General features: G+C 41.9%; 1 protein-coding gene across 1 annotated transcript; it reads right to left on the reverse strand.

Moving 5' to 3' along the window:
* Window positions 1-1487: 1487 nt before the first annotated feature.
* RRAGD (Ras related GTP binding D) lies at window positions 1488-32540 on the reverse strand. Its single transcript, XM_056566108.1, has 7 exons — window positions 32271-32540; window positions 17114-17409; window positions 15207-15406; window positions 12470-12584; window positions 11135-11277; window positions 5174-5316; window positions 1488-2278 (listed from the first exon to the last, which is right to left on the reverse strand). The coding sequence occupies exons 1-7, from the start codon at window positions 32410-32412 to the stop codon at window positions 2127-2129; spliced, it is 1191 nt and encodes a 396-aa protein (XP_056422083.1). The 5' UTR covers window positions 32413-32540; the 3' UTR covers window positions 1488-2126.
* Between the last annotated feature and the right edge of the window lie 39549 nt (window positions 32541-72089).

Here is a 72089-nt window from a genome sequence, read left to right on the forward strand (position 1 = left end):
AAATCTATCAATTGTCCACAACTGGGGGAGCTAGCACCTCTTGGATGCCTCTGACTCGTGGAATTATAATGGTTTCTGTGGTACCTTTATTTGTTTATAGAATAAAAAATTATTATTTCAATATTCGATCTATACATTTTCCCATTGATCTCTCTTGTGTGTCATGTAGTCCCCTTGCTTACTAAATGCAAGGAGCTATATGACTAATGCCATATTTTAGTCCTATTCTGTGTAATGGATTGATCCATGGGCTATACTGCACTACACTGATATAACAAAGTTATGTGAGAAGAATTTTAAATACATGTTTTAGAATAATATGTTAGTGAAATTTATGATTTCCTATTCTGTTGACAAAGAAAATTAAAAAATGAACACCCCTTTAAAGAGCAACTGTGATCAATATAAAGTTTTTTTTATATACAGATATATATATATATATATATATATATATATATAATTTTATAGCCTCGGGTATCTTGATTTCAACAATGGTTTTATTTTTCATGCCATGCATTAGGACACCTATGGCTACAAAATGATATAAAAACTCGAACAAAAACATATTTTTTTCCTCTTCAAATGGCCACTGAAAATAAAGCTGAACATTTGTAAAAGGGGGTTTCCAGCCAGATAGTAATTTTAAAATTTGGGCTTAGGCAGGCTCATTTTCAGCCTTCCTTGAGCAGAAATATTCTACCTGGCTGGAAAACCCCTTTAATTATATTTAAATATATATGTAGTATATTTCATCAGGTTCTCTGAACTATTTTTATTAAACTAAAAATCAGTTGTCCCATTAAAGAACACTACATTAAGGCCAGGCTTCCACACAGGTTTTTTTCTCATGTTTTTTTTCAACTGCAGTTTTTGAGCCAAAACCAAAATGAATGGGAAATATGAAGGAAGGACTAATACCTGTGTGGAAACCTGGCCTTACTCTACTACTTTTCCTGATGCTGCACAGCAGATATATACAAAGTAGACAATAGGTTAATGCATTACTATAATATCACAAAAGTTCCCTATTGTTTTCAGAATAATTTACATATGTAATTTACAATCTGTCATTTTAATAAATTGTATAAAAAGTGCACTGTACTTTTGTGCAAAAATACCTTTAACATTTTTATTATAAAAAATCAGAAAACCTAAAAAAATATTTATCATACTATCATATTGTTTTGTGCAAGTGTTTATCAGTATGTTTCAACAAAGAAACAAATTATATTGGATCAGACCAGTTAAATCAATGACAGACATTATGACAGACTGCATGCATTATGAATAATAGGTTGTGTTTAGGTGATCTTAAAGGGGTTGTCCATAGAATATGTTCTTTTTAACCTGCTTAGGGATGGGTTAAGTAAAATAAAGAATCATCTTTTACTTTCCTCTTTCCCACACAACCACCAATATAACAGAGCTTTGTTGCTCTTCAGTGTGTCTACGTTTAGGGATGTGATGTCACATACCCACTTAGCCAATCAGTGGCAGAGGCGGGACACCACTGTGGCCGCTGATTGGATGAGTGAGTGTGTGACGTCACGTCACCAAGCCCAGACACACTGGACAGCAGGAAACAAAGCTCTGTTATTCTTGCGGTGCCATTGGTGTGAGGAAGGTAATAGATGGTTCTTTTTTTACTTAACTCCTCCATGACCAGATTTTAAATTTTTTTTTTACCCAGACAACCCCTTTAAGGCTACTTTTATCCACCTGACATAAGACCTCAATGTTGCGCTACATTGCAACTAATTTGGTGACACTGCAGCCCACAAATTACCGCAAGTTACAGAACTGTCGGCAGAGATCCAAACCCGCTGGATTTCTGTGTGACCACAATTACTATCATTAGATGAATTATCATTAGATGAAATATCATTAGATGAAATCTTTCTCTTATTCTATATGATAGCATAGTGTAATCTCCCAGGTAAATATATTATTAACACTAGACTTTTGTTTGATGTTTTCATCATAGGACAGATGACCATGATTGTCTATAAGGTAAAGTTTCTTATAATCACTCTTGAGGAATAGAATTATGTTCAGGCACGCACAATATGAAGAAGAAGAAAAGCTGAATCCCAACAGTACTAGCTCTTCTTTCAAATGATTCATCGTTACATCGGAACTCTTGGCCGGCCATTGGAGGCGGCTCTTCTGCTTTTTCGTATTTGACTAAGTTGTTTGCGAGATCTGAGCACTTTCACCCTTACCTCAAACACTTCTTGAATTGCCTTACGAAAGCAATGGAAATTGTAATCTATTAAACCTGTGAACAAAATGAAAGGAAAAAGAATTTCCTAAAGTAATAATAAATTATTGGGTTAAACACACTTTGAAACAGTAGACACTGTGTCTCATTTACTTCACTAAAACTTTTTGGAGACTTATAGTATTAAACTCTTTGGTGAGCTGCTTTAGCTGTGTTTATTCTTTTTATAAAACTGTAACGCCTTGCTTTGAGCACAAAAACTGAAAGGGCATCCTAACACCTTCGAAGGGTGGTCTTGAGGCCTTAGCAGTTTTACACATGTCCATATAAATATATTAGCTATCATGGAGATTATGGGTAAACAGATGAGATCAAAGTTTTCTGTAATCTCAGCTATTGTTGAAGGAGGGAAGCTGCCAATGACAGAGGCCAATACTAGGTGATGTGCCCACGAAATATAGGTACTGTATAAGGAAAAGCAGTTTGTATTAACAAACTTACTTTCTTGAACATCTTTGTCTGGTGCAGGACTGTAAGGAGTTAATATACTGTGTTTGCTTTTTATTTTATTTTTCAATGTAAGGTAAAAATGCCAATATGAGTTGGGATCCTTTGTCACAGCATTGTAATATTAAAGAGAATGCTGATACATTATGCAGTGGAGTATTATTATAGAAGAAAGGGGTAAAACATCTTTTTGTATTGTAGGAATTAGATAAAACCTAGAACTAAAGTGTTGTTTTCCCTCAGAGCCTTTTACAGCTCACATAATGCTTTGATCTGGATTAGCTCACACATTGTGCTGACATAAAACAGATTATGTATGTGCTCAAATGGACTTTTTTTTTGCTTTTTAACAAATTGACATTATAATACAATAAAAAATATACAATTATTATAATAATACACTAACACAGTAATTAAACGTAAGGTTCTGAATGGAAGAGAACTTAAATATATAGCTCATGTTTGCCTATGGGTTTTATCTCATAGGTAGTGCTGCCATTGCCCAACAACTGTGTCTAACAGGCCCCGCTGACCTCAGCGGGATCCATCGGCTTCTGTAGTACCAGTATTGTGAATAAAGCCTTAGTTGAGATAGGAATAGCGAGTTTAAGGTCTCCTAACCTGTGTATTTTAGTAAATAAGTTCCTTATGAAATAATGATTCTGTATCATCTTTCATTTTGACTCTAGATTGTGTCATTTCTCTTTGTCACTGGAAATCTAACTATGCATTGGGAGTTTCCATTCTCTTGTGAATAGGGTGGGTCCCTACCCAATATGATATGGTCAGCACTAATTGGATAGGATCAGAGTATATAAGGCCTTGCTTCACTAAAACAATTCATTCACACTTTTCATTTTTGCACTTTTTCTTTTTTTTCTTACTACACTTTGAAGAAATTATCTGGCAACTGTCAAAATGATAAAATAAATATAATACATTCTAATATATTAAATCACAAAATGTTTAATTACAATTACTATACTAACTATTACTATAATTATAATTACTATAATTACATTTCATATACATTTAAAAAAAAAAAAAAACATTATCAAGCATACAGCAAGCATAGGTAAGCCAGCTCACCGCAGGTATCCCATCCACCGCACGGCAGGTGTATGGCAGCACAATAGTCCAGAGAATAGAAGAAAAGCCAGCGATGGATAAATGCAAAGAAAGTCCTATTTATTGAAGTATAAATCCAGAGACACAAAGTGAACAAGGTAACACGTTTCAGGCGATGCCGCCATGACTAAGGGAGGCAATGCCTGAAATGCGTTACCTTGTTCACTTTGTGTCTCTGGATTTTTACTTCAATAAATGGGACTTTCCTTGCATTTATCTATAGCTGGCTTTTCTTCTATTATCAAGCATAAAAACATTATTTCTGATGCCACAAGTGCTTTACCAGGTGGAGAAATAGTTTGTTATAGATAAATCTTCCCTCTCTTGTCCAAATGACCTGAGAGCCTATGCGAAGAGAGTGCTCTGCAAGAATAGCAGAACGCTCAAGTGGGCATAAGCTATACGTCTTTAGGACTTAAGATTTAAGAGGTGGGAGCAGACGCCTGCACTCTGCTACAATATCTCACATAAGTGAGTCCACCCCTCACATTTTTGAAAATAGTTAATTATATTTTTTACTGTGACAACACTGAAGAAATTACGCTCTGCTACAATGTAAAGTAGTGAGTGCACAGCCTATACAAAGGTGTTTAATGTCGTGTCCTCTTAAAATAACGCAACTCACAGCCAATATTATCTAAACCATGGCTACAAATGTGAGTACATCCCTAATTGGAAATGTCCAAATTGTGGAAAATTAGCCATTTTCCCTTCACAATGTCATGTGACTCGATAGTGCTCCAAAGTCTCAGATATAAATGGGAAGCAGAGTTTGTAACTTTAGTGTTATTGCTTTCACTCTCTCTAATACCGGACATTGGAATTTCAACATGGCACCTCATCGCAAAGAACTCACTGGAAAAAAAGAATTGTTGCTCTACATGAAAAAATTCTAGACCATATTAGCTTACTAGCAACATGAACTATAACTCCTCAACCGGACCACCGGTTTATGTAAGTGATAAATCGTTTTACTCAGGTTCCCCCACACTATAGTGTATTGAGTGCGGTGAACCAGCTGTCATTTTTCTTCAAGGCCTCATGCACATTGCTGTGTTTGAGACCCATGTCACCGGGATGCCAAATGCAGCAAATATATAATTCTATAAGTCTGTATTGTACCTATTTCACTGCTCGACATTTTTTTACTGGAGTATTCTCTAATTCTGATTATTACAGAAAAATACAGTGCCCCACAAAAGTGCCACATTGTATTACAATTATTAAGGAGTATACAGTAGGCCAGTAGTGTTGTCCATGCATTTCTGTATGGCACTGTGAACATGAGTTAACTGTCTTGTTCAGAAAATCATTTACCTTTTCTTTCAAAACTCTCCTCTCTCACAAAACATACAAGAGCTAGGAATTTTGTCACTTCCTTTAAATACAAAATGGTGGTATTATTTAATTTTATAATTGCCAGCGATTCTTTATCATAAGGTGTGCCCGCTCCTTTCAACCTGATAAGAGAAAAAGAAATTGAGGAAGCAAGTAAACATAAAAACATATATGCAATGAAAGCAATAATAAATTATATATCTACTGGCTAACACAGTAAGGGTACGTTCCCACACGGCGTATTTGCTGCGTATTTGCTGCTGCAAATTTTATTTTCCCTGTTGAAGTCAATGGGTAGGAAAATACGCAGCACCAAATACGCAGCAAATACGCAGCAAAATACGTCGTGTGGGAACGTACCCTAAAAATATATTTTTCCTTTTGCAATACAAGTAGCAACAGATGTACCATATGCTCTAGAAAAATCGATTATTTTCAGGACTGATATAAGGAGTCAGTCATACATGTTTAGTAACAAAAGCTCTTAGCTGAAGCATGAGTTGGGCCTCCTCATCATGGTAACATACTTTTAGAAGGGTATTCAACCTTTTTTTTTTTTTTTAGAATGTATTTTTTTACAATGTTAAAGAGCATAGACTTTTCTAATATGCATAGCATAGAGTTTTCTAACATGTATTTAAAAGTCTGCTGACGTACCAGTTGATACCAAGATGAGTAGGAGTTGGGACCATACAATAAATGGGGTTGGTCTGGGTGAATAAGGATTAAGAGAGAAGAAGCAGTAGCATTTCTTGACTAGTTCTTGACAGACTTAAAGGGGTACTCCCACCCTAGACATCTTATCCCCTATCCAAAGGATAGGGGATAAGATGTCTGACCGTGGGACCCCCGCCGCAATGTTGCATGTGGCACCCACCTGTTTCTTGTCCGGAAGCGCTGGAGGGTCTTGGTCGCGAACACGGGAACGGAAGTCCATGACGTCAGGACTCCGCCCACGTGTGACGTCACACTCCGTCCCCGCCCCGTTCCCGCCCCGTCCCCTCAATGGGGATAAGATGTCTAGGGTGGGAGTAGCCCTTTAAAGAGATTTAAAAAAAACTATGGACCCAATAAACATACTACACAAAATCATCTGTGCAGATGCAGGGCTGCTCCGTGAGATGGTGGTGGGGTGGCCATCCATCCTGCATGGTCTTCATTTACCACCTTCCACCAAAAACCCCATTCACTTGGCAAAATGGGAGATTTGTTGCAGGTTTAGGTACAAAATGTGCAACAAAATCCATATCAATTTTTTTTTTATATGGGAACATGCCCTTTACGGCACAATCCTCAACAATACTAATCACCTGTTTGATACCTAGATTAAATGTTAGTAATCACATGATATGTGAAGTCTTCATGACTGATGCCATGTTGGTCCTATTCAGTTATCCTATGAATGTATTAAACTGGTCTAATCCGGGTCATGTCATTTTTTTTTTTACACCAGGTTACAAAATTGATCCTGCAAGAAAACAAGTCATTTTAGAACCTAAGGAGGAAAACCAAACATAAAATATGGAAATGATCCGGTCTTGAAAGGGTTAATGTAAAAAATGACAACTAGTAACCTAAGGTTGACAAGTGCCCATCAGTTCCTGGACATTTTCTTTACTATCTGTAAAAGAACATTTTATGGTTAGAGGAACTTGTGCAAATAACTGCAATTGTAATGATGAATATTTCACCGTTCACAATGAATCCAGTTAATGGTCCATATTTATCAGTCTGTCGGGGAATAAACTGTCTGGATTTGTCCACAGCAACCAATAACAGCGCAGCCGTCATTTTAACAGTCGTCCAAAATATGAAAGATGATCTGTGATTGGTTGTTATGGGAAATCAAACACATTTTTATCCTGGACAGATTGATAAATCTGTGCCAATGTGTGTGTATTAATATTCTGAGGCATATATGATTTATAAACGCTGTGATCCCTTATGGTTTTCCATTGTGTCTGTAGAAATGTTAGTTGTATGTGATGTATGGATTTTATGTCCAAAATAGTTTTCCTATAAGAAATCTACTTACTCGTCACATTCCTTCTTTATAGCCGTTAAAGGGGTACTCCGGCCCTGAGACATCTTATCCCCTATCCAAAGGATAGGGGATAAGATGTCTCACCGTGGGGGTCCCACCTGTTTGAGCTACAGGCAGCAGTGCCAGCTCACAAACAGCCCGGTGGCGACCACGAGGCCGTAGTATCGTGACATCACGACTCCGCCCCGTGTGACGTCACCCCTGCCCCCACTATGCAAGTCTATAGGAGGGGGCGTGACAAGATTGCGGGGTCCCCAGCGGTGGGACCCCCGCAGTGAGACATCTTATCCCCTATCCTTTGGATAGGGGATAAGATGTCTCAGGGCCGGAGTACCCCTTTAAACGCTTTAAGACATGGGAAACTTCCAGTTTTGTTTGTGGTTAGAAAATATTGTGAACTGTTGCTGTAATGAATTCCTACCACTAGAGGGCTTAGTCCAACAATAATTGGAAAAGGAAACAAGAGCTTGCAAGAGCAACCAACATTAAAGGGACATGCATTTTTTTTTCATCATATTACAAATGGTTTAAAGGAGTACTCCGGTGGAAAACTTTATTTTTTTTAAATCAACTGGTGCCAGAAAGTTAAACAAATTTGTAAATTACTTCTATTTAAAAAAAGTTAATCCTTCCAGTACTTATCAGCCTCTGTATACCACAGACAAAGTTCTTTTCTTTTTGAACTTCCTTTCTGTCTGACCACAAGTGCTCTTTGCTGACACCTCTGTCCATTTTAGGAACTGTCCAGAGTAGGAGCAAACCTATCCTGTTCTGGACAGTTCCTGACATGGACAGAGGTGTCAGCAGAGAGCACTTGTGGTCAGACAGAAAGGAAGTTAAAAAAGAAAATAACTTCCTCTGTAGTATACAGTAGCTGATAAGTACTATAAGGATTATGATTTTTAAATAGAAGTAATTTACAAATCTGTTTAACTTTCTGGCACCAGTTGATATAAAAAAAATGTTTTCCAGCAGAGTACCCCTTTATAGGGACATGCATTTTTATTTAATCATATTACAAATGGTTTAAACAGTATTCCATTGACATCAATGTGTAAACTATGTCAACCACAACCAGGCCAGGCTTTTACTGGTATTAACCCCCTCCTGATTGTCCTCTATGCTGTATATATGACATGTTACCTCAGTTTTTACCAACCAGGGTGCCTCCAGCTGTGGCCAAACTACAAGTCCCAGCATGCCCGGACAGCCTTTGGCTGTCCGGGCATGCTGGGAGTTGTAGTTTGGCCACAGCTGGAGGCACCCTGGTTGGGAAATACCATGTTACCTTTTTTCTGTGGATCAGTACGATTACAATGATTCCACATTTACAGTTTTACTGTAAGTTATGTTTTACTACTTACTAAAAAATAATTAACTTTGCATCCCCATGAAATTCTGGCATTAGATTGTTAGTGTTTTTTTTCTTTTTTCTTTTTTTTTAGTGTCATGCAGATAATTTTAATGTTTTTTATTTTGACAGCTGTGGCAATACCACTAATGTTTCTTTTTTTTATTTTTATTTTATAATATAATTATAGTATAGATTAGAGCTTATATATGATTCAGTCTTTTTATTCTTGTAGTGGATAGGGGACTCGAACAAGCAATATTTCGTATAAAACACTGCAATCTTTCTGTATTCTGTCTAACTGCCTAAATGTCATGGTTGCTATTGAATGCAGCATCTACAAGTAAAGAAGAAGTAGGCAAAGAAACTCTGGTGATATATGGGATCACGCTCCCATATGTTTGGGATTTATACAAAAGGAACAGATATAATATGGCAATTTCCGTCCCAATTACTAGAAGACCAGGAGTTCCAAAATCTTCTGAGGGGTTAGCAAGTAGAATTAGACTTGCACTTGAAGTTAGTTGTGAAAACACAAAACTGCATCCAGTTTCTGTACAATGAGACCCTTCTGCCAAAGTCAAACACCTAGCTGTTTCTGCTGTGGAAATTGATTTTAACCCCTTAAGGACGAAGCCCATTTTCACCTTAAGGACCAGGCCAATTTTTTTAGAGCATTTTCGTTTTTTCCTCCTCGCCTTCTAAAATCCATAACTCTTTTATATTTCCATCTACAGACCCATATAGGGGCTTGTTTTTTGCATAACCAATTGTACTTTGTAATGAAACCTCTGATTCTACCATAAAATGTACAGCGAACCCCTCAAAAAAATTTTAGGGAGGAAATTTTTATGAAAACCAAAAGTTTGCACATTTTGGAGGGTTTCGTTTTCACACTGTACAATTTACGGTAAAAATGACATGTGTTCTTTATTCTGTGGGTAAATACAATTAAAATGATACCCATAGCTAGATACTTTTACATTTTTGTACCGCTTAAAAAAAAATCTAACATTTTTTGTACAAAATCAGTAATCTAAAATCACCCTATTTTGACCACCTAAATTTTTTCATTTTTCCGCATATAGGGCGGTATTAGGGCTCATTTTTTGTGCCGTCATTTGTAATTTTTAGCGATACCACATTTGCATATATAAAACTTTTAGATAATTTTTAATGCATTTTTTTAAATAAAATGTGACAAAAAAGCAGCATTTTTGGACTTTTTTTTATTTTTTACGTTTACGCCATTCACTGTACGAGATCATTAACATTATATTTTGATAGTTTGGACATTTACGCATGCGGCGATACCAAATATGTTTATTTAAAAAAATTAAATTTTTGGGGCTAAAATGGCAAAACGGACAATTAAAATTTTTTTTGGGGGAGGGGATTTTTCACTTTTTTTTTACTCTATATTTTTACAGTTTTAAACTTTTTTTTTTTTACACTTTTTATGTCCCCATAGGGGACTATCTATATCAATCATTTGATTGCTAATACTGTTCAGTGCTATGCATAGGACATAGCACCGATCAGTATTATCGGTGATCTTCTGCTCTGGTCTGCTCGATCTCAGACCAGAGCAGAAGACCCCGGGAGACGGCCGGAGCCAGGTGAGGGGACCTCCGGCCGCCATGCTGGACGATCGGATCGCTGCGACAGCGCTGCGGGCGATCCGATCATCCATTTAAAGTAACTCACTGCCGCAGATGCCGTGATCTGTATTGATCACGGCATCTGAGGGGTTAATGGCGGACATCCGCGCAATCGCGGATGTCGGCCGATACGGGCTGGTCCCTGGCTGCTGCTAGCAGCCGGAACCTGCCGTGTATGACGCGAGCATCGGAACGGTCATACACAGGACGTAAATGTACGTCCTGGTGCACAAAGTACCGCCAAACCACGTACATTTATGTCTGTGGTCGTTAAGGGGTTAAAGGTGTTATCCAGGATTGGAAAAAAATATTTTCTTCCAAAACAGTGCCGTACCTGTCCTCAGGTTGTGTGTGGTATTACAACTCTGCTCCATGCACTTCAATGGAACTGAGCTGCAATTCCACACACAACAAGAGTCCTGGAATAAAGCAGCTATGTTTTTCTAATCCTGGACCGTTGTCAAATTTACCTTTGCATTTAGTATTTTTATGATCTTTCCACAGGTCACATTTTTTAGCTGACAGATAATCTGTAAAATAAAACTTGTTATAAAAGTGCCCCATTGTCTCCCTTATTTGGCACACACTTTGGCACACAAAACTGGATACTTACAAAAAAAAATAAAAAATGTGCACAGTTGGATCTATGATCTATGCAAAAATATGTACAGATCTTTAGCCAGCCAGGAAGCGGAGCTCAATGACAACCACTTCCCTTGTTAATAACTCAGTGGTGAGAACCGGTGCGATCAGCAACTTTTGGCATGTCTGATCGATATGTCAAGTTTTTTTTTTTTTTAAGACAGTAATGGTTTAATAAAGCAAAACATTTTACAGATTAAAGAAATGTGATTGGGAAAAAAATCCAAACAGTAAAGACATACCCATAAATACAAGAGATATCAATGACTACATCAATCATGTCACAGCACAATTCATAGGTCTGCATATCCACAGGGGTACTGTCTGTTGCGATGTAGATTTTGCTAACTACATCAAACAGGAATGCTTTCTCAATCCCAGAATTCTGTAACAAAGAAATACAAGTAGGAGTAATACAAAGAATTATAGCCATCTCATACAGTACAGCTATTGTATGTAAGTACATCCTGCAGTCTACTTGCTAACCACAAGAGGGGGTTATATGGTACAGCTGTGGAGTTGGAAAGGCTACTAAAAATGTGTTTTTCTCCTTGTTGAGAGTCATCAATAGGCTTCCTACAAATGTTCTTCACTTTTAATGGAATATTTCAGCACCTAAAAATGTATTCCTTATTTACAGGATAAGGAATAAATGCCTGATCATAAATGCCTCACCTTTGGGACCCCAGAATCTCAAGAACGGGGATCCGACTTTACCTGTTAAATGGAGCGGTGGGTCTGCACAACCTCCACTCCACTCCTGAGATACACAAGCGCTGGTCTCAGAGGTCAGACATAACCCGACCCTACCCCGATTAGACACTACTCTCCTACCCTATGGATAGGGGATACGTTTTAAACAGCTGGAACACCCCTTTAAATATAACTTAGCATTCAAGCAACTTTCTTTTACAAAGGCAAACTTTTTGCAAAACTCCAGCCATGAGCATACTTAGAAGCTTACATATCTGTAAACCATTTAAGCAATCACTGTACACATTAGTGTACACGTTCATCTTCATAAGGCATTGCGGATTATAAGCTTACTGGGGGAGTTACATGCTGCCCTTAGAAGTCTGTGGGGAGGTGTTGTGAGGAAGGAGGAGGTGCAGTGAAAGAGATAGAGGCACAAAGATTCTGTAGAAGGCTATAGTAAAGTGCTATACTGCCCATCCCAGTGATATATGTATCCTCTGAAGCAGCAGGACACTACATACAGCAGCACTGAACAATGTAATGGTAAAACAGTAAAACACTTTATTAGAGCCTGCAGTGTCTTTCTCTCTCTCTCTCCTCCCTCTCTTTGTTCTTCCCTTTCTTTGCATAGACTTCTATAGGCAACATTTAAATTTATCCCCCAGTCAGCGGCTAATTAACTTTAGCAGTAAATTGAGAATGAATAGTAATAGTAATGCTATAGTAATATAACCGGGATATTAACAACTCTCAACCTCGGTTTCAATGAACATCAGTCAACAGTCGTAATCATCTAACCTAAAAAAAACTAAATATAACCGCAATATAGTATATTATTTTAGGGCTATATATGCTACAGTACGTATTTTACGGTTACTTACGGATATAAATATGTTCAGCAAGTTTTCCAATGTTGGAAGTTGTGGAATTAGTTTTTGTACAACTTTGCTGAAAGCCTCAAAGATCGAATGATCATATATACTAGTAAGATAAAAGCTGGAAAAAAGGATAAAACCAGGTAATAAATACATTTAGAAATTTCTTCTACAGATAATTAGTTTAGTTATTTACTTCTATTCACTATGAACGGATACTTCAAACTATTTAACTATAGAATGTTTCACTTTCAATAGCTACTTAAATGGGCACTGTCAGATCCAAAAACTTTTTATATGTTGTTACTGATAAAAATTAAAGACTTTTTTTAATATGCATGTTTAAAACCATACCTACTAAGACACTAACCAGTCCTGCAGCAGCATCTGCTTGTCCATGAGTCATGGATAAGAGATGACTCATGGACAAGGCTGCATGAGCAGACACACCAATCACCTCCCACCACCACAAGGAGGGACACGCCCCTTTCCCCTGAGAGTATTTCTAACACTGTGAGCTAATAAAAAGAGGTATTCTTATAAATATAGGTGATAGAGGCATACAAATTAGATGTACATGGTCAGGATTAGGTACAAAGTAACATATAAATTTTTTTTTGTGGGATCTGACAGGTACCTTAGCCTCCTTTCATACCATCTACAGTATGTTTTATGATATTCACAGACTACACATACATACATTCATACATGCACAACAGCATATTGCCTGCTGATAGCTTGTAAGGATATTTATGGTGATTTTGAATTTCCTGCCTGACCTGCATGTTGAAGGCATGTTTGTAAAACAAAAGACTGGTGTGTCCAAACCCCATGATCAGGGATTGCTCGGGAAAACTGCTACAGGGAAAATGTACAATGACCTTCCTCTTATTAAAGGAATGTCCATTAGGCATATGGTTTGGAATGGAAGCATATGGTTTGAAAGGTGTTTTTAACCCTTTAACAACCATGGATGTAAATGTACGTCCTGGTTTGGCGGGACTTCCCGCACCAGGACGTACATTTACGTCCTGTGTATGACCGCGAGCATCGGAAGGGTGCATGCGTCATACATGGCAGGTTCCGGCTGCTAGCAGCAGCCGGGGATCCACTGGTTATGGCCGACATCCGCGATCACACGGATGTCCGCCATTAACCCCTCAGATGCCGTGATCAATACAGATCACGGCATCTGCGGCATTGCGGTACTTTTATTGGATGATCGGATCGCCCGCAGCGCTGCCGCGGCAATCTTCCAGCATGGCGGCCGGAGGTCCCCTCACCTGGCTCCTGCCGTCTCCCGGGGTTTTCTGCTCTGGTCTGAGATCGAGCAGACCAGAGCAGAAGATCACCGATAATACTGAGCAGTGCTGTGTCCTACTGATTGCTATAGATAGTCCCCTATGGGGACATAAAAAGTGTAAAAAAAAAAAAAAAGTTGAAAAATGTAAAAATAAAAAGTAAAAAAAAAGTGAAAAATCCCCTCCCCCAATAAAATTTTGGTTTTCATTTAAATTTCCTCCCTAAAATTTTTTTTGGGGGGGGGTTCGCCGTACATTTTATGGTAAAATGAGAGGTTTCATTACAAAGTACAATTGGTCACACAAAAAACAAGCCCTTATATGGGTCTGTAGATGGAAATATAAAAGAGTTATGGATTTTAGAAGGGGAGGAGGAAAAAACAAAAACACAAAAATTTAATTGGCCTGGTCCTTAAGGTGAAAATGGCCTTGGTCATTAAGGGGTTAAAGAGCAGCCTGCTAAGGTTGGGCTGAGAGAGACCAGACGCCTAATAGAGCATGTTAACATAGACAGTCATACTGAGACAATCCGTTAATATCAGAATTCTCCTGCAGTTAAAAATTACAGAATTGGTAATATTGCGTATATTTTATATTTATATATATATATATATATATATATATATATATATATATATATATATATATATTCTGAACGGTATGCAGAGTGAACTTGCATTATAAAGTGTGATAATAATATAGCCCAATATAAGTGTATTGGTTTTGAGCATAAGTAGGTTGGCTTTTAATATAATACAAACACTTGACTGTGTATGCATTACACTCATGCCTGCTGCAAATCCTTAACAGATTTTGGATCTGATTATCCGAACTAACAGCATCAAAGTTCCATAAGATTCTGTTACTTCTGGTGATCAGACCAACACTAAAGCCAGTGTTCTGCAAGTTCTTTGGACCTTCTCAGAATTCTGGAGCTGCAAGCAGACATGCCCTTCCCTGTGTTTGCCAAACATGATGTAACTTACAGGCCGAAGCAAGCCATGGCTTCTGCTGAATGTACTGCTCTGCTCATCTTATCTGCAATTGGGAGGGAATGTATAGACATAGGGTTATGGGATGACTGTCCACTACCCTGGACCCATAACCTTCAGTGCCTAACCTTAGCCATCATACAAACACCTAACCTTAAGGTCTCACCCCCTAACCCTAAAGTGTAACCTTAAACTGCCGTCGCTAATTGCGATAAGCACTGGCAGAGCAGTACATTCTGCAGCAATATGATAAGAAGAATGACTATGCCATCACTTGCCTTTGCTAGACATCATGTTTGGCAAATAGCGAAGATAGACATGCGTGCCCGTACCTGCGCAGTGCCAGGACTAGCTGAGCTTGCATCCCCGGAAGTGAAGTAGGTCTAGCATTCTAAAAGTGCAGAAATGCACCCTAATTACACGGGGAAATAACTGGCATGAATAACTCACCTGAGGTGTATTTTCTCTAGTCCAGCATCAGTGAGATCATCATTTGCCCTCTGATGTATATCTCTTTGAGTTTCTATTTTGTGATCATCTGACAGACCATCTACTTTGTGAATAAAAACCTCAAAGTTAATGTCAGGATTGACTTTGTATGCGCTGGTCACAGTAAGATGCAATCTAGCAAGAGCTTCCATATAATCATCCTGGAAAAAAATAAGACATAGGATTAGAAATATAGTGATCTTATTACAAGATGTCAGGTGGAGACAGTTTTTCTTTATGACCCCTGCTGTAAAAGGAGTCTATGACCAGAGTACCTATGTAAATTATGAAATATTGTTATCATATGTGATGGCAACTTGTGACCAAACAAACTGGTTGCAGTGTACATTATTCCGTTCCAGAAGAAATAGCATCTTGTTTCACAGCATATGATAAAATGAAAGGCTACTTTATTATCACTATGAGGGAGAGAATTAAAGAGGTTATCAGAGACTTTAAAATCGATTGCCTGTCTTTTCGATATGACCCCATTGCAAATGCAACAAGTAGGAATCAAATAAAACTTTATCTGTGTGTACTTAATGTGTGTACTTAATGTAAGTGATTACAGAATTAGGATAAAAGGATAGGTTTATTGGGGAAACTGTACACTTAAAATAAGGCTCTAGTTGGGCTACCTCTGGCCTGGAAAGCGGATAAAATTCTGTCAGGCATGGAGGCATGCATGTTTTTAATGGCATCTTGTGGCATAGCTTCCCACAGATGGTGGAGCTAGGCTTGTAGATCCTGAATACTCATAGGATGCTAAAGCTGGCATTAAAGCTAGTCTCATAAATTCAATTGTCAATAAATCTGGCGACTAAGCAAACCAAGGAAGTTTTGCAGTTTGAAACCCTTGCTATATATGGGCAAGCATTATAATGCCAGTTTGAAGCCCTGCAATGAGCGAAAACACATGGCCACATAATGTCCTGCACATATTGCAGAGCTCTTGGTGTCTCTTGTAACACTACTGTCTTATATACAACGACTCCTCAGATTATCACACCAGCAGTTTGATCAGTGTGTTGCCCCCAAGCAAAAGCAGGATTGAAGCAGTGACCGCAAGGCCTCCATACTCAAATACAACTATGGGATTCCGAACAGAACCTGGATTAGTTGCTAAAGACAATGGGGGAGATTTATCAAAACCTGTCCAGAGGAAAAGTTGCCCAGTTGCCCATAGCAACCAATCAGCTTGCTTCTTTCATTTTTAACAAGGCCTCTGCAAAATGAAAGAAGCGATCTGATTGGTTGCTATGGGCAACTGGGCAACTTTTCCTCTACACAGGTTTTGATAAATCTCCCTCAATATGTTTCCAGAATGTAGGAGTCCAGGCTTCTCATTCACAACACCAATGTCAATGAAAGTTGAAAGTGGATGACATGGAATAGGTGTTGTGACCCCCAATTTCCTTCTGTTAAGCACCTGGAAGTGGCCCTGACGCAGATCAGACTAGGTGTTTGCACCCCACTGATCACCTATCAGTGGCCTTTCTTAAAGATAGGTCATCAATGGGTAAATCCCTTTCAAGTTTTAATCTACCAATTTTCGAGCTGTGTTCAGAAAACAAATCATAAATTACTAATACAGTTTACATGTGCAGGAAAATGTTATATACAGTATAATGGTATGTGAAAATAACAAGAATACTGTACTGCTGATAACAACATGGCGGTGACAACCTATTTTGTTATGAAAAAGGAGTGGTGAGAGAGCATGGTAACAAAATGTAAAACTACTGCACAGAAAAACTATATAGGATGCTGTATGTAAGCTCTAAGATGATGTATCAGTCATATGCATAAATGTCTACTGTTTGTGTTTACCACACATCTTACTAACAGACAAAAAAAAAAATTGTCACCTGTGAGTCGATGACAAAGATCAGTGCCCCTGTTCCTCTAAATATCATTTCATAGTCAAATGTTGGATCAAAGAAGTCAATCTGGCCTGGAAAATCCCAAATTTGAAAGTTTACGAAGGAGCTGTTGGAGACATCTTCCCGACAAATTTTGTTGGTACTTTCCAGAAAAAGAGTTTCATTTGGGGACATCTTATGAAACACTACTTTCTGTATAGAGGATTTCCCACTTCTTCGTAATCCCATTAAAAGGATTCTTGGCTTCACTTCGGTGCTGAAGGGATCAGTGAAATCTAAAACTGAAATAAAAAAATAAATACTAAGGCTCTGTATAATGAATACATGAGATTTTGAGGAGTTTCTGGAAAAAAAACACTATTTTTCCATCTCTAGGCCCATATGAGGGCTTATTGTTTGCATGACCAATTGTACTTCTTAACAACGCCCTTTATTTTACCATTAAACATACTGTGAAACAGAAAAAAAATGATTGTGAAATTGGAAAAACAAAAAGCAATTTAGCAAATTTGGGACGGTTTTGTTTTTACACCACGTTATCTGTATTCATCAGATTGGTACAATTATAACAATACCCAATATGTATATTTTATACTTTAAAAAAAATGTAAACTTGCAAAAAATATTTATGACCCTCATAAATGTTTTACTTTTCTGTCTATTGAGCTTTATGGTGGCTCATAATCTGAAGCATTTGTTGGTACCGTTGTGGCATACGGTATATCAGACTTTTTGATCACTTTCCATTGTTTAGTAGGATATGATGTGACCCGAAATAAAGCAATTCTGGCCTTTGGTATTTTGTGTGCCATCATGCCATTTGAATAACATTATATTTTTTTTTAATAGTTCGGAAAATTCTACACATGGCAATACCAAATATTGTTTTATTCTTTTGTTTTTTTAATGGGAAAAGGGAGTTAGAGGGTTAGGCTGGGTTCACACTAAGTTTGTAGTGTACGGGAACCAGATAGGGCTGGGGGGAACAAAAACCGGGCGTTCCCATATCCCAGCCGGATCCAGCCCGAACCCCATTCATTTCAATGAGCCGACCAGAGTCAAACGCTGACTCCGGTCAGCTCATTTTTGCCCCGTTTACAGTTTTCTGACCGGACCCAAAACCATGGTATACCACGATTTTAGGTCCGGTTAGAGAACCATATACGGGACAAAAAGGAGCCGACCGGAGACAGCGTTTGACTCTGGTCGGCTCATTGAAATACATTACATACGGGCCGGGTCCGGCTGGGTGTACGGGAGCGGACGGTTTTCGCTCCCCCCAGCCGTATCCAGTTCCCATATTGCCAAATGGTAGTGTGAACTGGCCCTTAGAATTTTCATTATGGGGGATATTTTTTTAATAATATTTTTTTCTTAACACTTTTTAAGTCTCCCTAGAGACTTACTACTGCAATGCATTAAATTGATTTAATACTTATGGCAGGTTATTGGAGCAGATCTTCACAACAGCCATGGTGGCGATCAGAAGGTCAAGAGGAGCCAATCTGACCCCATAAAAACCAGTCCTGAGCCCTCTCCATAACCCTTAAATGGGTTATCTAGTATTTTACTAAATATAATATGCTACTGAGGGGAGACCCTTACTTACCTAGCCATTCTCCGCTGCTGGTTCCTTACAATCCCTGTTCAGCTCTATTCAGTCCTCCAGTCTTCTTCCTGCTTCCAAGACAAGTGGCTTGCTGCAGGACTTGCCTGCTCAGCCAACCACTGGCCAAGATTGGACACTGCTGTGTCATTTTGTCTCATTTCTCATTTCTCCCGCCATGAAGTCGTGGAAACCTGTTCCTTGTGTAAACACTAGTTTTCTTACTATGTACTAAGTGTTACCTCTTAAATATCCTCTCTTCCATCTTCCTTTAGTTTTTTTCATAGACTAGGGCTGCTTTTGTCATGCAACCCCTTCCTTGCTGTAATCTATCATTTCTGTCATTTCTGCTCACATAGCATCTAGTAAAAATTATGCTTCACTAACCCCTTCTCCACCCTAATGTAATTTATAGTTAATCTGCCTTTAGTTTTTTCAGTCCAGGGCACTTTCTCCAAAAATTTCATTTAATAGCAGAGAAGAATAAGTGCTGTCAAATACAAGCTTCTCCTCCCATCCCATGATACTGTATGCATTGCTACTAGCTTACTGATCACTAACAAAGGTGAGTGGTGATGCACACTATAATATATGCAGGGCTAGTTGTGAGTGGCAGTGGACTCACTTTACATGAGGATTGTACTATGACTATTGTGGCTGTGTTGTTATTTCACTTCTGACAATATATGCTGGTAGATATCACTGAGTATTATCCCTGTACTGTGACATCTAATAAATCCCTATGCTGTAATTTCACTTTGTGTATTATCCCCGTATTGTGACATTATCATGTGCATTATCCACACAGGATGGCATATTTGTATGAATTATTCCTTTGAAGTGACATTAACATATGCATTTGTATTGCATAAGTACATGAGATGCAAATGTTGCAACTGAATTGGCTCATTAAAGGGGTACTCCGGTGGAAAACTTTTTTTTTAATCAACTGGTGCCAGAAAGTTTAACAGATTTGTAAATTACTTCTTTTAAAAAATCTTAACCTTCCAGTACTTATTGGCTGCTGAATACTACAGAAGAAATTATTTTCTTTTTGGAACACAGAGCTCTCTGCTGACATCACGAGCACTGTGCTCTCTGCTGACATCTCTGTCCATTTTAAAAACTGTCCAGAGTAGGAGAAAATCCTCATAGCAAATATATGCTGCTCTGGACAGTTCCTAAAATGGACAGAGATGTCAGCAGAGAGCACTGTGCTCGTGATGTCAGCAGAGAGTGTTGTGTTCCAAAAAGAAAAGAATTTCCTCTGTAGTATTCAGTAGCTAATAAGTACGGTACTTTAAGGATTAAGATTTTTTAATAGAATTAATTTACAAATCTGTTTAACTTTCTGGCACTAGTTGATTAAAAAAAAAAAAAGTTTTCCACCGGAGTACCCCTTTAAGTTACTTGGTAGCAGTAGATAAAGCTCATCCACTGCCACTACATTTAAAATACAGTGTATTCCAATACGAGATACCAGAAGGCTGCTCCTAAGAGGTGATGACAACCTGTTCTGATTTCTGTGTTGTCATGGAGACCTTGTGTGAATCTTTTTTTTTGCATGTATTATGTAAATAACATACAAGATATTAAAGTTAGAGTTACCAAGATAAATATGTGCGGAGGAACAAAACGTCTTACAATTGTTATCCAGTATGTTATTTTAAGTGCTGCCAAGCACCTATGGATGGTTTAGCAACACCCTACTGTTTCATACCCAGTGTTTTGGTACACAGGGGTGTGTACACAAAAAAAGGTGCAAATCTTTTAATTATGTTTTTTGTGTCACTTCCATACCTGGTTTGGGTATAAGTAGTTTCAAATACTAACCACACTACTGTTTGTAAATCCAGCCTATAAATTGATTTATCCAGGAGCACCTTGTCTAATTTCCAGTCTTAGCCTATTAAAAAACTATTTAATCCCTTAGGGACTCAACCTATTTTCAACTTAAAGGGGTACTCCGCCCCTAGACATCTTATCCCCTATCCAAAGGATAGGGGATAAGATGTCAGATCGCTGGAGTCCCGCTGCTGGGGATCCTGGGCATCTCGGCTGCGGCACCCTGCTATCATTACTGTACAGAGTAGACTCGTTCCGTGCGTAATGACAGGCAATACAGGGGCCGGAGCATCGTTAAGTCACGCCCCCCCCTCAATACAAGTCTATGGGAGGGGGTGTGGTGGCCATCACGCCCCCCCCCCCCCCATAGACTTGCATTAACGGGGTGGGCTGTGACATCACGAGGGGCGGAGTCGTGACGTTACAATGCTCCGGCCCCTGTATCGCTGGTCATTACACACGGAGCGAGTCTGCTCTTGTGCTCTGTGCAGTAATGATAGCGGGGTGCCGCAGCTGAGATGCCCGGGGTCCCCAGCAGCCGTGATCTGAAGTTTTTATCGGTACAATTTTTGTATTGATCAGACTTGATCGCTTTTTATTAATTTTATAAAAAGTGATCAAAAATATGCTATTGGACAATTTTTTTGCGTGGTCGCCATTGACCATGCAGTTTAATTAACAATATATTTTTTTAGTTCAGACATTTACGTATGTGGCAATACCACATATGTTTATTCTTATTTGCCCAGTTTTTTTTTTAATGGGAAATGGGGGGTGATTCTAACTTTTAGTAGGGGAGGGGTTAAATGATCTTTATTTACTTTTTTTTTGCAATGTTATAGTCCCCATAGGGGACTATAACATGCATTACATTGATCTCTCATACTGGTCAATGCTATGCCATAACAGTGTTTCTGAACCTTGACTGCTCCTGCCTGGATCTCAGGCACGGAGCAGTCATTCGGTGATCGGACAGAAGGGAGGCAGGTAGGGATCCTCCTTGCATCCTGCATGCCGTTCGGGAGCCGCGATTTCACAGCGGCGGTCCTGAAAAGCACCACTGAGCTAACCGGCAATGTTTACTTTTGTTTTAAACGAGGCGATCAAGTTTGATCACCACGTCTAAAGGGTTAATGCAGGACATCAGCCCAATCGGCGATGTCCGGCATTAGCTGTGGGTCCTGGTTGCTTATAGCAACCGGGACCCACCGGGTATGATGCGCGCTCACCTGCTGAGCGCACGTCATACCACGGGAGCCACAGATGGAAGTTAATAAACGTCCATTTGCAGCAAAGGGTTAATACTATATTCATTTGAAAATCAAATATTCAACCCTCCAGTTTACTTTAACATTTTCTTCTTCATCTAGGTTTTAATATATTCTGGTTTAACAAATCCAAAGTATTGAATTATTACCTGAGATAAAACATTATTGAGGGAAAACACATTAGGAAAAGAAAGGGAGGGGAAATACCATATTGGAAATACTGCTCATATACATTGCAACAATATTTATACATTACTAGGGGAATTCATTAATACTTTTTTAACTCCCTGCGCCAAATTCATGAAAAGTTGGACGCCCCTTGATGAATTTTGGCGTTCAGGATCATTACTAAAAAATTACTTCATAGTTCTCCTACATTTCTCACCTGTTCAGGCACGGTGAGTAATTCGGTAATCATCTGTCCCTATCTGGGGATTGAACCCAGAACCTTATGGGATCAGCTGGTCAAAAAACAGCTCCCCTACCCTCTTCACCACTGCTTCATATTTTATACTTCACTTTCAAATTATCCTTAAAGTTCAACAATGTGACAATTTCTTAAATTTGTAATGTGGGCTTTCATGTTGAACTTTAAGGATAAGTTCTGAAACAACTCTGTTAAATGTAGAAACAGTGGTGCAGAGTGTAGGTGAGTGTTGTCTTTTGAGGAGCTGATCCCATAAGATTTTGGGTTCATATCCCATAAGGTTCTTGGCCTTCAGTCCGAGTCCCCGGCTGGTATGAAGCGCTAATAAAATACTTTTTACACATAGCGCAGCGGCGGTCATATATATGGCCACCACTGCGCTATGTGTGAAAAGTTTTGTATTAGCGCATCAGGCCAGCAGGGGTCCCCAGCGCAGCGCCGCCGGCTTCCCCGGCCAGCCTGATGCGCTAATACACATAGCGCAGCGGGGACATATACAGTGATCCCTTGACCTACGATGGCCCCAACATACGATCATTTCAACATACAATGGCCTCTCAGAGGCCATCGCATGTTGAAGGCAGCATCAACATACGATGCATTTATATGTCGGGGCCATCGCATAAACGGCTATCCGGCAGCGCAGACTGCTTCAGCTGCCGCCGGATAGCCGTTTAATGTGCTCCGTGTGCTCCAGTGAGTGTCACTCACCTGTCCCCGACATTCCGGACTGTCCTCTTCATGCTCCGCTGCATGGTCGTCGCTCTCCTTCGTCGTCATCACGTCGCTGTGCACGCCGTCCCGTCATCCAATAAGAGACACCGCTCTTATTGGATGACGGGACAGCGACATGATGACGGCGATGGAGAGTGAAGATCCAGGGCAGCGGTGACGGTCCGGAGCGGCGGGGACACGTGATTATAACTTTCTATATTATTATTGCACGGATCCCTCAACATACGATGGATTCAAGTAACGATGGTTAATTTGGAACCAATTACCATCGTATGTTGAGGGATCACTGTGTATAGATAATATATATATATATATATATATATATATATATATATATATATATGCGCTGCGGGGGCATAACATTACAGAGAAGTGCTGCAGGGGGGATAAAAATATATAAAAGCGCTGCAGGGGCATATCTATATATAAGCGCTGTGGGAGCCATATATACAGTGGGGCAAAAAAGTATTTAGTCAGCCACCAATTGTGCAAGTTTTCCCACTTAAAAAGATGAGAGAGGCCTGTAATGTTCATCATAGGTATACCTCAACTATGAGAGACAGAATGAGAAAAAAAAATCCATAAAATCACATTGTCTGATTTTTAAAGAATTTATTTGCAAATTATGGTGGAAAATAAGTATTTGGTCACCAACAAACAAGCAAGATTTCTGGCTCTCACAGACCTGTAACAACTTCTTAAACCCCTTAAGGACCCGGGGTTTTTCCGTTTTTGCATTTTCGTTTTTTCCTCCTTACCTTTAAAAACTCTTTCAATTTTGCACCTAAAAATCCATATGATGGCTTATTTTTTGCACCACCAATTCTACTTTGTAATGACGTCAGTCATTTTACCCAAAAATGTATGGCGAAACGGAAAAAAATCATTGTGAGACAAAATTGAACAAAAAAAAAACAGATTTTGTAACTTTTGGGGGCTTCCGTTTCTACACTGTACATTTTTAGGTAAAAATGATACCTTTTATTTATTCCGTAGGTCCATACAATTAAAATGGTACCCTACTTATATAGGTTTGATTTTGTCGTACTTCTGGAAAAAATCATAACTACATGCAGGAAAATTTATACGTTTAAAATTGTCATCTTCTGACTCCTATAACATTTTTTTTTTCCGCGTATGGAGCGGTATGAGGGCTCATTTTTTGCACCGTGATCAGAATTTTTTTGCAGTACTATTTTTGTATTGATCGGACTTTTTTATCGCTTTTTATTCATTTTTTCATGATATAAAAAGTGACCAAAAATACACTATTTTGTAATTTGGAATTTTTTTTGCGCGTACGCCATTGACCAACGCGGTTTAATTAATGATATATTTTTATGATTTGGACATTTCCGCACGTGGTGATACCACATATGTTTATTTTTATTTAGACTGGTTTTTTTTTTTTATGGGAAAAGGGGGGTGATTCAAACTTTTATTAGCAAAGGGGTTAAATGATCTTTATTCACTTTTTTTTCACTTTTTTTTTTTTTTGCAGTGTTATAGCTTCCATAGGGGGCTATAACACTGCACACACAGATCTTTTACATTGTTCAATGGTTTCTCATAGGAAACCATTGATCGATGATTCTGTCGCTTGACTGCTCATGCCTGGATCTCAGGCTCTGAGCAGTCATTTGGTGATCGGACAGCAAGGAGGCAGGTAGGGACCCTCTGGCTGTCCTGTAAGCTGTTCGGGATGCCGCGATTTCGCTGCGACGATCCCGAACAGCTCCCTGAGCTAACGGCAACGTTTTAGTTTCACTTTAGATGCGGCGATCAACTTTGAATGCCACGTCTAAAGGGCTAATAGCGCGGCACCATGATCAGTGCCACGCGCTATTAGCCACGGGTCCCGGCCATTGTTGGAGGCCACGCCGTGGCCCCGCATTATAGAACGGGAGCGGACTCATGACGTACATCTACGTCATGGGTCCTGTAAGGGTTAAGAGTCTCCTCTGTCCTCCACTCGTTACCTGTTTTAATTGCACCTGTTTGAACTTGTTATCAGTATAAAAGACACCTGTCCACAACCTCAAACAGTCACACTCCAAACTCCACTATGGCCAAGACCAAAGAGCTGTCGAAGGACACCAGAAACAAAATTGTAGACCTGCACCAGGCTGGGAAGACTGAATCTGCAATAGGCAAGCAGCTGTGGGAGCAATTATTGGAAAATGGAAGACATACAAGACCACTGATAATCTACCTACATCTGGGGCTCCACACAAGATCTCACGCCGTGGTGTCAAAATGATGAGCAAAAATCCCAGAACCACACAGAGGGGACCTAATGAATGACCTGCAGAGAGCTGGGACCAAAGTAACAAATGCTACTATCAATAACACACTACGCCACTAGGGACTCAAATCATGCAGTGCCAGACCTGTCCCCCTGCTTAAGCCAGTACATGTCTGGGCCCTTCTGAAGTTTGCTAGAGAGCATTTGAATGATCCAGAAGAGGATTGGGACAATGTCATATGGTCAGATGAAACCAAAGTAGAACTTTTTGGTAAAAACTCAACTCGTTGTGTTTGGAGGAGAAAGAATGCTGAGTTGCATCCAAAGAACACCATACCTACTGTGAAGCACAGGGGTGGAAACATCATGCTTTGGAGCTGTTTTTATGCTAAGGGACCAGGGCGACTGATCTGTGTAAAGGAAAGAAGGAATCGGGCCATGTATCATGAGATTTTGAGTGAAAACCTCCTTCCATCAGCAAGGGCATTGAAGATGAAACGTGGCTGGGTCTTTCAGAATGACAATGATCCCAAACACACTGCCCGATCAATGAAGAAGTGGCTTCGTAAGAAGCATTTCAAGGTCCTGGAGGGGCCTAGCTAGTCTCCAGATCTCAACCCCATAGAAAACCTTAAAAGGAAGATGAAAGTCCGTGTTGCCCAGCGACAGCCCCAAAACATCACTGCTCTAGAGGAGATCTGCATGGAGGAATAGGCCAAAATATCAGCAACAGTGTGTGAAAACCTTGTGAAGACTTACAGAAAACGTTCGACCTCTGTCATTGCCAACAAAGGGTGTAGAACAAAGTATTGAGATGAACTTTTGTTATTGACCAAATACTTATTTTCTATCATAATTTTCAAATAAATTCTTAAAAAATCAGACAATGTGATTTTATGGATTTTTTTTCTCATTATGTCTCTCATAGTTGATGAAAACTACAGGCCTCTCATCTTTTTAAGTGGGAGAACTTGTACAATTGGTGGCTGACAAAATAATTTTTTGCCCCACTGTATACAGGGATGGGGGGGGGGGCTGGTACACGTGTGTGTTTGTGTGTGGGGGTAGTGCTTAGGGTACTTTTCAGGGCAGAAGTAAATTGGTGTTGGTTAGTGTGTAAAGGATGGGAGCTGCGGCTTTTGTGTGACTTTCAGAGAAAAGTCGCACATCATGAATCAATCACCACTGCATAAAACTAGCCTAAAGCACTGCACGTGGTAGTTCACTTTCAGATATGATCTATAGCAAAAGTCGCACAAGAGTCGCAGGAGAAGTGACAGACTTTTAATGCGACTTTTTTAGATAGAAAAAAATGGTCTAAAAAGCTTGATGAATTCACCTCTATACACCTAAACAATTAAAACAATTATCTAAAAATCTAAACTTTTAGAGGGAATAAACCTGTCAACAACCAGTCCTGAAATAGGATGGATTATCTAAACACAATCCAGACAGACCACTCCAAAAAATACGTGACCCCACTCCCCCCCCCCCCCCCCCCACACACACACACACACACACACACACACACATACAAGCCCTGCTTGTCCTGCCCACACTTCCTGTATTTTGTCTCCACACAGAGACACACAGGCAATAGCTGCAGGGTCAGCATTTTTTCACCCAAAAATATGCAATTTTTTTTAACCAATGTATATTACAAATATACATATAATGGTATTACCTACATTATATAAAAAGTTTTGCAAACAACAGGTAGACTTTAAATCCCATTCTCGATCACAGAACTGGATAAGCATAAGCTATCCCTTTCTGCCACCAGAATTATCCTATTGATCACATTTTGAATTACAATTTGGTATAAACTGTTAAAATGAATGTAATACTTGTGGGTTATATTTGACCCGTAAACGTTTTGGATTCACTTTTTGCTATATTTTCTTCTTGATGAGCTTTGCTAGACTTAAACTTGAACATTAAACTATATTTTATGGACTGTTAGCTCTAGTAAAACATATGAGATTTAGGTTTCACACAATCTGATAATTGTGTACAACAACATTGTGCATGGTTTCTTAATAGTTATAATATACATAATTAAAGCACAATACAAACCACTATAAACATTTGCTGACATTTATCAAAACCTGTATAGAGGAAAAGTGGTGCACCCATTGCAACCAATCAGATCGCTTCTTTATAAAAAAAAAGAAAAGGGGGGCCTCTGAAAAATAAAAGAAGCAATCTGATTGGTTGCTATGGGCAACTGCACTATTCTTCCTCTACACAGGTTTTGATAAATCGCCCCCATTATGCATAATGAAAACATGGCTTCCATACACTATTGCTTCGTATTCAGGTCTCTCCTGGATGTAAAGGAAGAGGAAATCTGGACTGACCTTCTGCCCTTGTTAAACTAATCTCTTCAGCAAACACCTGCTGCAGCTCTTCACCGGGCCAAATAAGGAGCATGAGCCAAGGAGTAAGAAAACAGCCAGACATGAACAGGGAAAGCTAAACACAGGCGAGCACTCAAGTTATTTCACTTTTTTGTATTAATTACAACATGACTGCAGTTTACCAGAATATACTGTGATAAAAACTACAAGTAAACTAGTATGTAAACATACACATCTATTATAGCAAGCTATGAAAAGAAAAACTATTAGGAACAATGAATGCATCCGTAATACAAAAAAGAAATTCAATATAATAAAATAGTAAAGGGCGTATGAAAAAGCTTTTCTATATGATCGTTTGTAACAATTGTTTCATTTATTATCATATTGTGCAACTTTTTACATGGTAATATACTGTCCAAGGGTGAATTCACACATACAGTAACCTGCCCATATTTGACGCATTATATTCAGTCATTTAGTTTACCATGAACTCTGCAGCCTCAAATCCTGTGTGTGAATAGACCCTTAATATGTAATTTATAGGGAAACAGAATCCATCGGTAAAAGAAATAGATAGGAAAATAAAGAATCGAGAAGGCAGTAATAACAATATCCTTTCATTATAGATTATTATAGTATTATGGCAATCACCTATAGTAAAAGACTGGAAAAATTGTGTTGGTTGAGCTTTAAAAAAAAAAAAAAAAAAAAAAAAGTGCTCTTAACAATATGTTTAAATACAATGCTCAAAAAAATAAAGTGACCACCAAGATAACACATCCTAGATCTGAATGAATGAACTAATCGTATGAAATACTTTCGTCTTTATATAATTGAATTTGCTGACAACAAACTCACGCAAAAATTATCAATGGAAATTAAATTTATCAACCCATGGAGGGTATGGAGTCACACTCAAAATCAAAGTGAATAACCACACTACAGGCTGATCCAACTTTGATGTAATGTCCTTAAAACAATTCAAAATGAGGCTCAGTAGTGTGTGTGGCCTCCACGTGCCCGTATGACCCCTCTACAATGCCTGGGCATGCTCCTGATGAGGTGGTCTCCTGGGGGATGTCCTCCCAGACCTGGACTAAAGCATCTGGATTGACGGATGGAGTGAGACATGATGTCCCAGATGCGCTCAATCGGATTCAGGTCTGGGGAATGGGCGGGCCAGTCCATAGCATCAATGCCTTCCTCTTGCTGGAACTGCTGACACACTCCAGCCACATGAGGTCTAGCATTGCCTTGCATTAGGAGGAACCGAGGGCCAACCACACCAGCATATGGTCTCACAAGGGGTCTGAGGATCTCATCTCGGTACCTAATGGCAGTCAGGCTACCTCTGGCAAGCATATTGAGGGCTGTGCGGCCCCCCAAAGAAATGCCACCCCACATCATTACTGACCCATTGCAAACCGGTAATGCTGGAGGATGTTGCAGGCAGCAGAACATTCTCCACAGTGTCTCCAGACTCTGTCACGTCTGTCACATGTGCTCAGTGTGAACCTGCTTTCATCTGTGAAGAGCACAGGGCAACAGTGGTGAATTTGCCAATCTTGGTGTTCTCTGGCAAATGCCAAACATCCTGTATGGTGTTGGGCTGTAAACTCAACCCCCCCCCCCCCCCCCACCTGTGGACGTCAGACCCTCATACCACCCTCATGGAGTCTGTTTCTGACCGTTTGAGTGGACACAAATGGAGGTCATTTTGCAGGGCTCTGGCAGTGCTCCTCCTGCTCCTCCGTGCACAAGGGCGGAGGTAGCGGTCCTTCTGCTGGGTTGTTCCCCTCCTACGGCCTCCTCCACATCTCCTGATGTACTGGCCTGTCTCCTGGTAGCGCCTCTGTACTCTGGACACTACGCTGACAGACACAGCAAATCTTCTTGCCACAGCTCGCATTGATGTGCCATCCTGGATGAGCTGCACTACCTGAGCCACTTGTGTGGGTTGTAGACTCCATCTCATGCTACCACTAGATTGAAGGCTCCTACCATCCTATTTTTTTTTCTGCTAGCCCGTTACCCCCCCCCCCCCCCGCTACGGCACTAGCCCGTTCCCTCCTCCGCCCCTCCCCCCCCCTCCCCACATACCCTGTTTCCTCATTACACTTGCAGTTACTGCAGAGTCCAGCAGCAGGCGTGCAGGGACAGCGGCAGCAACGAGGCGGCGGCGATGTGCGGGAGGATTGGCCTCCCAGCCAGTGGCAGGGGAGCCAATGCGCTCGCTCCCGTCTCTCTGATTGACAGGCAGGGAGCGAGTGCAGCCTAACTGAAAAAGGACTGATTGCCACTCCAAAATCAGTCCATTTTCAGTGGCCAGTTTTTAAATGTAAATTAAACCTTTTTAATGAAAAAAAAATAATAAAAGTATATTAGAGATATGTTGTAGTACACAAGTACTACAAAATATCAAAAAATAAAGTTGGTGGCAGTGCCCATTTAAGTGTTCCCTTAATTTTTTTGAGGGCCTTCATGTTTTCACCCTCCCTTACCAATCAGAGAGGTCATGTTCTCTGTGATTTGATGGGTGTCTTTTATTTCTATTTAATGGATAAGAAGAAGAAGAGCAGTTGGTTATCCATTCATCCCCTTTTGCCTAATCAGGTCATTTATCGATTCTGGTATATTTTCTGGAATCTGGTTTACCAAGATTTTTGCTGCTAGTTTTGATGATAGTAAATATATCCACGCTGGTATGAGCAGAGGCAGAATGAATGATATCTTTACATCTTAAACCTTTTTTAGGTGTTGAATCTCTTTGGGCCAAACATTAAGGCACATGCACAGTTTACAAAACATGATTTATAAACCTGTCTGAGACAAAAATGTGTCTGATTTTTGTCTCAGACAGATATCAACCAATCACAGTTCATTCTGAGAAGAGAAAGTTGAGCTATGATTGGTTGCTATCTGACTGAGACAAAAATCAGACACAGATTGATAAATATAGGCCATTGTGTGTATTTTGTCAACACAGCAAGTGTCAATGTTTAGAATGTATTTAGGAATGGTATTATACTACAATTTACATTTTATATTTGTATGTCAAAAGTGTATAAATTGTCCTGAAATCAATGGCAGAGAAAAGATTAATGGCAATCCACAAAAGAGTTCTATGACTTCCCACACCTGAATTGAGATAAACTTGGGTTGTGATTTTATAGTGCTGTTTATTTCCAAAAATCTTCTAATGTACAAAAAGACTCAGACGACTGGTACTATGTTTGCCTTAAAGGGAAAAGTTTGTTACTTTAAAGAGTAGCTCCCACCATCTTAAAAAAAAAATTATTTCCCTACCTATTGCTAATCCACCCCTAACCCCCTCCCTGCCTTTAAAAAAAAAGTTTTCTGTTTTGGAATTGTCTTTTCTTCTGCTGCCGACTGTAGCTCTGCCGGAAGCCGACTTCCCCAGCAGGCGTGACGTCACTGACGCCTGCTGGGCGCCGCCCTCACCTCATCTATGCTGCGCTCCTGTCAGGAGCGCGCATAGATGAGTGGCCAATAGCACGGCAGGCTGCTCTGGGGTCTCCTCCTCCCTGTTTAGCAGATCATGTGCTACCCAGGGAGGAGGAGTACAGGAGCATTGCCGTCCTGCTGTGGAAGATATCACTGCTGGGGGTCGGGCTACGCGCGAGGCCAGTGAGCCTATGTGCACAGCCCCGGCGTTCACAGCGCTCGCTCCCGCCTGTCTGACTGACAGGCAGGGAGCGAGTGCAGGCTGACTGAATTAGGACCAATTGCCGGGCTGGCATCGGTCCTAATTCAGTCGTGACGTCACGTCAGGCTGCAGCCGTCCACTAGGAGGGGGACCCCTAGTGGACGGTTTTCAAATGTAAAATAAAATATTTTAAACAAAAAATAAATAATTTATATATATTAGAGATATGTTGTAGTACATAATTACTACAACATATCAAAACAAAAGGTTAGTGACAGTGCCCATTTAAAGATATAAATATTCAGTGTATACAAGTGCTGTCAAGACAACTGCTTACATTAAATGAAGACACCAACTTTAAACCCTAGCTCTGCTTACCTCTAGCAATGCAAGTATGTCAGCTATTCATACATCAAAATGCTTACAATAAGGAAACTTTAGCCAGTAGCCATACTACACCACACAATAACCAACAGTGTGGGATTGAGAATAGCAGCTGTTCTTGACAGCTCCACACCCAGCTCCATTCTACAGGACAAGACTTTACACAGTTAAAGGGTCCCCCAATTGAGGCCGAATTGCCGGCACTGAAAGGCACTGCCTGGCAAACATCAGCCAAGTGAGGTGTTCAATAACTTAGACCAAATATTATATCAGGTATATGTCCCTTACATGTAAAATATCTACAAAAAAAGGTTTATGTTGCTTATGACAACACATCCTGTGATACTGTTGTATGTACATTCCGAGCATCCGTTACACATACAATACAGGGAGTAGAGAGCCATATAAACACAATTGTCACTTGTCTTCTTGGTGATTATTTCTATACATTCATGTTATCATTTTGATTGGTCATGTACTATATATATATATATATATATATATATATATATATATATATATATATATTCAACCTGCATATACTAATACAGAGCATCCATCTCATATTCTTGATAAAACCAAATACTATTAACTAATCATACCCTCTTCTTCTTCGCTGCCAAAGTCTCCTTCCATGAAAGGGTGTCCATCCTCATAATCTGATGCTCCTGCTATGCCATCCTCCTCGTCGTCTTCCTCTTCCTCTTGTTGCTGCTGGCTTTTTATGTACAGACCCTGGCTCATTTTCTCGGGCCTTCCTTTGTTTTCCTATGAAAAGTTGTCCCAGCTGAGCTGTTTCTTGTTGGTATCACTGTGCAGCTCAGCTGTTCTCCCCCTACACAGTCCTCTGAATGCAGAGAGGCTGCGTGACCCAGTCACCTGACACCCAGCACACAGATACAGTGCACTTCTGCAGCTCTATACACAAGGCACGCTCAGTACAACAAAGCAGCACTCCCCTCGTATTAAACTAACAACTTCATGGACCATGTCATTATGCATCTCTATGTTATTATTGGTGCTTGACATAATGTTTTTCAGCAATGAATTATCATGAATCTGCACTAATAATATTCTTAAAGGTGTTTAAAGGGGTACTCCGGCCCTGAGACATCTTACCCCCGCAATCTTGTATTCGCCACCCACCTGCGGTGCCAGCTCACAAACACACGGAGTATCGTGACGTCAAACCCCCCCCCCCCCCCCGCTATGCAAGTCTATGGGAGGGGGCGTATCCCCTTTGGATAGGGGATAAGATGTCTCAGGGCCGGAGTACCCCTTTAACCATAAGTTTTCTGTCACACATGGCAGGTTAAAGCAGAGATACAGCAGGAAGCAGATGTATAGGTCATTCCTGTACATTTCCCATTCCTTTTGACTCCACTTCTGGCTTTGCCTCAAATATTGCAGTGGCAGTTTCCCCAAATGACAGCCCTATGTGATAGCAGCCTAGGGGATAGGTCCGGCCGCTGGGACCTGTGTTCGTGATGTCAGGCCATGCCTCCTCCATTCATGTCTATGGGAGGGGGCATGACAGCTTGTACATAGCCATCACGCCTCCTCCCATAGACATGAATGGAGTGGGCGTGCCGGCTGTGGTCGCCCATCATCGCTGCAACGGACGACTAGGGTGCCACGCCGGAGATCAGACATCTTATCCCCTACTATAACATAGTAAAGACACATTAAAGATTATATAAAAATATAACTCTTTGGGATAAATTTATGTACTGTGTTATACCTTTTATAGGGCCTGATAAGACATGACACATGGATTCAATGAAGTGCAAAAAGAGACTCACTGGGGTAGATTAACAATTGGAACTGTGCCAGAATTCTGGTGTAATGTGAGTAAAAAAAAACTGGCTAACATGCCATGCACCACATTTATAATTATTTTCTTGTTCGGCAAGGGGGCATTACAATGAGACAATATGTACCATAATTATGGTGGAAATTTCTGGTGCAAATTAGAACAAAAGTTATACAAAAGGATTTCAAGATGTGCCAACATTTCGTAAAGCTGCCCACTTTGTCATGCAAAACTCTGGGTACTGAACTAAGTATAACACAATGTAAAAATAAAGTGTGCAGTGTTTTTATTTTTATTGTCTGTTTTACAAATACAAACATACTGAAAAATACAGTAAAAAGAAGTGAACAGTCACAACAAGGAGGAAAGGGGACAAAAAAGGGATCATGACTGTGGATTGATTTGTAAATTATGCATAATGACATTAAGCATAGCATTATACAGTGAATGCAATTGGGATGGGCTATGGGAACGCGATATTGCGTTGGGATATGAAGACGATATATGAGGTGGAGATAGTAGGACGGGGTAGGAGGAAGGGATGTGAGGATAGGATATGAGGTCGAGATAGGAGGACGGGATAGGAGGACGGGATATGAGGTCGAGATATGAGAACTGGATAGGAGGTCGGGATAGGAAGTTGGGATAGGAGGACGGGATATGAGGATGGGATATGAGGTCGGATAAGAGGACGGGATATGAGGTTGAGATATGAGGACGGGATATTGGGTTTGGATATGACAATATATGTGAATGAGATATGAGGTCAAAAGCTTCCTCCTTTGTTGATTTTCCTCCCCAACAAGGATTAGGAAAGAAAAACCGGGCAAAGCCGGGTACTCAGCTAGTTACATATAAAAGTGTACAAAAAAAAATGTAAAATCTTTTAAAAATTATATAAAAGCCCCTGCTCTAATAACAAATACATTCACTTATTTTCCCATTTTAGAAAAATGGTCAGTGATATTGGCGAACTAATTGTATAGTCTGCTTCTGTAGGCAGACTATATAAAAAGATCCCCAGAGTGGCACGGAGCAGGTAAGGGGAGCTCCAGCCCCCATTTTCACATTTCAGACCACAGCGATCACAATGCGGGTGGTCCAATGAGTGTATCCAAGTATTGCACCAACTTTAGATTGATTGCATCATCTAAAAGATGAATGGCAGGCATCAGCATAATCGTTGATGTCAGCCATTACTGGCGAGGTGGTAGAAGCCGGGAACTGCCGTCTATGAAGTGATCGCAGCTCCTGCGCTCGCTTCAAAGTCAGAATGCCCTTTAGGATGTAAATGTACGTCCTAGTGCGTTAAGTACCGGGGCACCAGGATGTACATTTACATCCATTGCCATTAAGGAGTTAAACAATAGCAATATGCTGTTCATTGCCAGATATTTGACTTCCTAACCTATTGTTTTGGATATAAAGTGATTAAGGGTATTGTACACAGCGTATGTATCTTATACAGAGCTTTATTGTGCATTGTTTTTTAATTTCATAATAATGTGCAAATGTATAGCAATGCTAATATTTCAGTATTATTAATGATGATCTAATCCCATTACCATGGAAACTATCTTTGAAAAATTAACCCAATGCTTTATAATAATAACCACATTGTAGCAACTGAAAATCATACAGTTCCATTGTGCAAGATGTTTAAAGAAGAAATAAAACAAAAAAACTTTTCTTATTTTATAAGGTGCTCTTTTAAAGTATAAGTACCAATATACATTATGTATTACCTAGAGTAAATAGAAAGAAAAAAAAAACGCTTAATGATTTCTTAATGATTTTCGCTGTAATATTTTATTTAGGTAGAAAAACCACCATTAATTATTTCTTCATAGTTAACCCTTCCATTTATCCCACTCTATCCAGGTTTTCTTGCTACATTATGTTCTGTTTAGGAGTGAGCCAGGTCAAGCACCTGTTTTATCTCACTCCTTGCTGTATATCATATGTGTTTCAAGGAGAACAATCCAGGAACCACAGCATGTCCTTGTTCATTTGCACTCATAGTTTGGCTTACAGCATACTTACAAGTAGTTAAATATCTGGCCTTCTACTGGAATTGTCCAGTTTGCCCCAACAACTCCAATAGTTAATTAATATCAAACATCCAGTTAAGAAATGTCTTAAGTACGGTATCTTGGAAACTAAAACATGCCCCAGGACTCAGGATAGCAATAATGGAGCCAATACTCAAAAAGAACTGTAAAAGTGATCCTGGAAACTATAGACCTGTTAGTTTACCTCAACTAAGTGTAAATTCTTTCAGGGTTTTCTAAGAGATGCTATTTTTGAGTATCTCAATAAAAATAAATGTATGACTTCATATCAGCATGGGTTTTTGAGGAATCAATCCTGTCAAACTAACCTGATCAACTTTTTATGAAGAGGTGAGCGCCAGACTAGACCAGGGGGAATTAATATATCTTCAGTTTATCAAAACATTTGATACTGTGCCAAATAAAAGTTGTTACTGGTGTTGGGAACTATTGCACAATAAATTATAATTTTTTGGGACGATACTAAAATGTAACACCAACAAAAGAAACTAATAGTGCACACACACCAAAATTTAATTATACAAATGATCAATCTTTATTGAAACATACAATATGCATAAAAACATGAAATAGACTGAATAGAATTTAAAAAGGCACCAGCATACAAACATACAGGTAGCTTAAAGGACTGGACAAACTATTAAGGAATAGGACAAATGGACTAAATCAAAGAAATGTTATCATAATAAGTTAAATGTAGAGACAATGGATAATACAGGGTGCCAGATCTTACCTACATAGCCCTGGGGGAGAACTGTTTTTAAGGCACCGTTAAAGGGTACAGTCCATAACACATTTCTTTGTGAAGAAACATGACAGGCACATTTATGGTGGTACCTGATGGGCTGTTTTTTGTATTTTTTGCACCTTCTAGGCACATCAGAAACCTTTCTGTAGGGACACTGGTCTTTTATGAGATACCACAGTCGGTTGCCATATTAAAGGGGTACTCTGGGGAACTAAACCCAAAGCCCATCCTTTCCCTCTCACCAACCTATTTATTTGTCTAAATATCATTCATTAGCTATACAGAGCAGTTTCCCCTCTTTCAGCTGTCATACCTGCAAGACAAACACCACATGATTTCTGACTTTACATGCACCCCTCCCCTTCCCCTCCTCTTCCTGTGTGAGGACTTTGCGGCAGAGAAGTCCAGTGAAGATTCTCAGTCACAACTTTGCACATAGCCTGCTCTTTTCCTGCTGTAGATCTAATCACTGACTGCTGCCATTCAGAGCATAGCATGATTTCCTGCTGGGGGGAAGGATAGTTTGAAAGAAAATGCATGTAACAGTGTGTGAGGCTGACTGTTTACAACAGCACAGCATGCACACTGATAGTGAAAGTAATTGGCTGGCATCCATTACACAGAGCTGCACTGACTTCTGGGAGTTGTAGTCTGGGCTGCAGGAGACTACAGGGGCCATAAGAGCTTCCAAAACCACATAGATAACTACAGGGATACAGAACAGGTTTTGTGGTGGCTTTGGGGCATTTTTATTTTTCTTAACTTCCCCGGAGCACCCCTTTAATGGATTATTGTGCCATTTAACTGTCAGAGAGTGGAGATTTGTTTAAAAATATGAATATTAATGAATCAACTATTTTTATTATACAAGTATTATATTTGTTTGTCAGTTTTGTAACATGATGGCCTTTCGTCTGTGCAAATTAACATCAGTTTTACTAAGACATTGTTTTATTTTATTTTTTGTTTCACCATCATACAGGCAGAAATGACAAGGGAGATCCCACAGGGAACACACAGGTGATATGATCACAACAGTCCAGAGTGACAATGCTTTTCTGAAATAAACAAACAACAGGCTTACAACCTACCCCCACCCCTGGTACGTCAGGTCAACCCAAAATGAGGGTCATGGTAACAAGTATCAACCATAATAACTATTAAGTTAATGGAAAAGGTATTCTACCCGCAAGTTGTTCCTTCATATATGTTTCATAGAAAGAAGATAACATAAGAAAAAAGGCTTTGTAAGTTTTTCTTTGGTAAGTAGGAATTCAATCCATTTTGAAAACATACTCTACCTTGCTAGTAATCAAGCTCAGTTTAGTTACCTGTTTTTGTGTTTTTGTATTTCTTTTTGTATTTCTCTGTCTTGGGGTCTGTTCAGACACTAGTTTTTAAGTCTGAGCAGTTTCTGTGCTATTCTTACCAGGGTTGAAAGAGTTAATGCTCTCACCCTATTGCAGCTCGGGTGTGGCTTTAAAACCCGGGCTCTCTTGGAACTCTGAGCTGGTGATTAGTTTTTATTCTGACTAAGACTTTTAGTCTATCTGTTTATATCTGAGTTTTAACCATGGTTATTATGCCTGCTTATGATAGATTTTAGTCTGCTTGTTTTTTTGTACATTTGTTGGTTTTTAGGCTTATGTATGTCCATTCTGCTTTAACTTTGTTTTCTTATTCTGTGTTCACACTGTGAGTCTTGCTTGTACCTGTGCCCAGTATTTAGTATTCTTGTTTAGAGTCCTGACCTGTATTCCTCCATGTTGTTCGTTGTATTATATTTCTGTTTCCTACTAGGCCACCATCCTGATCACATGGTGGAGTGTGCCCGCTGGCTAGTATTCTATTTGGCTTTAGTATTGATGTCCCTCCATGTTTGGAGTGGGAAGTCTGTTTGTGTTCTTTGTTCAGTGTCCAGTGTGAACAGTGTTCTATGTTTCCTGACCTGTTTAGTGTTTTACCTTCAGTTCATCTGTTCATCCCCTGCATCTCCTGGTTTTTGCTGTATACTTATTCCATATCTGGTCATTTATTCATATTTGCCATTTATCCTGATTCTGGTTTCTGAACTGTATGTTAGTATGCTATATCCTGCCCTGTTTTTATATTTATATCCTGTCTGGTTTATCTGGTTGTTTGGTGGTTTTCCCGTTGTGTTTCTGGTCTGTCCCCGACAATGTACAGTATTATTTGTGTACCTTTATGCCAATGCACTTTAGCGCAGGAAGGGACCGGCACCGTGGTTGTCGATCCGCCGTTTAGGGGCGGATGGGCAAGTAGGCAGGGAGAGTGTTTCTAAGGACAGCTTAGGGCTCACTCTCCCTGTCCATCCCGTCGGTCATGACAGTACCTCTGCCTGTACTCACAAATGCAAACTGCCTTTGTGGGAAGCAGCGGCCCATATAAACAAAATAAATCTATGGTGGGCAGAGAATTTAGTAGAGTGTTGATCATTTAAAATATTAAAAAAGTGTCCACTTAGACATATCATTAAGATGATGAGAAACTGTGCACCAAACCTACTGAATGTAAGAGCATCCCCAGAGACAATAAAAATATCTGCAGAAGAATACAAACATTATAATGAGCAGTAAGAGACATTTTAGACTTCACAACTATGGAAAGGTTTGCTTAGTTAAAAAGAATATAAGCACCAGAGTTGTATAGCTATCATAAGGCAATGTTTTATGAACTTTTAAGGAAGCTGCTTGCAAATCCTTCCCAGTATAAGAAGGTAATTTCAAAGTTATTTTACCAAGAACTGGTGAAGAATCAGACCATTGTATAGTGGGTTTCAAAATCCTATAAATAGAACTTAAAGAATAAGATGTAGTTTTGGATCTAATAGACATTAAAGGGGTTATCCAGGAAAAAAAAACTTTTTTATATATCAACTGGCTCCAGAAAGTTGAACAGATTTGTAAATTACTTCTATTAAAAAATCCTAATCATTTCAGTACTTATGAGCTGCTGAGGTTGAGTTGTTCTTTTCTGTCTAAGTGCTCTCTGATGACACCTGTCTCAGGAACTGTCCAGAGTAGAAGCAAATCCCCATAGCAAACCTCTTCTACTCTGTGTAGTTCCGGAGACAAGCAGAGATGTCAGCAGAGAGCACTGTTGCCAGACAGAAAAGAACAACTCAAATTCAGCAACTGATAATTATTGGAAGGATTAAGATTTTTTTATAGAAGTTATTTACAAATCCGTTTAACTTTCTGAAGCCAGTTGATATATATAAAAAAGTTTTTTCCTGGAATACCCCCCCCCCCCCCCCCAAACCCCTTAAGGACATGCGCCGTAAATGTACGGCGCTGCTAAGAAATACTTAGTTCACAACGCTGTACATTTATGGCACAGCTTTCCTGGATCACCGCGTCTCCGGACACGGTGATTGGAACGGGATGACTGCTGATATCTATCAGCAGCCATCCCGAGACAGCCCCATTCACCCATACCCAGCAGGAGTGATGTGGCAGGATCGGTCCCAGCGGCAGGATACAGCAGGAGGTCCTGTTCACCTCCTACTGTTGCTTAGCAACAACTCACAGCATGCAAAGCCAAAGGGCATGCTGGGAGTTATAGTTTTGCAACTGCTGGCGTTCCAACTGCAACTCCAAGCATACCCTTTGGTTGTCTGTGCATGCTGGGGGTTGTAGTTTAGCAACAGCTGGAGGCACATTTTTTCTATGAAAAAGTGTGCATTCACTGTTGCATAACTACAACTCCCAGCAAACACAGACTACCAAAGGGCATGCTGGGAGTTGTAGCAGTGTGCCTCCAGCTGTTGCAAAACTACAACTCTCAGCATGCCCTTCGACTGTCAATGCATGCTGATTGTTGCAGTTTTGCAACAGCTGGAGACACATTGGTTGTGCAACCGAGTTTGTTACCTAACTCAGTGTTTCGCAACCAGTGTGCCTCCAGCTGTTGCAAAAATACAACTCCCAGGATGCACTGAGAGACTGTACATGCTGGGAGTTGTAGTTTTGCAACAGCTGGAGGCACACTGGTTGCGAAACACTGAGTTAAGTAACAAACACTCAGTGTATCACAACCAATGTGCCTCCAGCTGTTGCATAACTACAATTCCCAGCATGTATGGTCTGTCAGTGCATGTTGGGACTTTTGCAACAGCTGGAGGTTTGCCCCCCCCCCCCCCTATGTGAATGTGCAGGGTACATTCACACGGTTGGGTTTACAGCAGAATGAGATGCTGCAAATTTTCCGCCACAGCTCAAACTCCCAGCTCAAACTCACTGTAAACCCAACCGTGTGAATGTATCCTACAAACACTACACTACACCTACACAAAATAAAAAGTAAAACACTACACATACACATACCCATACACAGTCCCCCCCTCCCCCCCCCCACCAATAAAAAAAAATACGTCTTGTACAGTGTTTCCAAAACAGAGCCTCCGGCTGTTGAAAACCAACAACTCCTAGTATTGCCGGACAGCCACTGACTGTCCAGGCATGCTGGGAGTTTTGCAACAGCTGGAGACACCCTGTTTGGGAAACACTGCCGTGGGGTATTTTTGTGGCGGATTCAAATCCCCAATCTAGACTTCAAATGCGCATGGCGCTCTCTCACTTCGGAGCCCTATCATATTTCAAGGAAACAGCTTAGGGCCACATATGGGGTATCGCCGTACTGGGGAGAAATTGTGTTACAAATTTTGGGGGGCTTTTTCTCCTTTTACCCCTTATGAAAATGTAAAGTTGGGGTCTACACCAGCATGTTAGTGTAAAAAAATTAATTGTTGCACTAACATGCTGGTGTTGCCCCATACTTTTAATTTTCACAAGCGGTAAAAGGAAAAAAAAGACCCCCAAAATTTGTAACGCAATTTCTCCTGAATACGGAAATATCCCATATGTGGGCGTAAAATGTTCTGCGGACGCACAACAAGGCTCAGGAGTGAGAGCGCACTATGCACATTTGAGGTCTAAATTGGTGATTTGCACAGGGGTGGCTGACTTTGCAGCGGTTCTGACATAAATGCAAAACAATAAATACCCAGATGTGACCACATTTTGGAAACTACACCCCTCACGGAATGTAACAAGGGGTATAGTGAGCCTTAACACCCCACAGGTGTTTGACAAATTTTCGTTTAAGTTGGATGTTAAAATGAAATTATTTTTTTTTCACTAAAATTATGGTGTTACCCTTCATTTTTCATTTTCACAAGGGAGAATAGGAAAATAGCCCCCCAAAATTTGTAACCCCATTTCTTCTGAGTATATAAATACCCCATATGTGGCTGTAAAGTGCTCTGCGGGTCAACTACAATGCTCAGAAGAGAAGGAATGCCATTGGGATTTTGAAGAGAGAACAATGGACCCCCCACACACATGTGACCCCATTTTGGAAACTACACCCCTTACGTATTGTAATAAGGGATACAGTGAGCATTTACACCCCACAGGTGTCTGACAGATTTTTGGAACAGTGGTCCGTGAAAATAAAAAATTGAATTTTTCATTTGCACAGCCCACTGTTCCAAAGATCTGTCAAACGCCAGTGGGTTGTAAATGTTCACTGCACCCCTTATTAAATTCTGTGAGGGGTGTAGTTTCCAAAATGGGGTCACATGTGCGGGGGTCCACTGTTCTGGCACCACGGGGGGCTTTGTAAACGCACAAGGCCCCTGACTTCTATTCCAACCAAATTCTCTAACCAAATGCCCAATGTCGCTCCTTCTCTTCTGAGCATTGTAGTTCGCCCGCAGAGCACTTTACATCCACATATGGGGTATTCCAATATTCAGAAGAAATGGGGTTACACATTTTGGGAGGCTTTTTCTCCAATTACCCCTTGGGAAAATGAAAAACTTGGGGTAACATCAGCATTTTAGTGAAAAAAAAATCTCATTTTCAATTTTCCTGTCCAAATTTTGTGGAAATTTGTCAAACACCTGTGGGGTGTTAAGGCTCATTGTACCCCTTGTTACGTTCCTTGAGGGATTTAGTTTCCAAAATAGTATACCAAGTGATTTGTTTTTTTTCGCTGTTCTGGCACTATAGGGGCTTCCGAAATGCGACATTCCCCCCAAAAACCATTTCCGCAAAATTTGCTTTCCAAAAGCAAAATGTGACTTCTTCTCTTCTGAGCATTGTAGTTCACCAGCAGAGCACTTGATGTCCACACATGGGATATTTCCATACTCAGAAGAGATGGGGTTACAAATTTTGGGTGGCATTTTTTACTAATACCCATTGCAAAAATGTAAAATTTGGGGGAAAACCAGCATTTTAGTGAAAAAAAATTAAAATTCATTTACACATCCGACTTTAGCGAATAGTCGTCAAACACCTGTGGGGTGTTAAGGCTCACTGTACCCTTTGTTACGTTCCTTGAGGGAGATAGTTTCCAAATAGTATGCCATGTTGTTTTTGTTTTTTGCTGTTCTGGCACCATAGGGGCTTCCTAAATGTGACATGCCTCCCAAAAACCATTTCAGAAAAACTTTCTCTCCAAAATCCCATTGTCGCTTCTTCTCTTCTGAGCCTTGTAGTGCACCCACAAAGCACTTGACATCCACCTATGAGGTATTTTCTTACTCGAGAGAAATTGGGTTACAAATTTTTTTTTTTCTTCTCCTTTTACCCCTTGTAAAATTTCAAAAACTGGGTCTACAAGAACATGAGAGTGTAAAAAAATGAAGATTTTGAATTTTCACCTTCATTTTGCTGCTATTCCTATGAAACACCTAAAGGGTTAACACAATTTCTGAATGTCATTTTGAATACTTTAGGGGGTGCAGTTTTTATAATGGGGTCATTTATGGGGTATTTCTAATAAGAAAGCCCGTCAAATCCACTTCAAAACTGAACTGGTCCCTGAAAAATTCCGATTTTGAAAATGTTGTGAAAAATTGGAAAATTTCTGCTGAACTTTGAAGCCCTCTGATGTCTTCCAAAAGTAAAAACATGTCAACTTTATGATGCAAATATAAAGTAGACATATTGTATTTGTGAATCAATATATAATTTATTTGGGATGTCCATTTTCCTTACAAGCAGAGAGTTTCAAAGTTAGAAAAATGCAAAATGTTCAAAATTTTTATGAAATTTGGGGATTTTTCACCAAGAAAGGAAAGTAACGACGAAAATTTACCACTGTGTTAAAGTAGAATATGTCACGAAAGAACAATCTCTGAATCAGAATAATCGGTAAAAGCATCCCAAAGTTATTAATGCATAAAGTGATAGTGGTCAGAATTGCAAAAAAGGGCTGCGTCCTTAAGGTGAAAAAGGGCTCAGTCCTTAAGGGGTTAAATGGGCAGTCTCAGATACAAAAACGTTTTATATGTTGTGCATCTTGGCAAAACATTAACCTTTCTAATATTCTCCAAAAGAACATTTTATTTCCTTTTTATAGAAATCATGGTTTATAAAATTATGGCTGAAGCATAGGCATGGACACAGTCCAGTAAGTGAGGGTAGACTAGCACAGAGGAGTCCTATCACAGAGGAGTCCTATCAGACAGGAGAGAGCACATAGGAGTCCTATCAGACAGGAGAGAGCACAGAGGAGTCCTATCAGACAGGAGAGAGCACAGAGGAGTGCTAGCCTTCACTTACTGGACTTTGTTTATGCCTGTGCTTCAGCTTGGACAAAGCCATGATTTTATAAGCCAAGATTTCTATAAAATGGAAATACATTATTCTTATGAAGTATATTAGAAAGGTTAATGTTTTGCCAAGATGTATAACATACAAAGTTTTTGAATTTGACAGTGCCCATTTAAGTTTTGTTCCTTACGGTCCTTTGGTATAGCACAAAGAACATCAACTTAATGCTTAATTTAAACATAAATAAAATTGTCACAAAAAAATAGAGTACCTATGCTGAGGAAGCTTCAGCATAGGTAATAGGGTGAAACCTACCAGACGACATATCACTGACAAACTTACATTTTGCACACTATAGCAACCTATATATATATAGGGAGCAGTCTAACATGTAGAAAATAGAGGTTTCGCTAAAGGGTCTCTCCACAATCTCCTAAAGGGTCCCCCAACTCGTGCATGGATAGGGGGCTGAAATGGCCCCTTCATGCATCTGTATGGGAGCGTCAGGGATACACAAGTACAGCGGGAGATTGTGCGTGGTGGGTGGGGCACCGGGACCAGGGCCTTGCCAATTTTTTGCAATTTAATACTGGCTCAAATTTCATCTAGGTAAGTTAGTTGACTAAAGATAAGCTGGTGGTTATCCATGAGTCTAATATTTTGTAGTACAGATTTTCAGGGCTGCCCTATATGGTTTAGTGAGTGAGGCTAGAATACCCAGGCTCATGCTTATATTTTTGATAAGCTAGTTGATTATGTGGCTGTTCATTCAATATGCAAGAGCTAAGACTTGTATAGCAATGAAAGCATCTTTAGATTCCTGAGTACCTCTATTAATTCTATCAATTCTTTATACATATGGGTAAGTGGTTTCATGGAGGACAATAACTCTTTCTTCTTTTGGAGAACATAAGAAATAATATGACCTTGAAGAACTGCTTTTGCAGTAGCCCAAAAGAGGTTAAAGTAATCTGAATATTCAATGTTGTCTTCCATAAAAAATTCCCCACTGACCACACAAAATCATCAAAAGAATAGAGGTAAGCAGGAAATCGCCAATTAAATGAAATAATTTTATGTGTAAGCGACTGGTGAGTAGTCAGATATAACAGAGGGCAGAATCTCTGTGCCACCAAATACTAGACAGGCCCACCTCTGTGCCACCATATAGTAGGCAGGCCCACCTCTGTGCTACCATATAGCAGGCATGCCCACCTCTGTGCAACCAAACAGCAGGCATGCCCACCTCTGTGTCACTATTTAGCAGGCAGGCCCACCTCTGTGCCACCACATAGCAGGCAAACACACTTTAATGCCCCCATAGAGCCAACAGACCTAGTCTTCAATCTACAGTCCTGGACCTCTGCACAGTGGCTCAGATGCAATGTGACCTTCCAGGGTTAGGAAGATGGGGAGCTATTTTGAGATGTCTTTGATAAAGTTTTCTCCAAATAGACTATCAGTAGGGGATGTGGATTCGTTACTAGCTAAATGAGACAGTTGTGTACTTTTTATCAAGATTGTGCGTCGTTTTTCTGCACAAAATGCCGCGTTGGCATTACCCAATAAACACATACCACTCTGTGCCTAACCTTTAAGTATTTCAACATCCACTGGGATGCCCGCTGAAGTAGATGTTTCCGCTAAGTCCAACATTTTTGCAATGGGTCCAAGAATGTCCAAAAAATGTTTCATGGCATGATTTAAAAGAGCGGTCTAAGCCCTTTTTTGGGTGTTTACCTGTCTTTATTAAGTATATTACCAGAATTGGATCAATGTCTGGTGTAATGGCCACATTGGTGGGTAGAGAAGGTCTCAGGCATTCTGCCCGTAGTTTATTACATGCTGTCTTGTCAAGAGATCTACGGATCCACATGTTAACCCCTTAAGGACACAGCCCATTTTCACCTCTAGGACGCAGCCCTTTTTTGCACATCTGACCACTGTCACTTTAAACATTAATAACTCTGGAATGCTTTTACTTATCAATCTGATTCCGAGATTGTTTTTTCGTGACATATTCTACTTTAACATAGTGGTAAATTTTTGTGGTAACTTGCATCCTTTCTTGGTGAAAAATCCCAAAATTTGATGAAAAAATTGAAAATTTAGCATTTTTCTAACTTTGAAGCTCTCTGCTTGTAAGGAAAATGGATATTCCAAATATTTTTTTTTTGGATTCACATATACAATATGTCTACTTTATATTTTCATCATAAAATTGACAAGTGTTTACTTTTGGAAGACACCAGAGGGCTTCAAAGTTCAGCAGCAATTTTACAATTTTTCACAAAATTTTCAAACTCGCTATTTTTCATGGACCAGTTCAGGTTTGAAGTGGATTTGAAGGGTCTTCATATTGGAAATACCCCATAAATGACCCCATTACAAAAACTGCACCCCCCAAAGTATTCAAAATGACATTCAGTAAGTGTTTTAACCCTTTAGGTGTTTCACAGGAAAAGCAGCAAAGTGAAGGAGAAAATTCAAAATCTTCATTTTTTACACTTGCATGTTCATGTAGACCCAATTTTTGAATTTTTACAAGGGGTAAAAGGATAAAATTTATACTTGAATTTGTAGCCCAATTTCTCTCGAGTAAGCACATACCTCATATGTCTATGTAAATTGTTTGGCGGGCGCAGTAGAGGGCTCAGAAGCGAAGGAGCGACAAGGGGATTTTGGAGAGTATGTTTTTCTGAAATTGTTTTTTGGGGGCATGTTGCATTTAGGAAGCCCCTATGGTGCCAAAACAGCAACAAAAAAAAAACATGGCATACCATTTTGGAAACTAGACCCCTTGAGGAACGTAACAAGGAATTAAATGAGCCTTAATACCCCACAGGTGTTTCATGACTTTTGCATATGTAAAAAAATAATAATAATTTTTCACTAAAATGTGTGTTTCCCCCCAAATTTCACATTTTTGCAAGGGTTAATAGCAGAAAATACCCCCCAAAATTTGTAACCCCATCTCTTCTGAGTATGGAGGTACCCCATAAGTTGACCTGAAGTGCATTACGGGCGAACTACAATGCTCAGAAGAGAAGGAGTCATATTTGGCTTTTCGGAAGCAAATTTTGCTCTGGGGGCATGCCGCATTTAGGAAGCCCCTATGGTGCCAGGACAGCAAAAAAAAAACGACATGGCATACCATTTTGGAAACTAGACCCCTCGTGGAACGTAACAAGGGGTAAAGTGAACCTTAATACCCCACAGGTGTTTCACGACTTTTGCATATGTAAAAAAAAATATTTTTTTTTACACTAAAATGCTTGCTTTCCCCCAAATTTTACATTTTTACAAGGGATAATAGCAGAAAATACCCCCCAAAATTTGTAACCCCATCTCTTCTGAGTATGGAAATACCCAATAAGTGGACGTGAAGTGCACTGGGGGCGAACTACAATGCTCAGAAGAGAAGGAGCATCATTGAGCTTTTGGAGAGAGAATTTGGCCATGTGCATTTCCAAAGCCCCCCCGTGGTGCCAGAACAGTGGACCCCCCCACATGTGACCCCATTTTTAAAACTACACCCCTCACGGAAGGTAATAAGGTGTGCAGGGAGAATTTACACCCCACTGGCATTTAACGGATCTTTGGAACAGTGGGCTGTGCAAATTAAAAATTTTATTTTTCATTTTCACAGACCCCTGTTTCAAAGATCTGTCAGACACCTGTGGGGTGTAAATGCTCACTGTACCCCTTGTTACATTCCGTGAGGGGTGTAGTTTCCAAAATGGGGTCACATGTGGGTATTTATTGTTTTGCACTTATGTCAGAACCGCTGTAAAATCAGCCACCCCTGTGCAAATCACCAATTTAGACCTCAAATTTACATGGTGCACTCTCCCTTCTGAGCCTTGTTGTGCATCCCCAGAACACTTTGCGCCCACATATGGGGTATCTCCGTCCTCAGGAGAAATTGCGTTACAAATTTTGGAGGCTTTTTTTCTTTTACCGCTTGTGAAATTTTAAAGTATGGGGCAACACCAGTATGTTAGTGTACAAAAATGTTTTTTTTTTTACACTAACATGCTGGTGTAGACCCCAACTTTACCTTTTCATAAGGGGTAAAAGGAGAAAAAGCCCCCCAAAATTTGTTAGGCAATTTCTCCCGAGTACGGCGATACCCCATATGGGGTCCTAAACTGTTGCCTTGAAATACGACAGGGCTCCAAAGTGAGAGCGCCATGTGCATTTGAGGCCTAAATTAGGGATTTGCATAGGGGTGGACATAGGGGTATTCTACACCAGTGATTCTCAAACAGGGTGCCTCCAGCTGTTGCTAAACTCCCAGCATGCTTGGACAGTCAATGGCTGTCCGGAAATGCTGGGAGATTTTGTTTTGCAACAGCTGGAGGCTCCGTTTTGGAAACACTGCTGTAGGATACGTTTTTCATTTTTATTGGGGGGGAAGGGGTGGTGGTGGGGGGGGGGCAATGTACGTGTGTATATGTAGTGTTTTACTCTTTATTTTATGTTAGTGTAGTGTAGTGTTTTTAGGTTACATTCACACTGACGGCGGATTACACTGAGTCTCCCGCTAGGAGTTTGAGCTGCGGCTGCTGCAGCTCAAACTTGAAGCAGGGAACTCACTGTAATCCGCCGCCAGTGTGACTGTAACCTGTACATTCACATGGGAGGGGGGGGGGCAAAATTACAACTCACAGCATGCACTGACAGAACGTGCATGCTGGGAGTTATAGTTTTGCAACAGCTGGAGGCACACTGGTTGGAAAATACTGAGTTAGGTAATAGAACCTATTACCTAACTCGGTATTTCCCAACCAGTGTGCCTCCAGCTGTTGCAGAACTACAACTCTCAGCATGTACTGATTGCCAAAGGGAATGCTGGGAGATGTAGTTATGCAACAGCTGGAGGCACGCAAGTACAACTCCCAGCATGCCGAGACAGCCATTTGCTGTTCCTGAATGCTGGGAGTTGTAGTTTTGCAAGATTTAGAGGGGTTCAGTATGGAGATCACTGACAGTGGTCTCTAAACTGTGGCCCTCCAGATGTTGCAAAACTACAAATCTCAGCATGCTAAGACAGCAAACTGCTGTCTGGGCATGCTGGGAGTTGTAGTTTTGTAACATCTGGAGGGCTACAGTTTAGAGACCACTGTCAGTGATCTCTAGCCTGAACCCCTCTAAATCTTGCAAAACTACAACTCCCAGCATGCCAACACAGCAAACAGCTGTCAAGGCATGGTGGGAGTTGTAGTTTTGCAACATCTGGAGGGCGACAGTTTAGAGGCCACTCTCTAAACTGTCGCCCTGCAGATGTTGCTAGGCAACAGACTCCCGGACACGCGGCGTCATACTCACCTCCACCGCCGCCGTGATCACAGCCGCCGCCGGGTAAGTGATCGCCGCTGCCGCCGCCGCCGCTACTACACGGTTCCCCCCGCTGTGCCCGGACACCGATGGGTGGGCATAGCGGGGGGAACCGAACTTTAACCCCCCCGCCCCCAGTCTGCTATTGGTCGGTCGCTCGGCCGATCAATAGCAGGGATAGGAGGGGTGGCAACCCTGCCACCTCACTCCTATCTCTTCAAGGGGGATCGAGGGTGTCTTGGACACCCTCGATCCCCCTTATTTTATCGCGGAGCCGCCGTTGAAAATCCCCCTGCAAACACCATAGATGCCGTGATCAGAACTGATCACGGCATCTATGGGGTTAATGCTGTCGGGACCGGCGCGATCGCGGCCCCGGCAGCTGCGATGGGACTCCGGCTGTGATTGACAGCTGAGTCCCACCCGCGATCTCCTGCGCTGCCCGCGGCAGAGCAGGAGATCGCTTGGACGTATGCATACGTCCATTTGCGCGAACGTGTAATTCGCCTGGACGTATGCATACGTCCAATAGCGGGAAGGGGTTAATATATTTTAGGACCTGTTGTGGTATCCATTCCCCTGATCTGGGGTGTTTGATATGAGATGGATCAAAGTAGGGTACTACACTTCTATCTAAAATGACCTAATCTGATTTTCAGTAATGGGGATATTTGAATCGCCCTCATCAGAAATATCTGAATAAAATTCTATATCTTTATCAGATTCCTTCAAATCTATAGTTAAGTAGTCACTGGAGGATTCCTGAAATGAGTCAGGTTTGACCCGTTTTGAGGCTTTCCTGGCCCGTTTTGTTCTTCCTCACTGGAGTAGGGTCTGGGGTGCATTATAATGGCACCAGTCATATTGCTACTAACATAAGAGTGGCCTTCAGAATGAATCTGACCAACTCCCTGGTGATGTTTTGAGGAGATATGGTCGGTAGGGGTTAAATGTCACTTTTTGGCCAAATGTTTAGGACCTTTGAAAGGTCTGTCAGTCTCATCAACAGACCAGAATTTATCAGAATGAGGTATAGGAATGGTTTGAGCCTTTTGAGTGTTAGACTGAGAAATGTCAGAAGCCACAGTTCTAGCAATAGAATCATGCATGGTCAGCATGGCTGACTGGACTGCTGTCTGAACAGAGTCATTGACCAATAATTCTAGACATAATTGTAGACATTTTGATAGAAAAATGTCTATGCAGATTATATATAATAATATAATAACCAAAGTATATGAGCTGGAATGGTGAATGTGGTAAATGTATATATTGCAATACATAAATGAGATGATAATACAGTGGTCCCTCAAGTTACAATATTAATTGGTTCCAGGACGACCATTGTATGTTGAAACCATTGTATGTTGAGACCATAACTCTATGAAAACCTGGTAATTGGTTCTAAAGCCCCCAAAATGTCATCCAAAAATAGGGAAAAATGAGAATTAAAAAAAATAAGTAGATAACTAATACAGATAAAGCAAGTTCTTTATAAAAGTAAGAAAGATCTGCTGGGAGCTGTAAATCACTGTCTATGTAGAGAACAGGAGCTTCTTCAGGGTCTTGTACAGTACAAGCAATGTCCTAGAAAAGTAACATGGAGCCGCCCTCACCTGGTGTCCAAAGGAACAGCTAACTGTGGCACAGGTTGAGAGTAGTACAGAACATGTAGTACCTCCCTGTACTGTAGGGGGCGCTACCAGACAGGAATTCAGTGCATACACTTCTGTAATACAGGTGTTTTACCAGTGAATGCCCATTCTGATTGGTCATTTCTTCCAGTCATTGACATGTTTCACAGATCTGGACTGTCCATAGCATTGTATGTTGAAACTATTTTATGTTGAGGCCATTGTAAGTTGAGGGTTCACTGTATAAGATAAATGGGGATATAAGGTAAATGGGGATAGAGAAGGGATAGAAAATGTATTTTATTATTTTATAGGACAGATATGAATAATGAAAGCAGAGGAATTAGGTATGTGTATATATATATATATATATATATATATATATACAGTATATATACAACACACTGAATAAGGGTTACCTAGATAGCAACAGAAGGTGGTGTTATTCTCCCATTTGAAGATAGTAACGGGCCAGCTGTAGGAGACGAAGTAAGAAGTAGCCGACGTCCCGTAGGGCGCGCGCCAGAGCTTTAAAATTTAAAGGGCCAGTGCGCCCATAATTATCACTCACACCTGACACTATTCTTTAAAGTCCCAGCACCTCCCCCACTTCTCTGCCGGATCTTTAGTGCCATTTGCCTGAGAGAAAGCGTTCCCATTGCCTGTTTTGCCATTCCCGTGTATCCAGACCTTCCTGCTACGTTTTTTGCAGCCTGCCTTGACCCTCTGCTACGTTTGAGTACGCTACAGCCTCATCCTTCTATACCTCGCCTTGCCCAGTTACCTGTGTGGTTGAGCCGGGGTTTCGCCTGCCGCAGCAAGCCCATCCTGCCTTGCAGCGGGCTTTGGTGAAGACCAGCAGCACCTTAGACTCCGCTCCCCGATACAGTCCGAGTCTTCTGCCACACAGGTGGAGGATCCAGTTCCAGCTTCGTGACAGCCTACATGCAGGTGTGTGACAGCAAGATCCGGCCATGGATCCAACTGGGGTTCCTCTGCCAGATAACTCGAATCTTGCATCTATCGTGGCGCTCCAGTCACAGCAGTTGGCAAAGCAGGCACAGCAGCTTAACCAGCTATCCGCCATGATGCAACAGCTGCCGCAGCCTCAGCCTCCTCCTCCAACTCCAGTACAGCCTCCCGCTGCTGCAGTCTCCTCCGGGACCAAACTCCATTTGTCACTTCCAGAAAAATATGAGGGGGATCCCAAGTCCTGTCGTGGTTTTGTGACGCAGTGCTTCATGCACATTGAACTCATGACGGATCAGTTCTCCGCGGAACGTGCAAAGGTGGCCTTCGTCATTAGTCTCCTATCTGGAAGGGCTTTGGCCTGGGCAACCCCGCTGTGGGATCGCAGTGATGTCGTCACTACAAATCCCCAGGCATTCCTGACGGAATTTCACACTGTCTTCGAGGAACCTGCTGAAGCTTCCTCCGCAGATAATCTGAATCTTTCTCAGGGCAACTCCACCGTTGGCGAGTATGCCATCCGGTTCCAAACCCTGGTGTCGGAGTTGTCCTGGAATAATGACTCTCTCTGTGCTACACAATAATGAAGCTCACTGTGCTTCAAGAGAGGATTATCAAGTCAAATTAAAGATGTCCTCGCTGTCCGGGAATTGCCATTTACCTTGAACAAACATAAACAATTGGCATCCCGGATAGATATCCGTTTCTCCGAGCGATGAGAGGAACTACGACAAGAAAGGGAGTCTGCACGACCTCGGTGCTTCCCTCATCTGGCGCCAGTCTTCCACCAGCCACCGTAACCTTCTACGTTGCTATTCATGTGGATCGGTCTCCCTTGACCCTGCAAGAAAGGACTCGCCGACGAACCGAAAATCTTTGTCTTTACTGCGCCAGTGCAGACCACTTCCTTAAGGATTGTCCTCTGCGTCCTCAGCCACAGGGAAACTCTCACACCTAAGATTCATAGGAGAGGCCTCCCTAGGTGTGAATTCTCCGTTCTGGCATTCCTGGACTCTGGCTCATTGGGAAACTTTACTGAAGCCTCCCTTGTGCATAAGTATCCTCTACCAGTGTTCCGCCTCCTGAAACCCCTGTACATCTCTACGGTCAATGGAGAAAAACTGGACTGTACCGTGCTATACCGCACAGAACCCCTGTCCATGCAAGTAGGATTCCTGCATAAGGAGAACTTGTCCTTCTACGATCTCCCACACTGTACTTCTCTGCTTCTGCTTGGTCTACCTTGTTACAACTCCATACCCCACAGCTGGATTGGAAAACTGGAGAAGTCCTTCGCTGGGGTCCACATTGCAGCAGCCATTGTATGCATCTACGTGTAATTAAGTTGGAACCAACTTCTAGACCTCTGCCTGGTCTGCCCTCTTTCCTCCAGGACTTTGCTGACATCTTCAGCGAAAAGCAAGCTGAAGAATTGCCTCCACACCGTCCCTACGATTGCCCTATAGATTTACTGCCCAGTACCATTCCTCTCAGGGGCAGAATTTACCCTTTGTCTTTCCCAGAAACTCAGGCCATGGCAGACTACATCCAAGAAAACCTTCGGAAGGGGTTTACCAGGAAGTCCTCTTCTCCTGACGGAGCCGGGTTCTTTTTCGAGAAAAAAAACAGTTCTTTGCGACCTTGTATCGACTACCGTGGTTTGAATAAAATTACTGTAAAAAAACGCTATCCACTACCTCTAATCTCAGAATTATTTGATCGCCTGAGAGGTGCCAGAATCTTCTCAAAACTTGATCTACGTGGGGCTTACAATTTGATTCGTATTCATAAAGGGGACGAATGGAAGACTGCGTTCAATACCAGTGATGGACATTTCGAGTATCTTGTCATGCCATTTGGACTCTGTAATGCTCCAGCAGTCTTTCAGGAGTTCGTCAACGATAATTTTTGAGATCTTCTATACTCTTGTGTCGTTGTCTATTTGGATGACATACTCATCTATTCGCCCAATATTCAATCTCATCGGTCCCACCTCCGCCAAGTCTTGCAGCGTCTCCGTAAAAATCGTCTCTATGCCAAACTTGAAAATTGCACTTTTGAAAAAACCAGCCTTCCTTTCTTGGGCTATATTGTTACAAGTCATGGTCTCCAAATGGATCCCGACAAGCTGTCTGCAGTTCTGGACTGGCCACAACCTTCTGGTTTGAAAGCGACCCAGCGCTTCCTTGGTTTTGCCAACTACTATTGGCAATTTATGCCTCACTACTCTACTCTGGTAGCTCCCATCGTCTCGCTTACCAAAAAGACGGCTAATCCAAAGGTGTGGACACCAGAGGCTGAAGAAGCTTTCAAACAGTTGAAGTCTGCCTTTGCTTCTGCTCCTGTCTTATCTAGATCTGATCCTAACAAGCCATTTTCCTTGGAAGTGGATGCTTCCTCTGTTGGAGCTGGGGCAGTATTAAAGGGGTATTCCAGGCAAAACCTTTTTATATATATATATATATATATATATATATATATATATATATATATCAACTGGCTCCGGAAAGTTAAACAGATTTGTAAATTACTACTATTAAAAAATCTTAATCCTTCCAATAGTTATTAGCTTCTGAAGTTTTCTGTCTAACTGCTGAATGATAATGTCACGTCCCGGGAGCTGTGAATGATGGGAGAATATCCCCATAGGAACTGCACAGCTGGACTTGAGTCATCAGAGAGCAATTAGACAGAAAACAACAATTCAACTTCAGAAGCTAATAACTATTGGTAGGATTAAGATTTTTTAATAGAAGTAATTTACAAATCTGCTTAACTTTCCGGAGCCAGTTGATATATAAAAAAGTTTGGGCCTGGAATACCCCTTTAACACAAAAATCTACTAAGGGAAAAACTTGCGGCTTTTTCTCTTAAACCTTCTCCCCTGCGGAGAGAAATTATACTATTGGAGATCACAAGCTCTTAAGGCTTTAAGCTGGCCTTAGAAGAGTGGCGTCACCTCTTGGAAGGCTCGGTACATCCTGTCACAATTTATTCAGACCACAAGAATCTGTTTTATCTTAAGTCAGCCCATCGTCTCAACCCACAACAGGCCCGATGGTCTTTATTTTTTTCCAGATTCAACTTCTTCATCCACTTCCATCCTGAAGAAAAGAATGTCCGAGCTGACGCCCTTTCCAGGTCCTCAGATGTGCACGACGGTGAATCTCTTCCACAGCATATTATCCAGCTGGAGCATCTCATTTCTACAGCACCAGCAAGTCTCCAACATCTACCTCCTGGAAAGACTTACGTATTTCCTCGTATGAAACTCCGTTTTTTGAAATGGGGACATTCTTCTCTTCTGACAGGCCATCCTGGTATTCGCAAGTCTCTACAGCTCATCTCCAGACATTATTGGTGGCCAACTTTGAAAAGGGATGTCGTTGATTTTGCTCGGTCCTGCTTAGTCTGTGCCTGGGACAAGACACCCCGTTCCAAGCCAGCAGGTCTGCTTCAGCCCTTGCCAGTTCCTGAGCTTCCTTGGTCCGATATTGCCATGGACTTCTTTACAGACCTTCCATCTTCCCATGGTAATGCTGTCATATGGGTGGTAGTGGATGGATTTTCTAAAATGGCTCAATTTGTACCGCTACCTGGCCTTCCATCAGCACCACAGCTTGCCAAGCTTTTTCTTCATCATATCTTTCGTTTGTATGGACTCCCTTCCCATATTGTTTCTGACCAAGGGGTTCAGTTCGTCTCTAAATTCTGGCGGGCCCTATACTCACGTCTACAAATTAAGTTGGATTTCTCCTCAGCTAATCATCCACAATCCAATGGATAGGTCGAGAGGGTGAATCAGGTTTTGGGAGACTATCTACGCCATTTTTTTAAGGGAGTCAAGATGACTGGGTTGATCTGCTACCTTGGGCAGAGTTCTCCTACAATCACAAGGATTCCGATTCCACAAGTGCTTCACCCTTCTTTGTGGTCTATGGACTTCACCCTCGTCTTCCTCATCCCTTGTCATCTTCCTCTGGAGTTCCTGCTGTTGATGAAGAAGTGCGGAATTTTTCTTCGGTCCGGAGGAGAGGTCTTGGGAGCTGCAGGACAATATTCTGGACAAAGACCTTGTCAAGAAATTTTTGAGCCGCAAAAGGAGGGGGAGACCAAAAAGGGGGGGGGGTGCTGTTACAATTTGCGCTCTGGCCGCACATGTCAGCCGCGAGCGCATTGTCCCTGCTCCCGGCGGGGTCGGGATTCGCATCGCGAATCCCGGCCTGTCACCTACCTGCTTCCTCTGCTACTGTGCTCCAGCCCCGGCGCGCGTGTCCCCATCCCGTAGGGCGCGCGCGTTCTGGAGCTTTAAAATTGAAAGGGCCAGTGCGCCAATAATTAACACTCACACCTGACTCTATTCTTTAAAGTCCCTGCACCTCCCCCACTTCTCTACCAGATCTTCAGTGCCATTTGCCTGAGAGAAAGTGTTCCGATTGCCTGTTTTGCCATTCCCGTATATCCAGACCTTCCTGCTACGTTTTTTTACTACGAACCTTTGCCGCCTGCCTTGACCCTTTGCTACGTTTGACTATGCTACAGCCTCATCCTTCGGTACCTCGCCTTGCCCAGTTACCTGTGTGGTCGAGCCGTGTCAGGGGTAGCGACCTGGGTTTCACCCGCCGCAGCAAGCCCATCCTGCCTTGCGGCGGGCTCTGGTGAAGACCAGCGGGACCTTAGACTCTGCTCCCCGATACGGTCCAAGTCATCTGCCACACAGGTGGAGGATCCACTTCCAGCTTCGTGACAGCCTACATCCAGGTGCGTGACAGGGCCCCAGCTGCCCAGCACCCTGGCTTTCTCCATGCACAGAGTGACCTTCAGGATCTTCATCTCATGGTAACAGCTATACCTCCTTATCCCTTCATGTACAAAAACATTTGGCACAACAAGCATTCATGTGTTCTGTATGGGGAGAGGTCAGAGTAGGCTGCTGTCAAACTACTTTGATGCCAGCTTATCTCCCTGAGAACAAAAGGATCAGGAAATTTAAATCCAACATGCCTGACCATTCTTTCCATCAACAACATCTGAAAGGGGAGAGTCAGGAGGCCAGACTACCATATACAATAGACACTCAGCAGGTCCTGACAAAATTGTCAAGTTCAGCTGATTTTTTGTGTATGAGGGCCTTTACTAAAATGTAATCCCATAGACAACTGCTGGGGACAGGGCTAGGTCAAGAGGTAGGTAGGAAAGGCCTTGGATCCCTGGGCTAGGGAGCACCACTTTAACTGCAATCATCCTTGGGGTGCAGGCTGTCATGGGTCTGCAAACTATAGGGTTTTATTATCTGGTGAAATCTTCCTCTAACTGGCACGGGCAGGGCTTCGGCGCTTAACTGGCACTGACGTCAGCGCTCCTTATGAATATTCATCTCCCTTCCCCCCAGTTAGGAGCAGCGAAGAGAGGGAGTACTGGAGGTAGGGGGGATGAATATTCATAAGCGGTGCTGACGCCAGTGCCAGTTAAGTGCCGAAGCCCCGCCCGTGCCAGTTACAGGAAGATTTCAACAGATAATAAAACTACAATTGCGGGAGAACGGCAGCGCAGATCCAGACAAGGTAGGGCTCATTTTAATCAGCATCTCCCGCACTATCTATCAGTACCTGTGGATAGTGCGGGAAAAAACAAGTGATGGTTTTCCTTTAAAGGACAACTTTAGTGCAATATAACTTATTCCCTATCCGAGCACTTGGGGACTGGGCTGCGGCAGTATGCTAGAAAGGGGGCATTCCATCCCCGCATGATGCGACGACCCCATAGATATACATGGAGGGGGTGTGTCTTCCGCGGCTTTCTGCTGGGGACGACACTGCACTTCCTGCAGACTGCCGCAGCCCCGTCCAGGAGATCGCGAGGGGCCCCAGCACTTGGACCCCCCTGCGATCTATAACTTATCCCCCTATCCTTTGGATAGGGGGTAAGTTATATTGCACTACAGATGTCCTTTAAGGAGCACCTATCTAACTACCGGGGACATGGCTTGATAAAGGCTGCATATGCGCAGCTGAAACGTTGCCCTTTTTTAACTAGATGGAATAAACGCTTCTTCACGTTTTTTTCACCATTACTTGGAGTGCTGCGGTCTTCTTGAATATCTAACTACCGGGGACATATATATACTTACTGGGTGACACCTATTAACCTACTGGGGGTAGCTGCCTACTAGTAGGCACCTATGTTCTAAGAGGGGCATTATTACCATTTGAGGTACTATGGATGGGGAAAAGGCAAGTATGATGCTGAAAGGTGTGGAGAATAAAATGTTTGTCCAGCAGGTTCAGCGGATACAAGTCGTGGATTGGTAAAGTTGTCATGATGAGAAACTACTCTGATCAGAGAACATCACCTGTGAGTTATTGGATTTAATTGCACTGTAATCACTTATTTGACCTGCAGAGCCTGTGTACAGCTGTACTACTGTATGGTCACTGCATTTAGATATTTTAATCTGTGTTAAGGGGGTTCTCTTTAGTACAGTACCGTGGTCCCCCAAGTTATTAATTGGCTCCAGGATTAACATTGTATGGTGAAACCAGAGACATTTGAAGACAACACAAAGTAAAATTTCAAAAGCATTTGATGGGGAAGATTTGTCAAAACCTGTGTTGCGGAAGAATGGTACAGATGCCCATAGCAACCAATCAGATTGCTTCTTCCATTTTTTTAAAAGGTCTCTAAAATATGAAAGAAGTGATCTGTGGTGTCCCAGTAGGGGATATAGTCCCATACAGTACTTAGGCCCTGTCAGGTTGAGTCCCTCTATGTCCTAGGGGCTCTCCTGCAGTGTCTCCCCATTGTGTTATCTGTATATTAGGTGTATTAGGTATAAAGGACCTTTAAGGACCTTTGAGTTAGTCACATGATGTTGTTGTCACATGTTTGTTTCCCAGCTAACCAGATGACCTCCAGCTTGACCTATAGGCTTCTTGCTTAGCCCCCTTTATAAGAGAGGCAGCCATTACAATCTCTCTCTTATGACTCCTGCTGAGATACAGTAAAGACCAGACATCTTGGAGCCAGTGTCCAGCACCTCTGGAGGCCCTTAAGCCTAACCAGCAGCCACATGTCAGTAAGTCAAGTCATCTATGTCTGCTGTCACTACCTACAGTCAAGTCTATAGTCCAGTCTATTATAGTCAGCGTGGCTGAGTTGAAGTCTGTCCAAACACTGCAAGTCCCGGCAAGCTGCAAGGTACCCTGTGTTACTGGTCACCTCTCTGGGATCCTGGCCTAGCTGTAGAGACTGTTACCATCTGTCTACCTCAGTAAAGCTACCGTTATCGCTAACCTGGTCTTGGACTATTATTATCCTGCCTAACCTAGGGATAGCGGAGCTACCTTCGTGTGGTTACTTAGGGAAAACCACACCCTGGTGTTACAAACATTTAGGGATTAATACCATCCACCCCTGGGCTACAACATCTGCCCCATACACCTCATCACACCCTGTGGCTCACCACAAAACGTTGGCATCACGAACAGGATACGGGTGTGTGCCTTAGCCATAAAGCCACAAATCCTCCCCCCTAGTCTGAGCCTGAATTGTGTCCAAGAAAAATCGAATGCCGATGCAAAAAAAGTTTGGGCCAGAAAAGTGTACAAGACTGTCCTCATGGCTGTCCTCAAGAGTTATTAGCAGGTGTTGATAAAGTAGTGGGGGAGGTGAAGGAAAGACTGTTAACCGTCATTGCAGAGTATGTAGAGTCAGTACCTGAAGGGGTTAAAAAGAGTCCGGTGTTTCCGGCGTGCAGGAACAGTCGCAGCTCGGCCCCGTCAGTCCCCAGTGGCGACGCCTCTTCAGTGTTGCGAGGAGGAACTAAATGTCCGCCCTGTGTTGCACAGGGGAAGACTTTACCAACCGGACCAAAACAGGAAGTTCCCCGGGCGCAGCCATATTGAAGGTTCCAGCGGCTGCGTCTGGCTCTGCGATATACAGTCAAGCATGCACCTGCTGCAGCGCAGACTCTGCATAAACCAACGATCTCCTGCAGTAAGCCTCTGGCACCGGTGGCGACCCGCATTAACTCCTTAGTGCCCAGCAGAGTCCCTGGGTACGTGCCATATAGTGGGGAAGCACCTTACCAAAAATCTTAAAGAGACATCACACTCAAATCATCTTAAAGAGACGGCACACTCAAAACATCTTAAAGCGACAGAGTGCTCAATTCATCTTAAAGTGGTGGCATACTCTAAAAATCTATAAGATGTCAGCACTGGTATTCTTAGGTAATCCTGTCCTCCCTATCTACAATGGAGACCCCTTCAAGGAGAAGATCCAGAGTTTGTTTGTCTTTTACTCTCTCCCACCTAATCAACAGGTGCAGCTGCTCACAGGACAACTACAAGGACCAGCACTTGAGGAAGTCCACACCTGGCCCGCCTCTGAGAAGGTGACTGTAGAGCAGATCTTTGTGGTTTTAATGATTTTTATTGGTTTTTGAGAACATTTTTAGAACAAGAAATGTTGGCCAAAGAAAACAAAACACGGCCAAAAGAACATTACAAAACAATGTATCATATTCGTATTGAATTTGAATCGAACAAACACTCAGTAGTATTATAGGTTTGTCTATCTAAAAAATTGAATCAAAAAATTATAAGGATATGAAGGGCTTTACCAGGTATTTGAGCCACAGTCTCCATCAGAGGTACATCTCCGATTGTATGTGACAGAAACCAGGTGAGACTCTAAGAGCTTATTCCGTAGCCCTACAGAATGCCCTAGAGACTGTTCAAAAAATAGATGGTATCACACCCGAGCAGGGCAACAAGGTGTTAAAGGGGTACTACTGTGGAAACCTTTTTTTTATTTTATTTTTTTTAAATCAACTGGTGCCAGAAAGTTGTGACACTTGTAAATCACTTCTATTAAAAAAATCTTAATCCTTCCAATACTTTTTAGGGGCTGTATACTAAAGAAAAATCCAAAAAGAAATGCATTTCCTGTGATGTCCTGACCACAGTGCTCTCTGCTGACCTCTGCTGTCCATTTTAGGAACTGTCCAGAGAAGCATATGTTTGCTATGGGGATTTTCTCCAGTTCCTAAAATGGACAGCAGAGGTCAGCAGAGAGCACTGTGGTCAGGACATCACAGGAAATGCATTTCTTTTTTGGATTTTTTAGTAAACAGCCCCTAAAAGGTACTGGAAGGATTAAGATTTTTTAATAGAAGTGGTTTACAAATCTGTTTAACTTTCTGGCACCAGTTGATTTAAAAAAAAAAAAGTTTTCCACCGTAGTACCCCCTTTAACCCCTTAATGACCAAGCCCATTTTCACCTTAAGGACCAGGCCAATTTTATTTTTGTGTTTTCGTTTTTCCTCCTCGCCTTCTAAAATCCATAACTCTTTTATATTTCTATCTACAGACCCACATAAGCATTTGTTTTTTGAGTGACCAATTGAACTTTGTAATGAAACCTCTCATTTTACCATAAAATGTACGGCGAACCCCCCCAAAAAATTTTTTAGGGTGAAAATTTTTATGAAAAGCAAAATTTTGCACATTTTGGGGGGGTTCATTTTCACACTGTACAATTTACGGTAAAAATGACGTGTGTTCTTTATTCTGTGGGTCAGTATGATTAAAATGATACCCATGGCTAGATACTTTTATACCGCTTAAAAAAAAATCTAAAACATTTTGTACAAAATCAGTAATCTAAAATCGCCCTATTTTGACCACCTATAACTTTTTCATTTTTCCGTATATAGGGCGGTATGAGGGCTAATTTTTTGCGCCGTCATCTGTACTTTTTTTAGATCGTTTTTTTATTAATTTTTTTTGAATAAAATATGACAAAAAAGCAGCATTTTTTTAAAACATTTTTACGTTTACGCCATACGGGATCATTAACATTATATTTTGATAGTTCGGACATTTACGCATGCGGCAATACCAAATATGTTTATTAGAAAATAAATATTTATTAGAAAATGTTACGCTTTTTAGGGATAAAATGGGAAAAACAGACAATTTTCATTTTTATTGGGGGAGGGGATTTTTTTTACTTTTTATTTTTACATTTTTCAACTTTTTTTTTACACTTTTTATGTCCCCATAGGGGACTATCTATAGCAATCCTTTGATTGCTAATACTGTGCAGTGCTATGCATAGGACACAGCACTGCTCAGTATTGTCGGTGAGCTTCTGCTCTGGTCTGCTCGATCTCAGACCAGAGCAGAAGACCCCGGGAGACGGCCGGAGCCAGGTGAGGGGACCTCCGGCCGCCATGCTGGATGATCGGATCGCCGCGGCAGCGCTGCGGGCGATCCGATCATCCAATCAAAGTACCGCAATGCCGCAGATGCCGTGATCTGTATCGATCACGGCATCTGAGGGCTTAATGGCGCGATCGCGGATGTCGGCAATTACGGGCGGGTCCCCGGCTGCTGGTAGCAGCCGAAACCTGCCATGTATGACGTGAGCACCCTTCCGATGCTCGTGGTCATACACAGGATGTAAATTTATGTCCTGGTGCAGGAAGTCCCGCCAAACCAGGACGTACATTTACGTCCGTGGTCGTTAAGGACCCAGCCAATTTTCACTATAGGACCCGGCCATTTTTTGAACATCTGACCACTGTCACCTTAAACATTAATAACTCTGGGATGCTTTTACCTTTCATTCTGATTCCGAGAAAGTTTTTTTTGAGACATATTCTACTTTATGTTAGTGGTAAAATTTTGCCGATACTTGCATCATTTCTTGGTGAAAAATTCAAAAATTTGATAAAAAAATTGAACATTTTGCATTTTTTTTACTTTGAAGCTCTCTGCTTATAAGGAAAGCATTAATTTTTAACGTAAATTTGTTTTCCCTTAGTCCTAACAGCAGCACAAGTGGGGTGTTCTGCCCCTGTGAAGCTGGCAGGACGGTGGAATTTTTAATTCCGCCCAAGTAATTAAAGACTTAATTAGACCCCCCATATAAGGCCTCCTCCCTTAGGCCACATTGCTTAATAACAAGTAAAACAAAATAATTTGGGTGGGAAAATTTGTGTGCTGCTGTTAGGACTAAGGGAAAACAAATTTACGTAAAAAATTAACGCTTCCCTTACGTTCTAACCAGCAGCACAAGTGGGGACTTAGCAAGTAACAACACAAATAGGGAGGGACTACGGCAGAGTGGCACTTAGGATTGATTGCCCGAAGGCCAACTCTTCCGAACATTTGCCATTAACCCTGTAATGACTAATAAATGCATTATACGTGCTCCAGGAGGCAGCAGCGCAGACTTGTTCTAGAGGAACAGTTTTTCTTTCTGCAAAAGAAGTAGAGACTGCCCTAGTGGAATGGGCAGTGACAAAGGCAGGAGGAGCTAACTCCTGGGCTACAAAAGCCTCCCGGATTGCCTCTTTAATCCATCTACTCAGAGAGGGTTTAGAGGCTTTAAGACCTTTGTTCTTCCCAGAAAAGGAAACAAGAAGGTGCTCCGATCTTCTAAATTCTCCAGTTCTTGAGATGTAAATTCTGAGGATTCTTGAAATGTCCAGAGTATGGTCAGCAGCTTCCTCGGGAGAGGATGGATTAGGACGCAGAACTGGAAGGGATATAGCTTGATTGATGTTGGAGAACGTCGGGACCTTAGGAACAAAGGTGGGCAAAAATCTCAACAGGACTCTATCCTGGAGAAAAAGCGTATAAGGCTCGAAAGCCGAAAGGGCCTGAAGCTCGCCAATCCTTTTGGCTGAGGTTATGGCCAATAAGAAGGTGACTTTAAGGGACAAATACCTAAAGTCGACTTCTTCCAGAGGTTCAAAGGGGTGTGAGCATAACCCCTTAAGAACAATGGTCAAATCCCATTTGGGAATGGGTCTGAGAACTGTAGGTTTAAGTCTTTCAGCCCCTTTGAGGAATCTTCTAACCAGGGATTCTTGTGATAAAGATCTGCCTAAAAAGGCAGAGAGCGCTGAAACTTGAACCCTCAGAGTGGATGGGCTAAGACCCTTGTCAAGGCCATCCTGAAGGAAACGTAAAATTGCCAAAAGAGGAGGATCTGAGGTTACTACCTCTTTCGTAGCACACCATCGAAGGAAAATCTTCTTTATCCTAGAATAGACTTTGTTTGTAGACTCTGCTCTAGAGTGTGCAATAGTTCTCAAGACCTCCACAGGAAGCCCACTACTTAGTAGGGTCCTGTCAATCTCCAGGCTGTCAGATTGAGTCTCCTCAGATCTAGGCAGGAGCCTGTGTTGTGAGACACAAGGTTCTGCACGTGGGGAAGCCTCCAATAACACCCCTGACTCATCCTCATGAGTTGGGTGAACCAGGACCTCTTGGGCCAGAATGGAATGAGGGCAATCACTGAGGTCTGGTCTTGCCTGACTTTCATCAATACCCTTGGTATCATGGAAAGTGGAGGGAATATGTAGGCCAGCCTGAACCTCCATGGAATGGACAGAGCGTCTATCGCCACTGGATTGTCCTCTTTGTAAAGAGAGCAAAACTTGTTCACCTTGGCGTTCAGACGAGTTGCCATGAGATCTATCTCTGGCATACCCCACCTTAGGGTTATCTTCTTGAAGATGTCTTCGTTCAGGGACCATTCCCCTTGGACCGGAAGCCCGCGACTTAGACGATCTGCCACTATGTTGAGATCCCCCTTGATGTGGACTGCAGAAAGGTGGGTTAGATTGAGCTCTGCCCAAGAAAGAATTAGTCCGGTCTCCTTGAGGAGCACTTGGGACTTTGTGCCACCCTGTCTGTTGATGTAAGCCACCACAGTGGTGTTGTCTGACCGAACTCTTATCGCTTTCCCTAGAATAAGGGGTGCGAAATGGAGAAGAGCTAGACGAACTGCTCTCAGTTCTCTCATGTTGGAGGAGAGAAGTCTCTCCTGATGGTTCCAAGTACCCTGTACTGGATTCTCGTCCAGATGGGCTCCCCAGCCCAGAAGGGAGGCGTCCGTGGTTAAAGTGATCCACTGAGGTTGAATCAAGGACTTCCCATCTGTCAGATTCGTCCACCATCTGAGAGATGCACGGACCTCGGTCGACAGGTTGCACTTTTTGTCCAACCCACTGGGGTTGCGATTCCAGACCTTCAAGACTTGATCTTGGAGAGGCCGGAGGTGCCATAGGGCCCAGGGGACTGCCTCTGCAGACGCTGACATATGACCCAACATCTTCATTAAAGTTCTGATGGGAACCTTGCGAGGGACCATCAAAAACTCGGCGGCTCTTATGACTCGACCTTTCCTTTCTGGAGTGAGGGATAGAGTCATCTGAGAGGAGTTCAGGACAAACCCCAGAAACTTCCTTGAGGTGGACGGGTTGATTTCTGATTTCTCCCAATTTATAAGCCAGCCCAAGCGCTGGAGAAAATCTAGAGCCAGATGAAGATGAGACTGTAGAACGTCTAGAGTAGCGGCTTTTAGAAGCCAGTCGTTTAGATAAGGAATGATCTCTAGACCTTTTAGTCTTAGAGCAGAGACCACTGGAGCCACCACCTTTGTAAAGGTGTGGGGGGCTGAAGTGATGCCGAAAGGCAGAACAGCGAACTGGAAATGCTTTACCATACCGTTTATGGTGACAGCAAACCCTAAAAAGCCCGATGGTTTCGGCACCAGAAATATTGGGGAATACACCCCTGACCCTCTTTGGTTGGGGGGAACTTCTCTAGTGCATGTTTCCCCACATACTGTAGGACAGAGTCCTCTAGAATAGCCTGTTTTGGCTGAGGAAGTAACTTTGTTAAAACAAATTTCCTTAGAGGAGGGGAAATGAAATCTATTTTGTACCCCGACTGAATGACATCCAGAACCCAAGGATCCTGGATTTCTTGCATCCAGGTTGACAGAAACAAACTTAAACGTCCTCCGACCGGAGGGGGATTGGTAGATAGCTTCTCTACCTGAACTTCCCGAGGGGAAGGGAGAGGGGAAACGTTGGTGGACCTTAGAGGAGAGTCATAGCTCGGCTTTACGGTCTTTACCGCGGCCGCGTCCTCCACCACGCTTTTGAGTAGACTGGCGTCTCTGGGATCTGGAAGGGCCCTGGAACTTCCCCCCCCTGGATCTACCCTTGCCTCGAAAGGACTGTACAGGTAGGCATTTACCTTTTTTATCCGCAAAACCCTCCATGATTCGTTCTAACTCAGACCCAAAGAGCCAATTAGGCTCAAAGGGCATCCCACAGAGGTTGAACTTTGAGGTATTATCAGCTACCCAGGGACGCAACCACAGGGGGCGCCTGCTTGCGGATGAGAGCCCCATGGACTTGGCAGCAAGTTTGAGGTGCTGTTGGGATGATTCGCATAGGAAGTCTACCCCAAGGAGTAGCGTTTTGAAGCTGTCCAGAATATCCTCCCTAGCAACATTACTTTCAATCTCAGACTGAATGCGTTTTACGCGTTCTTTGACAAAGTCGGCAACCTCACTTGAAGCGACAGCCACCGAGGCAGATGCTGAGGCCGCCGAATAGTTGCGTCTTAGAAGGGAGTCCACCTTCCTGTCAAGGGGGTCCTGGAGGTTACTGCCATCATCTGCAGGAACTAGAACCCTCTTGGACAGCTTGTTAACAGCCATATCCACTTTTGGCGGTGGCATCCAGGATTCCGACTCAGCTTCTGATAGAGGAAACATCAGCTTGAACCTCCGGGTAACAACAGCAGGCTTGTCTGGGTGCTTCCACTCGGCTTTCATCAGTTCCCTAAGTGCATCATCCACTTTGAAAACCAGAGGTCCTCTAGAGGTGGATGTAGAGGCTTCCCCTTGATCAACATCCTGATCCCTTGATCGGATGGATCTAAGCAATCTCTGCGTCTTTTCCACAGGAAAAAGAGGCGGAGAGATCACTTCCTCAACTGACTGTTCCGACTGATCGCCCACGGACATAACGGAATCCTCCACGACAGATGGAGGACCAGACTCGGTCCTAGGCCTCTTAGGGGCAAAGGAATTCTTGATCTCGTTGATAGAATTTCCCATGAATTCTTTCATCCAGATGAACATGTCCTGGACTGTAGGTTCAGCTGGATTAATGGGTGGACGACATCCAGGACACCTGTTATATTCATAGGAATCAGGCAGTGGAGTACCACAGTCAGCGCAAGTTAGATGGCGCTTCTTTGAAGCAGACTTGCGACTACCAGCATGTGTATCACTCGACGGAGGAGTGGACATAGTTCTGGAATTAAAACAATAGGTTAGAAAGACACCAGAACTGTTACCATTGCAGCGCAAATGGAAAAAGAGTACCTATTGAAAAATAGACAAGCTCTTTTACAAAACCCAAGAATAGCAGGAACCACACAAGTGTAGTCAAGCTAGCAAGGCAGCAAGAGGCCAAATGAAGGCCAGTACTGCCTTAAATAGGGGAGAGGGCGGCAATTTTAAAATAAGCCCCGCCCCTCCAGGAAGTCAGAGCACCAACCAGATCGAAATCTAAAAAACGATCTGAAATAAACCATTTGCTCTGAGCCCCTTCCTTACCTTGGAAGGGGCAAGTAACTAATATATTAAGTATAATAATAGTTAAAACTAGCGTTCATTGCGCCAGAAGGCTCCGATGCCGGACCGGAAGTCGTCAGATGACGCACTTCCGGTCCGCGGCTCCGCACACAGCAGAGGACCGGAGCGAGACAGCGGCGCTGCCGGAAAGGTAAGGGCGGAATGCCCGAGTAGCAGAGGGATCGGAGGATCCCTGAACCATAGAGGGCGGCGCTCAGCGCCGCCTGAACAGAGAAAATAAACTGTATCTACGAACCCATACCGAGTCCCGGGTCATAGATACAGAGTCTGAAAAAACTCAGCTGGGGCAGCGCCAAACAACACCGCCCAGGCTGACAGAAAAAAAGGGGCAGCAAGCTGCAACCCTGCTAAAAACAAACCCTTCTCCACATAAAGAGGGGGAAGGGAAAAACTCCATGCAGGCTCTGCTAAAATCAGAGCCTGCACCGTCCTGCTGTCCTGCACAGGACAGAAAAAAGCAATGTGGCCTAAGGGAGGAGGCCTTATATGGGGGGTCTAATTAAGTCTTTAATTACTTGGGCGGAATTAAAAATTCCACCGTCCTGCCAGCTTCACAGGGGCAGAACACCCCACTTGTGCTGCTGGTTAGGACGTAAGGGAAATGAATGTTCAAAATAAATTATATATTGATTCACAAATACAATATGTCTACTTTATGTTTGCATCATAAAGTTGACATGTTTTTACTTTTGGAAGACATCAGAGGGCTTCAAAGTATAGCAGCAATTTTCCAATTTTTCACAAAATTTTCAAAATCGAAATTTTTCAGGGACCAGTTCTGTTTTGAAGTGGATTTGAAGGGCCTTCATATTAGAAATACCCCATTATAAAATGACCCCATTATAAAAACTGCACCCCTCAAAGTATTCAAAATGACATTCAAAAGGTTTGTTAACCCTTTAGGTGTTTCAAAGGAATAGCAGCAAATTGAAGGAGAAAATTCTAAATCTTTATTTTTTATACTCGCATGTTCTTGTAGACCCAGTTATTGAATTTTTACAAGGGGTAAAAGGAGAGAAATCTTCCTAAAATGTGTAGCCCAATTTCTCTTGAGTAAGAAAATACCTCATATGTGTTTGGGCATGCTAGGAGTTGGGCAGCTGGGCAGCTGTTTGGGCATGCTAGGAGTTGTAGTTTTGCAAGATCTGGAGGGCTACAGTTTAGGGACCACTATAAAGTGGTCTCAAACTGTAGCCCTCCAGCTGTTGCAAAACTACATATTCCAGCATACACAAACAGCTGTCTGGGCATGCTGGGAGTTGTAGTTTTGCAACATCTTGAGGGCTACAGTTAGAGAGCACTGTATAATGGTCTCAAACTGTACCCTCCAGATGTTGCTAGGCAACTCACCGGCTTCCATCGGATCCAGCAGCACATGAAGAAAAGTAGTCCAGCAGTCCCTTAAAACGTAGATCCTTTATTTCACTTTTCTTTAAAAGTACAGAGCACACACCATCCACCTTCACCTGGTCAGCAAACAACTCCTATGGACGCGTTTCGAACGCATGCGCGTTCTTGATCACCACACCACCTGTGTGTTCCTCACCTCCTAAATACCAAGTTCAAGAGGGAGGAGCACCAGCTTCAAGAAGACTTGTATAAAACACCATTCGTGTACTTTAAAACTTCTTACAAAAACAGGTAACTATTAAAACTTACTATTGCATGAAAAAAATTTTTTTTTGAAGAGACAGAGGAAAAGCTGTGTTGTCAAATTCTGCTCGGTGTGTTTTCTGAATCAACCAATTAGGGTTGTATGTGTTCTACACCGCAGCAGAGTTGACAGCAATCGCACTATGTGTACTGGTTCTGAAAAAACCCTGTGATTTCATTCACGAAAGTTCACTTGCTAAAAAGTTTTTTAATAATGCAACATTAATTCCTTCCGTATATTCAGACCGTGCGGTATTCTGGTGCGCAGGGTGTACTGCCAGAAGGCTTCACGGTTGAACAATTTTCTTTGTATGTCACCACCTCTTATGGGTTTTTTCACCTTCTCAATGCCATATGCTATGAAATTATTTGTATTTCCATTATGTGCCTGTGCAAAATGTGTGGATGCACCCGATTTATTTCTATTACTTTCCATTTTAACCGCGTCATATAAGTGCTCGCAGATCCTAATTTTTAAGGGACGTGAAGTGCATCCTACATATTTTAAATTGCAGGCAGTGCATTCAATTGCATACACGACATTTGTCGTATTGCAATTTATGTACTGTTTGATATCATATCTGTGGTTGTCTGTACTGTCAGCAAAATCTTTGCAAACCCTGGCAACATTGCATAGTTTGCACCGATTTGCTCCACATTTGAAGAAACCTTTGTTACTTAACCATGTGTTCACACACTGCGTTTCTGAGATGACTAGACTCGGGGATAGACTATCCTTTAAATTGCTAGCTTTTTTTGGCACTACAGCCACTCCTTGTGCCAAAAGACCTGCCAAGATCTCATCTTCCTTTAAAAGGTGCAGGTTTTTGTAAATTAAACCACGAATGTTTTTGAAATATGGATTGTGTGTGAAATATTCCATCGGATCCAGCAGCACGACATCGCCGCCCGCCGATCTCCGTCGCCCGCTGCCTCCGACGCCCGCCCGGGTGGGTAAGTGGATCTTCGGCGCCGGTCCCCGTCGTTTCCCTGTTCTGCCCCGCCTATTGTGGGTGGGCAGGACGGGGGAAACGAAAATTAACCCCCCCGCACCCGATCTGCTATTGGTGGTCGCGTCTAGACCACCAATAGCAGGGATAGGAGGGGTGGCACCCCTGCCACCTCACTCCTATCCCTTCAGGGAGATCGTGGGTGTCTTAGACAACCGCGATCCCCCTTATATTCTGGGTCACCATAGACCCGTAATGACCCGGAATCGCACAAATCGCAAGTGTGAATTCACTTTCAATTTGCCGCGATCGCCGACATGGGGGTCTAATTACCCCCCCCTGGGCGTTTGCATGGGATGCCTGCTGAATGATTTCAGCAAGCATCCCGGTCCGATCCCCGCCCGGCTCCCAGCGGGGACCGGAATTCTCCATGACATACCCGTACGTCATGGGTCCTTAAGTACCAGGGTGTCATTACGTACGCGTACGTCAATGGTCCTTAAGGGGTTAAGGACTGAGCCCTTTTTCACCTAAAGGACTGAGCCCTTTTTTGCAATTCTGACCACTGTCACTTTAAGCATTAATAACTCTGGGATGCTTTTACCGATTGTTTTGATTCCGAGATGGTTTTTTCGTGACATATTCTACTTTAACACAGTGGTAAATTTTCGTTGTTACTTGCATCCTTTCTTTGTGAAAAATCCCCAAATTTCATGAAAATTTTTAAAATTTAGCATTTTTCTAACTTTGAAACTCTCTGCTTGTAAAGAAAATGAATATTCGAAATAAATTATATATTGATTCACAAATACAATATGTCTACTTTATGTTGACATCATAAAGTTGACATGTTTTTTTACTTTTGGAAGACATCAGAGGGCTTCACAGTTCTGCAGCAATTATCCAATTTTTCACAAAATTTTCAAAATCAGAATTTTTCAGGGACCAGTTCAGTTTCGAAGTGGATTTGAGGGGTCTTCATATTAGAAATACCCCACAAATGACCCCATTATAAAAACTGCACCCCTCCACGTATTCAAAATGACATTCAGAATGTGTGTTAACCCTTTAGGTGTTTCACAGGAATAGCGGCAAGGTAAAGGAGAAAATTCTAAATCTTCATTTTTTACACTCGCATGTTCTTGTAGACCCAGTTTTTCAAATTTTACAAGGGGTAAAAGGAGAAAAAGCCCCCCAAAATTTGTAACCCAATTTCTCTCGAGTAAGGAAATACCTCATATGTGTATGTCAAGTGTTCAGCGGGCGCAGTAGAGGGCTCAGAAGGTAAGGAGAAATTTGCCAAACACCTGTGGGGTGTTAGGGCTCACTATACCCCTTGTTACATTCCGTGAGGGGTGTAGTTTCCAAAATGGGTCACATCTGGGTATTTATTGTTTCGCGTTTATGTCAGAACTGCCGTAAAATCAGCCACCCCTGTGCAAATCACCAATTTAGACCTCAAATTTACATGGCACGCTCACACTTCTGAGCCATGTTGTGCGCTCGCAGAGCACTTAACGCCCACATATGGGGTAGTTCTGTAGAAATTTTGTTACAAATTTTGGGGGTCTTTTTTTCCTTTTACCGCTTGTGAAAATTAAAAGTATGGGGCAACACCAGCATGTTAGTGTAAAAAAAAAAAAGTTTTTTACACTAACATGCTGGTGTAGACCCCAACATTTCCTTTTCATAAGGGGTAAAAGGAGAAAAAGCCCCCCAAAATTTGTAACGCAATTTCTCCCGAGTACGGAGATACCCCATATGTGGCCCTAAACTCTTTCCTTGAAATACGACAGGGCTCCGAAGTGAGAGAGCGCCATGCGCATTTGAGGACTAAATAGGGTATTTGAATCTGCCACAAAAATTCCCTACGGCAGTGTTTCCCAAACAGGATGTCTCCAGCTGTTGCAAAACACCCAGCATGCCTTGACAGTCAGTGGCTGTCGGCAATACTGTGAGTTGTTGTTTTTCAACAGCTGGAGGCTCTGTTTTGGAAACACTGACGTACAATAATTTTTTTTTTTATTGTAGTGTTTTACCCTTTATTATGTGTTAGTGTAGTGTTTTTAGGATACATTCACATGGGTGCAGGTTTACAATGAGTTTCTCGCTGGGAGTTTGAGCTACGGTGGAAAATTTGCCGCATCTCAAACTTGAAACAGAACTCACTATAAACCC

This window comes from Hyla sarda, chromosome 3, assembly GCF_029499605.1.
Source record: "Hyla sarda isolate aHylSar1 chromosome 3, aHylSar1.hap1, whole genome shotgun sequence".
Taxonomy (NCBI): domain Eukaryota; kingdom Metazoa; phylum Chordata; class Amphibia; order Anura; family Hylidae; genus Hyla; species Hyla sarda.

Bases quoted from the DNA above. Each gene is read 5' to 3' on its own strand.
- RRAGD (XM_056566108.1), bottom strand. From the start codon at position 32,412: ATGAGCCAGGGTCTGTACATAAAAAGCCAGCAGCAACAAGAGGAAGAG. The intron at 11,278-12,469 runs GTAAGTAACCGT...TCTTTGTTACAG, and splicing joins TGCTGAACATATTTATATCC to AATTCTGGGATTGAGAAAGC. The intron at 5,317-11,134 runs GTATGTCTTTAC...TTCTCTTATCAG, and splicing joins GATATCTCTTGTATTTATGG to GTTGAAAGGAGCGGGCACAC.